We start from the raw sequence: 61,289 nt of genomic DNA, 5'->3' as shown, positions 1-61,289 counted from the left end.
AGAGAGATGAGGAGGAGGTGGAGGGGAGGAATAGAGAAGATGAGTTGGAGAGTAGAAATAGAGAGAAGATGAGAAAGTGGAGAGGAGGAATAGAGAGGTGAGGAGGAATAGAGAAGCTGAGGAGGGATGGTGAGAAGATCAGTAGGTGGAGAGGAGGAATAGAGAGAAGATGAGGAGGGGGAGAGAAGGAATGGAGAGAGGATGAGGAGGGGGAGAGAGAAGATGAGGAGGAATAAGAGAGAAGATGAGGAGGGGAAGAGGTGGAATAGAGAGAAGATGAGGAGGAATAGAGAAGATGAGGTGGAGGGGAGGAATAGAGAAGATGAGGGGGAGAGGAAGAATAAAGGAGGAGGAATAGAGAGAAGATGAGGAGGGGGAGAAGAGGAATAGAGAGAAGCTGTGGAGGAATAGAGAAGATGAGGAGGGATAGAGAGAAGATGAGGAGGTGGAGAGGAGGAATATAGAGAAGATGAGGAGCGGGACAGGAGGAATGGAGAGAGGATGAGGAGGTTGAGAGGAGGAATAGTGAAGATGAGGAGGTGGAGAGGTGTCATAGAGAGAAGATGAGGAGGGATCAAGAGAATATGAGAAAAAGAGATAAGGAGGAGGTGGAGAGAGAAGATGAGGAGGTGGAGAAGAGGACTTGAGAGAGATGAGGAGGAATAGAGAGAAGTTGAGGAAGGGGAGAAGAGGAATAGATATAGGATCAGGAAGTGGATATGAGGAATAGAGAGAAGATGAGGAGGTGGAGGGGAGGATTAGAGAAAATTAGGAGGTGGAGCGGAGGAATAGAGAGAAGATGAGGAGGTGGAGGGGAGGAAAAGAGAAGATGAGGTTGTGGGAGGAACATAGAAGATGAGGAGGGTTAGAGAATGAATAGGGAGAAGATGAGGTGGGGAGTAGAAATAGAGAGAAGATGAGAAGGTGGAGAGGAGGAATAGAGTGAATGTGAGGAGGAATAGAGACGATGAGGAGGGATAGAGAGAAGATGAGTTAGGTGGAGAGGAGGAATAGAGAGAAGATGAGGAGGGTGAGAGGAGGAATAGAGAAAATGAGGAGGTGGAGAGGAGGAATAGAGAGAAGATGAGGAGGAATAGAGAGAAGATGAGGAGGTGGAGGGGAGGCGAGGAAAAGAGATGAGGTTGGGGGAGGATTATAGAAAATGAGGAGGGTTAGAGGATGAATAGGGAGAATATGAGGTGGAGAGTAAAAATAGAGAGAAGATGAGAAGGTGGAGAGGAGGAATAGAGAGAATGTGAGGAGGAATAGCGATGATGAGGAGTGATAGAGATAAGATGAGTTAGGTGGAGAGGAGGAATAGATTGAATATGAGGAGGGGGAGAGGAGGAATGGAGAGAGGATGAGGAGGAATAGAGAGAAGGTGATGGGGAATAGAGACGATGAGGAGGTGGCAATGAGGAATAGAGAGAGATGAGGAGGAATAGAGAGAAGATGAGGAGGGGGAGAAGAGGAATAGATATAGGATCAGGAAGTGGATATGAGGAATAGCGAGAAGATGAGGGGGTGGACATAAGGAATAGAGAGAGATGAGGAGGAATAAAGAGGATGAGGAGGGGGAGAAGAGGAATAGATATAGGATCAGGAAGTGGATATGAGGAATAGGGAGAAGATGAGGAGATGGAAATGAGGAATAGATATGATGAGGAGGATGAGAGGAGGAATAGAGAAAATGAGGAGGTGGAGAGGAGGAATAGAGAGAAGATGAGGAGGAATAGAGAGAAAATGAGGAGGTGGAGGGGAGGGGAGGAAAAGAGAAGATGAGGTTGGGGGAGGAATATAGAAGATGAGGAGGGTTAGAGGATGAATAGGGAGAATATGAGGTGGAGAGTAGAAATAGAGAGAAGATGAGAAGGTGGAGAGGAGGAATAGAGAGAATGTGAGGAGGAATAGCGACGATGAGGAGTGATAGAGATAAGATGAGTTAGGTGGAGAGGAGGAATAGATTGAATATGAGGAGGGGGAGAGGAGGAATGGAGAGAGGATGAGGAGGTGGAGAGGATTAGAGAAGATGAGGAAGTGGTTAGGTGGAATAGAGAGAAGACGAGGAGGAATAGAGAGAAGGTGATGGGGAATAGAGACGATGAGGAGGTGGAGAGAGAAGATGAGGAGGAATTGGGAGAAGATGAGGAGGTGGAGAAGAGGAATAGAGAGAAGCTGAGGAGGAATAGAGAAGATGATGAGGGATAGAGGGAAGATGAGGAGTTGGAGAGGAGGAATATGGAGAAGATGAGGAGGGGAGAGGAGGAATGGAGAGAGGATGAGGAGGTTGGGAGGAGGAATAGGGGAGATGAGGAGGTGGAGAGGTGTCATAGAGAGAAAATGAGGAGGAATCAAGAGAATATGAGGAATAGAGATAATGAGGAGGTGGAGAGAGAAGATGAGGAGTTGGAGAAATGGAATAGAGAAAATGAGGAGGCGTAGAGGAGGAATAGAGAGAAGATGAGGAGGAATAGAGAGAAGATGAGGAGGTGGAGGGGAGGGGAGGAAAAGAGAAGATGAGGTTGGGGGATAAATATAGAAGATGAGGAGGGTTAGAGGATGAATAGGGAGAAGATGAGGTGGGGAGTAGAAATAGAGAGAAGATGAGAAGGTGGAGAGTAGGAATAGAGAGAATGTGAGGAGGAATAGAGACGATGAGGAGGTGGAGGGGAGGGGAGGAAAAGAGATGAGGTTGGGGGAGGATTATAGAAAATGAGGAGGGTTAGAGGATGAATAGGGAGAATATGAGGTGGAGAGTAAAAATAGAGAGAAGATGAGAAGGTGGAGAGGAGGAATAGCGATGATGAGGAGTGATAGAGATAAGATGAGTTAGGTGGAGAGGAGGAATAGATTGAATATGAGGAGGGGGAGAGGAGGAATGGAGAGAGGATGAGGAGGTGGTTAGGTGGAATAGAGAGAAGATGAGGAGGAATAGAGAGAAGGTGATGGGGAATAGAGACGATGAGGAGGTGGAGAGAGAAGATGAGGAGGAATTGGGAGAAGAGCAATAGAGAGAAGCTGAGGAGGAATAGAGAAGATGATAAGGGATAGAGGGAAGATGAGGAGGTGGAGAGGAGGAATATGGAGAAGATGAGGAGGGGGAGAGGTGGAATGGAGAGAGGATGAGGAAGTTGAGAGGAGGAATAGGGAAGATGAGGAGGTGGAGAGGTGTCATAGAGAGAAGATGAGGAGGAATCAAGAGAATATGAGGATTAGAGATAATGAGGAGGTGGAGTGAGAAGATGAGGAGGTGGAGAAGAGGAATCGAGAAAATGAGGAGGTGGAGAGGAGGAATAGAAAGAATGTGAGGAGGAATAGTGACGATGAGGAGTGATAGAGAGAAGATGAGTTAGGTGGAGAGGAGGAATAGATAGAAGATGAGGAGGGGGAGAGTAGGAATGGAGAGAGGATGAGGAGGTGGAGAGGATTAGAGAAGATGAGGAGGTGGTTAGGTGGAATAGAGAGAAGATGAGGAGAAATAGAGAGAAGGTGATGGGGAATAGAGACGATGAGGAGGTGGAGAGAGAAGATGAGGAGGAATTGGGAGAAGATGAGGAGGTGGAGAAGAGGAATAGAGAGAAGCTGAGGAGGAATAGAGAAGATGATGAGGGATAAAGGGAAGCTGAGGAGGTGGAGAGGAGGAATATGGAGAAGATGAGGAGGGGGAGAGGAGGAATGGAGAGAGGATGAGGAGGTTGAGAGGAGGAATAGGGAAGATGAGGAGGTGGAGAGGTGTCATAGAGAGAAGATGAATATGAGGAATAGAGATAATGAGGAGGTGGAGAGAGAAGATGAGGAGGTGGAGAAGAGGAATAGATATAGGATCAGGAAGTGGATATGAGGAATAGGGAGAAGATGAGAAGGTGGAAATGAGGAATAGAGAGAGATGAGGAGGAATAGAGAGAAGATGAGGAGGGGGAGAAGAGGAATAGATATAGGATCAGGAAGTGGATATGAGGAATAGGGAGAAGATGAGGGGGTGGAAATGAGGAATAGATATGATGAGGAGGATGAGAGGAGGAATAGAGAAAATTAGGAGGTGGAGAGGAGGAATAGAGAGAAGATGAGGAGGAATAGAGAGAAAATGAGGAGGTGGAGGGGAGGGGAGGAAAAGAGAAGATGAGGTTGGGGGAGGAATATAGAAGATGAGGAGGGTTAGAGGATGAATAGGGAGAATATGAGGTGGAGAGTAGAAATAGAGAGAAGATGAGAAGGTGGAGAGGAGGAATAGAGAGAATGTGAGGAGGAATAGCGACGATGAGGAGTGATAGAGATAAGATGAGTTAGGTGGAGAGGAGGAATAGATTGAATATGAGGAGGGGGAGAGGAGGAATGGAGAGAGGATGAGGAGGTGGAGAGGATTAGAGAAGATGAGGAGGTGGTTAGGTGGAATAGAGAGAAGACGAGGAGGAATAGAGAGAAGGTGATGGGGAATAGAGACAATGAGGAGGTGGAGAGAGAAGATGAGGAGGAATAGAGAAGATGATGAGGGACAGAGGGTAGATGAGGAGGTGGAGAGGAGGAATATGGAGAAGATGAGGAGGGGAGAGGAGGAATGGAGAGAGGATGAGGAGGTTGGGAGGAGGAATAGGGGAGATGAGGAGGTGGATAGGTGTCAGAGAGAAGATGAGGAGGAATCAAGAGAATATGAGGAATATAGATAATGAGGAGGTGGAGAGAGAAGATGAGGAGGTGGAGAAGAGGAATAGAGAAAATGAGGAGGCGTAGAGGAGGAATAGAGAGAAGATGAGGAGGAATAGAGAGAAGATGAGGAGGTGGAGGGGAGGGGAGGAAAAGAGAAGATGAGGTTGGGGGAGGAATATAGAAGATGAGGAGGGTTAGAGGATGAATAGGGAGAATATGAGGTGGAGAGTAGAAATAGAGAGAAGTTGAGAAGGTGGAGAGTAGGAATAGAGAGAATGTGAGGAGGAATAGTGACGATGAGGAATGATGGAAATGAGGAATAGAGAGAGATGAGGAGGACTAGAGAGGATGAGGAGGTGGAGAGGAGAAATAGAGAGAAGATGAGAAGGTGGAGAGGAGGAATAGAGAGAATGTGAGGAGGAATAGCGACGATGAGGAGTGATAGAGATAAGATGAGTTAGGTGGAGAGGAGGAATAGATTGAATATGAGGAGGGGGAGAGGAGGAATGGAGAGAGGATGAGGAGGTGGAGAGGATTAGAGAAGATGAGGAGGTGGTTAGGTGGAATAGAGAGAAGACGAGGAGGAATAGAGAGAAGGTGATGGGGAATAGAGACAATGAGGAGGTGGAGAGAGAAGATGAGGAGGAATAGAGAAGATGATGAGGGACAGAGGGTAGATGAGGAGGTGGAGAGGAGGAATATGGAGAAGATGAGGAGGGGAGAGGAGGAATGGAGAGAGGATGAGGAGGTTGGGAGGAGGAATAGGGGAGATGAGGAGGTGGATAGGTGTCAGAGAGAAGATGAGGAGGAATCAAGAGAATATGAGGAATATAGATAATGAGGAGGTGGAGAGAGAAGATGAGGAGGTGGAGAAGAGGAATAGAGAAAATGAGGAGGTGGAGAGGAGGAATAGAGAGAAGATGAGGAGGAATAGAGAGAAGATGAGGAGGTGGAGGGGAGGGGAGGAAAAGAGAAGATGAGGTTGGGGGAGGAATATAGAAGATGAGGAGGGTTAGAGGATGAATAGGGAGAATATGAGGTGGAGAGTAGAAATAGAGAGAAGTTGAGAAGGTGGAGAGTAGGAATAGAGAGAATGTGAGGAGGAATAGTGACGATGAGGAATGATGGAAATGAGGAATAGAGAGAGATGAGGAGGACTAGAGAGGATGAGGAGGTGGAGAGGAGAAATAGAGAGAAGATGAGGAGGAAAAGAGAGAAGATGATGAGGTGGAGGGGAGGAATAGAGAGAAGATGAGGAGGAATAGAGAGAATATGAGGAGGTAGAGATGAGGAATAGGGAGAAGATGAGGAGGTGGAAATGAGGAATAGAGAGAGATGAGGAGGAATAGAGAGGATGAGGAGGTGGAGAGGAGAAATAGAGAGAAGATGAAGAGGAAAAGAGAGAATATGATGAGGTGGAGGGGAGGAATAGAGAAGATGAGGAGGTGGAAGAAAGAAGATGAGGAGAAATAGACAGAAGATGAGGATCAATAGAGAGAATATGAGGATTCGAGATAAGATGAGGAGGTGGATAGGAGGAATAGAGAGAAGATGAGGAGGAATAGAGACAATGAGGAGGTGGAGGGGAGGAATAGAGAAGATGAGGAGGGGAAGAGGAGGAATAGAGAATATAAGAAGGGATAGAGATAAGATGAGGAGGGGGACAGGTGAAAGAGAGAAGATGAGGAGGTGGAGAGAGAAGATGAGGTGGAGAGGAGGAATAGAGAGAACATGAGGAGGAATAGAGAAGATGAGAAGGGGGAGAGGAGGGATAGAGAGAAGATGAGAAGGAATAGAGAAGATGAGGAAAAATAGAGAGAAAATGAGGAGGGATAGAAGGAATAGAGAGAAGATGAGGAGGTGGACAGGAGGAACAGAAAGAAGACGAGGAGGTGGAGAGGAGGAATAGAGAGAGGATGAGGAGGTGGAGAGTAGGAATAGATCATATGAGGAGGGATAGAGAGAAGATGAGGCGGTGGAGAGGAGGATTAGAGAGAATATGAGGATTTGAGAGAAGAGGAGGAGGGAGAGAGGAGGAATGGATAGAAGATGAGGAAGTGGAGAGTGTCACGACTTCTACCGAAGTCGGTCCCTCTCCTTGTTCGGGTGATGTTCGGCGGTCGTTGTTGCCGATCTTCTAGCCATCACTGATTCATTTTTCATTTTCCATTGGTTTTGTCTTGTCTTCCTTCACACCTGGTTCCAATCCCATTAATTATATGTTGTGTATTTAACCCTCATGTCCTTGTTGGAGATTGTTTGATTGTATGTTAGTGCTAGTATGTGTTGGTGCACAACAGGTTTTGTACCTATTTTATTATTATTTTTTTGGTATATTTTGGTTTTTGGAGTTTGTTTGTGAGTTCTTATTAAATGACTCCGTTTATACCAAGTTCGTTCTCCTGCACCTGACTTCCCTGCCACCAACACGCACACCTTACAGAGAGGAGGAATCGAGAGAAGATAAGGAGGTGAGACGAGGAATAGAGAGAAGATGAGGTGGACAGAGAAGGTGAGGAATAGAGAGAATATGATGAATAGAGAGAAGATGAGGAGGAATAGAGAGAATATGATGAGGAATAGAGAGAAGATGAGGGGGAGGGATGTGCGAGGTAGGAGGTTGTAGTGCATCATCATCATGACTAGGGGGTAGGCCGTCATTGTAAAGAAGAATTTGTTTTTAACTGACTTGCCTAGTAAAATAAAGGTTCAATTAAAATAAATATATAAATGGTTAATCATTGTTCTGGACAACCAATATGCACCACTTGTAGAATGGGGCGCTTCCCATGCTATTTAAATAGTCTCGTAACACCTCTAGAGCTGTAGTCCGTGCCCTTTTACTGTCCGTTCATCAGGGGGAATACACAGAAATACCTCCGCCACTCTGGGGTGCAAGAAGCCGCAGTGAATTGCTTCCACTGATTTCACATATGACCTGCGCTCAGAAATATTCTCTAGCCTGGTCCCAGATCGGTTTATACTTTTGCCTACTCCACTATCATTGTCAAGCCATGACAATTCCATAAGGAGCTGGCAAGAGCGAAGAAACAGACTGGCATCCAGGCTAGACAGTCTCCAGACCCCCCCCCCCCCCCCCCCCCCCCCCAAATGTTCTTTGTCCTTTCCCTTCATCCGGCTTTTCTCTGAAGATCCTTAGAGTGATCTCCCTCTCTCTCTCCATACCTTGCTCTCTCCCTCCCTCTCTCTCTCTGTCTAGCGCTGGAGCAGAGGCTGATTGGAGCTGACGTGACAATGGCATTGTCCCTGTTGAATTAATGTGGCCCTGGGGTGCTATCATCCCTCTAATGGCCTGAACACGTTGCTTTTATGGGTGGAGGAGGGGGGCTGGGGCATTGTTGTGGGAGTGGGAAATAGAGGATATAGGAGGAAGAACAAGACCACAGAGTAATGCATGAAGAGATGTAGCTAGTTAGCGAAAGGTTTAGAGCCACACAGAGTTGTGGTGGACATAGAGACCGAAAGTGTCCGTGTTCTGAGGCTCAGAGGTGTTCAGAGAGCGACAGTGTTTCTCTTGCCTTATCAATGTCGTAATGATGTCTGTGGTTGAGTTATTGTACTAAAGTGGCGATGCTGATGCATCGTTGCACATATTTGTATCTGTTTCTATGTTTTTGTCTGCACAGGGGAACTCAAGAGTTCCATACTCAGACAGTGACCTCCGTCTTGCTGTTGGTGGAGTAGCTCTTATGCCTGGTGTGGTGGTAGGAGGATGGGTGGCTGTACGGCACAGGGTGGTTGAACAGCTCCGGGAAATTCTCTACACTGTGCTGTCTCCTGGTGGAGTAGGCATGCCGGTGGGCCGAGATGTGCCCAGGGTGGGAGGTCTGCCTCTGGACGTGGCGTCCACTGGTGTCACAGGCTTTGAAGGCTGAGCTGGCGAACAGGGGGTGGCTGGTGGTCTTGGGCAAACAGGACCTCTCCAGGTGGCTCTGGGGGATGGAGATGGAGAGGGGGGCGTGGAGGTTGTGCTGGGAGGAGAGCTGGTGGTGGTCTTGGTGTAGGTAGGACTTGTCTTTGGGGTGCAGGGAGATGGGCTGGAAGGCTGAAGGTCCTGCCTGGTACTGGGAGAAGTCCATCAAAGGGTAGCTCTTATAGTAGCCCCCAGAGGCAGTGTCCGCTGCAGAGAGAGAGAGAGAGTGAGAGAGAGAGCGCTGTGGGTTTGAGTCATAATATTGCTTTCACACAGATGATTGTAGCTTTCACTTTCGAATGAAGCACCATAGTTGGGGTCAATTCCATTTAATTCAACGTTTTTTCTTTATTTTTATTGTAGAATGGTACTGAAGATATCAAAACTATGAAATAACACATATGGAATCATGTGGTAACCAAAAAAGTGTTAAACAAACCAAATATATTTTATATTTGAGATTCTTCAAAGTAGTCACCCTTTGTTTTGGTGACAGCGTTGCACACTCTTGGAATTCTCTCAACCAGCTTCAAATGGAATGCTTTTCCAACAGTCTTGAGTGTGTTTCCACATATGCCCTTGCACTTGTTAGCTAGTTTTGCTTCACTGCGGTCCAACTCATCCCAAACCATCTCAATTGGGTTGAGTTGGGTGATTGTGGGTGCAGCAGGTAGCCTAGTGGTTAGAGCGTTGGGTCAGTAACCGAAAGGTTGCTCGATCGAATCCCGGAGCTGACAAGGTAAAAATCTGTCATTCTGTCCCTGAACTAGGCAGTTAACCCACTGTTCCTAGGCCGTCATTGTAAATAAGAATTTGTTCTTAATTGACTTGCCTAGTTAAATAAAAACCATTGTGGAGGCCAGGTCATCTGATGCAGCACTCCATCACTCTCCTTCTTGGTCAAATAGCCCTTATACAGCCTGGAGGTGTGTTGGGTCATTGTCCTATTGTCCTGTTGAAAAACAAATGATAGTCCCACTAAGTCCAAACCAGATGGGATGGTGTATCCCTGAAGCCATGCTGGTTAAGTGTGCCTTGAATTCTAAATAAACCACAGATAGTGTCACCAGCTTCACCATGGTTCCCACCATGCTTCACTGTGGAGATCATACGTTCATCTACTCTGCGTCTCACAAAGACATGGCGGTTGGAAATAAAAATCAAAGGACAGATTTCCACCGGTCTAATGTCCATTACTCGTGTTTCTTGGCCCAAGCAAGTCTCTTCTTATTATTGGTGTCCTTTAGTAGTGTTTTCTTTGCAGCAATTCAACCATGAAGGACTGATTCACACAGTCTTCTCTGAACAGTTGATGTTGAGATGTGTATGTTACTTAAACTCTGTGAAGCATTTATTTGGGCTGCAATTTCTGAGGCTGGTAACTCTAATGAACTTATCCTCTGCAGCAGTGATAACTCTAGGTCTTCCTTTCCTGTGGCGTTCCTCATGAGAGCCAGTTTCATCATAGCGCTTGATGGTTTTTGTGACTGCGCTTGAAGAAACTTCCAGAGTTCTTGAAATGTTCTTTATTGACTGACCTTCACGTCTTAAAGTAATGATGGACTGTCGTTTCTCTTTGCTTATTTAAGCTCTTCTTGCCATTATATGGACTTGGTCCTTTACCAAATAGGGCTGTCTTCTGTATACCACCCCTACCTTGTCACAACACAAATGATTGGCTCAAACACATTAAGAAGGAAAGAAATTCCACAAATTAACTTTTAACAAGACACACCTGTTAATTGAAATGCATTCTTGGTGACTATCTCATGAAGCTGGTTGAGAGAATGCCAAGAGTGTGCAAAGCGGTCATCAAGGCAAAGGGTGGCTACTTTGAAGAATCTCAAATATAAACTATATTTGATTTGTCAAACACTTTTTTGGTGACTACATGATTCCATATGTGTTATTTCATAGTTTTGATGTCTTCACTATTATTCTACATTGTGGAAAATCATAAAATAAAGACAATCCCTTGAGTAGGTGTCCAAACTTCTGACTGGTACTGTATGCGCATGTGTGTGTGTGTGTGTGTGTGTGTGTGTGTGTGTGTGTGTGTGTGTGTGTGTGTGTGTGTGTGTGTGTGTGTGTGTGTGTGTGTGTGTGTGTGTGTGTGTGTGTGTGTGTGTGTGTGTGTGTGTGTGTGTGCCTATAAGCGTATGCATGTGTGTGAGTGTGTGTGTCATCTCCAGGTCTCTGTCAGGTCGGATCAGCGTTGTCTGCCAGCGTTGTCTGCCAGGCGATGTGTGTGATGCCTGGATGCTCATTAGAGCCGCTGAGAGACATCTATGACAGTGAATTGGAGTGAATGCTTCTGAGAGGAACTCCGAGTGCATTTTGGGTTTGGAATACTTTTAATTCCACTCTGCTCAGTGAATCATCCCTCTATCCCTGAAAAGTAGACTGTGGAGTGGTTCCTGTCCTTTTCTGTGGCTAGGTTTCACTTCAGTCTGTCAGTGTGGATGGTGTGTTCTGTCCCAAAACACTGCCAAAATGTTGCTTCAGTCACACTGCCATAACGGTGCTTCAGTCACACTGCCATAACGTTGCTTCAGTCACACTGCCATAACGTTGCTTCAGTCACACTGCCATAACGTTTTTTCAGTCACACTGCCATAAAGTTGCTTCAGTCACACTGCCATAACGGTGCTTCAGTCACAGTCATAACGTTGCTTCAGTCACACTGCCATAACGTTTTTTCAGTCACACTGACATAACGGTGCTTCAGTCACACTGCCATAACGTTGCTTCAGTCACACTGCCATAACGTTGCTTCAGTCACACTGCCATAACGTTTTTTCAGTCACACTGCCATAACGTTGCTTCAGTCACACTGCCATAACGGTGCTTCAGTCACACTGCCATAACGTTGCTTCAGTCACACTGCCATAACGTTTTTTCAGTCACACTGACATAACGGTGCTTCAGTCACACTGCCATAACGTTGCTTCAGTCACACTGCCATAACGTTGCTTCAGTCACACTGCCATAAGGGTTGCTTCAGTCACACTGCCATAACGTTGCTTCAGTCACACTGCCATAACGTTGCTTCAGTCACACTGCCATAATGTTTTTTCAGTCACACTGCCATAACGGTGCTTCAGTCACACTGCCATAACGTTGCTTCAGTCACACTGCCATAACGGTGCTTCAGTCACATGTTGCTTCAGTCACACTGCCATAACGTTGCTTCAGTCACACTGTCATAATGTTGCTTCAGTCACACTGCCATAACGTTGCCATAACGTTGCTTCAGTCACACTGCCATAGCGTTTCTTCAGTCACACTGCCATAACGTTGCTTCAGTCACACTGCCATAACGTTGCTTCAGTCACACTGCCATAACGGTGCTTCAGTCACACTGCCATAATGTTGCCATAACGTTGCTCCAGTCACACTGCCATAACGGTGCTTCAGTCACACTGCCATAACGGTGCTTCAGTCACACTGCCATAACGGTGCTTCAGTCACACTGCCATAACATTGCTTCAGTCACACTGCCATAACGTTGCTTCAGTCACACTGCCATAACGTTGCTTCAGTCACACTGCCATAACGTTGCTTCAGTCACACTACCATAACGTTGCTTCAGTCACACTGCCATAACGTTGCTTCAGTCACACTGCCATAACGTTGCCATAACGTTGCTTCAGTCACACTGCCATAACGGTGCTTCAGTCACATGTTGCTTCAGTCACACTGCCATAACGTTGCTTCAGTCACACTGCCATAATGTTGCCATAACGTTGCTTCAGTCACATGTTGCTTCAGTCACACTGCCATAACGTTGCTTCAGTCACACTGCCATAACGGTGCTTCAGTCACATGTTGCTTCAGTCACACTGCCATAACGTTGCTTCAGTCACACTGCCATAACGGTGCTTCAGTCACACTGCCATAAAGGTGCTTCAGTCACATGTTGCTTCAGTCACACTGCCACAACGTTGCTTCAGTCACAAAATAAAAATGACAGTGAATGTGCAACTTTATTTCTTTGTTCTAAGTTTATGATCTGCCAATCTGTACCATAACATCACTTCAGTTCCTACTCTACAGTAACTAACTTGAACGTGGTTGTTCGTATGACCTTGACCTATATGGCTTGGACCTCATCTTTCTAGTAAAGGCCTGAGACTGTATGACCTGTATATGGCTTGGACCTCATCTTTCTAGTAAAGGCCTGAGACTGTATGACCTGTATATGGCTTGGACCTCATCTTTCTAGTAAAGGCCTGTGACTGTATGACCTGTATATGGCTTGGACCTCATCTTTCTAGTAAAGGCCTGTGACTGTATGACCTGTATATGGCTTGGACCTCATCTTTCTGGTAAAGGCCTGAGACTGTATGACCTGTATATGGCTTGGACCTCATCTTTCTGGTAAAGGCCTGTGACTGTATGACCTGTATATGGCTTGGACCTCATCTTTCTGGTAAAGGCCTGTGACTGTATGACCTGTATATGGCTTGGACCTGATCTTTCTGGTAAAGGCCTGAGACTGTATGACCTGTATATGGCTTGGACCTCATCTTTCTAGTAAAGGCCTGAGACTGTATGACCTGTATATGGCTTGGACCTCATCTTTCTGGTAAAGGCCTGTGACTGTATTGCGTGTAGTATATCTGCTTTCATTCTTGATATCTCTCTGCCATGAGGGGAACTCAATTCGCCTCAGATGCCAGCTGGAAAACCCTGGGCTGGTTTGAAAGGTTACGGTACCAGTCTGGATTATGATCAGCTTGTCCTGGAATGTACATTGGATGTTTGTGTGTGCACGTTAGTGTGTCCATATGTTTGTGCATGTCTTTGTGTGTGTGGCCTTACCCACAGCCCTGAGGGAGGTGTACTTGTTGAGGCCCAGTCCACTGAGGTTGCTGTGGGGGTGAGGCATTCCTGGATAGAAGGCTGAATTGTTCAGGTGGTAGTGCTCTGTAGGGAGAAAGAGAGAGGGAAAAGCGAGTAATAAGAGTACGATCACTTTATTTCTCAATTGTACGGACAGAGAACTGTTTAAATGCTCCTAACATTTGTGACTGGGATTGAGAAGTCTTCTTTTCCAGTCTAGATATGTCTGTTGCAAAGGGCTGTTTTGACAGAAGGAGAAGGTGGCCTCTAGTGTTAAATGAGGTGTGGCTAATTAACAATGGAACAAACAAACTAGGTCAAAAAAAAACTGTCACTAATTGCGTCAATGAGTGCTGCTGGCCCAGCCTCTATCATGCTGTCAGGGGCCACAAGGAAATTGGGACACTGGAGTTGCATAGGGGCAGATTCTGCTCATACCCTGCATGGTCAGTGGCAATACAACTGGGGTCAGTTGGTAACCTATATGAACACATAGGCAGAATCAGAAGGAATATTCCCATAGAAATCCCCATGTTTTTCAACAGTGCCATGGCATGACATTGCAGTATGATATTGGTATATGTTTGTGACCTCTAAATGTTGATTGATCTGTTGATTGATTCAGATTAAGTGTGCATCCTCTTTTCCCTGAAGTCATTTGCTGTGTGTGTGTGTGTGTGTGTGTGTGTGTGTGTGTGTGTGTGTGTGTGTGTGTGTGTGTGTGAGAATGAATGTGTGTGTGTGTGTGTGTGTGTGTGTGTGAGAGAGAGTATGGTTGTCTCTGTGTGTGTGTGGAAATGTTGAACTATACTTGTGGGGACCAAAAATCCCCACAAGAATAGCAAACAAACAAAAATTTGACCAACTGGGGACATTTTGTTAGTTTCTATGGGGTTTAATGTTAAGGTTAGAATTAGTGTTAGGGTTAGAATTAGATTTAGGGTTTGAGTTAGGAGCTAGGGTTAAGGTTAGGTTATGGGGTTAAGGTTAGTGTTAGAGTTAGGTTCAGGGATAGGGTTAGGGAAAATCAATTTTGAATGGGACTGAATTGTGTGTCCCCACAAGGTTAGCTGTACAAGACTGTGTGTGTGTGAGTGAGAGTATGACTGCCTCTGTGTGTGAGAATTAATTAATGTGTGTGTGTGCATGCTCAGTTGTGTGCGTGTATACAGAATGATGACAGGTGTGTTTGACTGGTGTCATGGACAGGTTTTTTGACTGGTGTCATGGACAGGTGTGTTTGATTGGTGTCATGGACAGGTTTTTTGACTGGTGTCATGGACAGGTGTGTTTGACTGGTGTCATGGACAGGTGTGTTTAACTGGTGTCATGGACAGGTGTGTTTAACTGGTGTCATGGACAGGTGTGTTTAACTGGTGTCATGGACAGGTGTGTTTAACTGGTGTCATGGACAGGTGTGTTTAACTGGTGTCATGGACAGGTGTGTTTGATTGGTGTCATGGACAGGTGTGTTTGACTGGTGTCATGGACAGGTGTGTTTAACTGGTGTCATGGACAGGTGTGTTTGACTGGTGTCATGGACAGGTGTGTTTGACTGGTGTCATGGACAGGTGTGTTTGATTGGTGTCATGGACAGGTGTGTTTGACTGGTGTCATGGACAGGTGTGTTTAACTGGTGTCATGGACAGGTGTGTTTGACTGGTGTCATGGACAGGTGTGTTTGACTGGTGTCATGGACAGGTGTGTTTAACTGGTGTCATGGACAGGTGTGTTTAACTGGTGTCATGGACAGGTGTGTTTAACTGGTGTCATGGACAGGTGTGTTTAACTGGTGTCATGGACAGGTGTGTTTAACTGGTGTCATGGACAGGTGTGTTTGATTGGTGTCATGGACAGGTTTTTTGACTGGTGTCATGGACAGGTGTGTTTGACTGGTGTCATGGACAGGTGTGTAGTTTCAAACAGCCTGGCAGGTTTTCATCAGAGCCAGCCCTTCAAACACACCCACTACTACAGAAATAGAGAGGGGTGGAGAGATAGAAAGAGGGATACTGCATTTAACCCAACCGCTCTGAATCAGTGAGGTGCGGGGGGGGGCTGCTTTAATCGACATCTACATCATCGGTGCCCGGGGAACAGTTGTTGTTGGAAGTTAACTGCCTTACTCAGGGGCAGAACAACAGATTTCTACCTTGTCGGCTCGGGGATTCAATCCAGCAACCTTTCGGTTACCGGCCCAATGCTCCTACCCGCCAGGAAGGGAGAGAATTAGAGGGAGAGAGAAGTAGAGTGGGACAAGGGGAGGGAGAGAGAGCAGGATTTGGAGAGAGTATACAGAAACTAGATAAGGATGTGAGAGAGAGATGATGCAGTGAGTGAGGGAGGGAGGGGAGATGTTGTGTGTTTGTGGAATAAATTAGGAGATTTAGCTGAAGTATGAAGGGAGGACGTTAGTCTGAGCCCTAACACACACACACACACACACACACACACACACACACACACACACACACACACACACACACACACACACACACACACACACAGAGGTTGTCTAAAACCCATCATTCCTGTGCGGTTTTATACAGTAAGCTGATTAGCTGGGGAGATGGCTCTCATGTTCTTCTACGGTAGATTTCTACTCTACGCCCATTGTCTTACATTAGATGGCGTTACTCCTACATGACGCTCATCCTTCAGTGCAGGCGGAATCGACCGACTTTCTGATGTCAGACAATGCTCTACATCGGGGACATACAGGGGCAATCTGCTGTCACAGCATCTCTGACCTCTCAGGAGGGCATACTGGATGTTCATTACACATGAGAATGTGAGAAGGGTATAAAAAGGGATATAACATACTGTAGTACTCATATGGTATCTGATGACTTTGAGCAGATAGAAGAACATACAACCAGCTTCAAACTAACTGGAACTAGCCAAACAGGAAGACTGAACGCACTGTTATTTATAGTACAAATGTGATTATCATCATAGTGTTTGTATCAGTTTTCATCATTTTTTAATTTGTTCAGTATCCTTCTGTAACCAGCGTATTACTGGAACTGCTCTGTCATTGTCATAATAATGTTGGTGGGTTTGTGGAATAAGCCCCAGGCCTCCCAGATAGAGACTTGGTGGGAAACCATGCTGGCTGGCACTGACGGGGGCAGAGGGCTCAGTCGGGGGGTATTAGGGGCTCATTTTCTTCCACACACACACACACACACACCTCTCAACGTGTCCTTGCTGGTGTGTGTGTGTTTGCGTCCTTGCTTGTGTGTGTTTGCGACCTTGCTGGTGTGTGTATGTTTGCGACCTTGGTTGTGTGTGTGTGTGTGTGTTTGCATCATTGCTGGTGTGTGTGTTTGTGTCCTTGCTTGTGTGTGTGATTGAACTATATGTGTGTAAGCCAACATCAAATGAAAGGTGTGTGATCTAACAACGGTGAAGCTGGGAGTTGGAGTTGTTTGGCACATCTCCATTAAATTTTAACCAAGTAGGAGAACAAGAGGGCAGGCGAGGCCCATTATGGTTATATCATGTAATGTCTTCCCAGGCTGGGCTGGCTGGGTGGTGTACTGTACATTGCAGACCAGGCTGTGTATGCTAGCAGTGGGATAACATGTGTAGTGATCATATAGATACTGTATGTGACCTTCGCTGTCTGTTCCACTTGGTCCTGGGCTACTCTCTCTGAGCTACGGAGGGTTGTTGAGAAGTGATGCAGTCATCTGAGGGACAGAGGGAAGGGAGTCAAGCAGCAGTACAAGTAATGCCGTGGATATTACACGAGAGGCCAGAAGGTGTGTTTGTGCGTCATTCTGAACACACTTACCCATAGTGCCTTAGTACAACCTGCTCCCAAGACACAGCTATTGTGTGTGTTCATAGCCGTGAAACACTAAGAGACCGCTGAGACAAGCAAGCGTGTGTGTGTGTATGTTTGTAATGGTACATTAAGGATTATTTTGCGCCTTAGGGAGAGTGATAAAGAGTGCTGTGAGATCAGTGTAGTCTCACGTTTGCCATTTGAGCTTTGCTAGTGTGGCAGAAATACAGACACACACATAAACCTTGTTCTCCCCTAATACCACCCCCTATTACCACCCTGTATTAAGACCCTGTTACCCCCTATTACCATCCTATATTAAGACCCTGTTACCCCCTATTACCATCCTGTATTAAGACCCTGTTACCCCCTATTACCATCCTGCATTAAGACCCTGTTACCCCCTATTACCACCCTGTATTAAGACCCTGTTACACCCTATTACCACCCTGTATTAAGACCCTGTTACCCCCTATTACCACCCTGTATGAAGACTCTGTTACCCCCTATTACCACCCTGTATAAAGATCCCTGTTTCTCCCTATTACCACCCTGTATAAAGATCCCTGTTTCTCCCTATTACCACCCTGTATAAATATCCCTGTTTCTCCCTATTACCACCCTGTATAAAGATCCCTGTTTCTCCCTATTACCACCCTGTATAAAGATCCCTGTTTCTCCCTATTACCAACCTGTGCTTAAAGAGTCAGACCTGGTCAGTTCCGGTGAGAGACTGGTTTCTATATATTTAACTGGAGTGCTTCACTCAGGGCTGGAAAGAGGGGGGCTACCAATCCTTCCCTGGTAAGATTTGTAATTTATAAGATTAACAAACCGTTTGTGTCTTTTTTAGGGCCTGGGGATGGGAGGCTATCAGCAAAGATTAGAAAACTAAGAAGGAGAGGGAAGATAAATGTGGGCGAAAAAAAGGTATTGCGGAGAGAGTGAGAAAGAGAGTAAGAAAGATGGACAGAATAGAAAGAGGCACAGAGAAAGATGGATGAATAGAAAGAGAGAGAGAAAGATGGATGGAATAGAAAGAGACAGAGAAAGATGGATGGAATAGAAAGAGACAGAGAGAAAGATGGGTGGAATAGAAAGAGACAGAGAAAGATGGATGGAATAGAAAGAGACAGAGAGAAAGATGGACGGAATAGAAGGAGATAGAGAGAAAATGTCAAATTGGCTTTTTACCAAATTACCGTACAACAGACCACGTATTCACTCTGCACACCCTAATTGACAACCAAACAAACCAAAACAAAGGCAGTCTTCTCATGCTTCGTTGATTTCTAAAAAGCCTTCGACTCAATTTGGCATGAGGGTCTGCTATACAAATTGATGGAAAGTGGCGTTTGGGGTAAAACATATGACATTATAAAATCCATGTACACAAACAAAAAGTGTGCGGTTAAAATTGGCAAAAAACACACACATTTCTTCACACAGGGTCGTTGGGTGAGACAGGGATGCAGCTTAAGCCCCACCCTCTTCAACATATATATCAACGAATTGGCGCGGGCACTAGAAAAGTCTGCAGCACCTGGCCTCACCCTACTAGAATCCGAAGTCAAATGTCTACTGTTTGCTGATGATCTGGTGCTTCTGTCGCCATCCAAGGAGGGCCTACAGCAGCACCTAGATCTTATGCACAGATTCTGTCAGACCTGGGACCTAACAGTAAATCTCAGTAAGACCAAAATAATGGTGTTCCAAAAAAGATCCAGTTGCCAGGATCACAAATACAAATTCCATCTAGACACTGTTGCCCTAGAGCACACAAAAAAATATACATACCTTGGCCTTAACATCAGAGCCACAGGTAACTTCCACAAAGCTGTGAACAATCTGAGAGACAAGGCAAAAAGGGCCTTCTATGCCATCAAAAGGAACATAAAATTCAACATACCAATTAGGATCTGGCTAAAAATACTTGAATCAGTCATAGAGCCCATTGCCCGTTATGGTTGTGAGGTCTGGGGTCCTCTCACCAACCAAGACTTCACAAAATGGGAAAAACACCAAATTGAGACTCTGCATGCAGAATTCTGCAATAATATCCTCCGTGCACAATGTAGAACACCAAATACTGCATGTAGAGCAGAATTAGGCCGATACCCACTAATTATCAAAATCCAGAAAAGAGACGTTAAATTCTACAACCACCTGAAAGGAAAAATATTCTCTGTGTACAACATGGAACACCAAATAATGCATGCAGAGCAGAATTAGGCCGATACCCACTAATTATCAAAATCCAGAAAATAACCGTTAAATTCTACAACCACCTTCCATAACAAAGCATCACCTACAGAGAGATGAACTTGGAGAAGAGTTCCCTAAGCAAGCTGGTCCTGGGACTCTGTTCACAAACACAAACACACCCCACAGAGCCCCAGGACAGCAGCACAATTAGACCCAACCAAATCATGAGAAAACAAAAAGATAATTACTTGACACATTGGAAAGAATTAACAAAAAAACAGAGCAAACTAGAATGCTATTTGGCTCTAAACAGAGAGTACACAGTGGCAGAATACCTGACCACTGTGACTGACCCAAACTTAAGAAAAGCTTTGACTATGTACAGACTCAGTGAGCATAGCCTTGCTATTGAGAAAGACCCGTCGTAGACAGACATGGCTCTCAAGAGAAGACAGGCTATGTGCTCAATGCCCACAAAATAAGGTGGAAATTGAGCTGCACTTCCTAACCTCCTGCCCAATGTATGACCATATTAGAGAGACATATTTCCCTCAGATTACACAGATCCACAAAGAATTCAAAAACAAATCCAATTTTGATGAACTCCCATATCTATTGGGTGAAATTCCACAGTGTTCCATCACAGCAGCAAGATTTGTGACCTGTTGCCACAAGAAAAGGGCAACCAGTGAAGAACAAACAGCATTGTAAATACAACCCATATTTATGCTTATTTATTTTCCCTTGTGTACTTTAACCATTTGTACATTGTTACAACACTGTATATATGTACAGTGGGGCAAAAAAGTATTTAGTCAGCCACCAATTGTGCAAATTCTCCCACTTAAAAAGATGAGAGAGGCCTGTAATTTTCATCATAGGTACACTTCAACTATGACAGACAAAATGAGAAAAACATCCAGAAAATCACATTGTAGGATTTTTAATGAATTTATTTGCAAATTATGGTGGAAAATAAGTATTTGGTCACCTACAAAAAAGCAAGATTTCTGGCTCTCACAGACCTGGAACTTCTTCTTTAAGAGGCTCCTCTGTCCTCCACTCGTTACCTGTATTAATGGCACCTGTTTGAACTTGTTATCAGTATAAAAGACACCTGTCCACAACCTCAAACAGTCACACTCCAAACTCCACTATGGCCAAGACCAAAGAGCTGTCAAAGGACACCAGAAACAAAATTGTAGACCTGCACCAGGCTGGGAAGACTGAATCTGCAATAGGTAAGCAGCTTGGGTTGAAGAAATCAACTGTGGGAGCAATTATTAGGAAATGGAAGACATACAAGACCACTGATAATCTCCCTCGATCTGGGGCTCCACGCAAGATCTCACCCCGTGGGGTCAAAATGATCACAAGAACGGTGAGCAAAAATCCCAGAACCACACGGGTGGACCGAATGACCTGCAGAGAGCTGGGACCAAAGTAACAAAGCCTACCATCAGTAACACACTACGCCGCCAGGGACTCAAATCCTGCAGTGCCAGACGTATCGCTCCTCCTTAAACCAGTACATGTTCAGGCCCGTCTGAAGTTTGCTAGAGAGCATTTGGATGATCCAGAAGAAGATTGGGAGAATGTCATATGGTCAGATGAAACCAAAATATAACTTTTTGGTAAAAACTAAACTCGTCGTGTTTGGAGGACAAAGAATGCTGAGTTGCATCCAAAGAACTCCATACCTACTGTGAAGCATGGGGGTGGAAACATCATGCTTTGGGGCTGTTTTTCTGCAAAGGGACCAGGACGACTGATCCGTGTAAAGGAAAGAATGAATGGGGCCATGTATCGTGAGATTTTGAGTGAAAACCTCCTTCCATTAGCAAGGGCATTGAAGATGAAACGTGGCTGGGTCTTTCAGCATGACAATGATCCCAAACACACCGCCCGGGCAACGAAGGAGTGGCTTCGTAAGAAGCATTTCAAGGTCCTGGAGTGGCCTAGCCAGTCTCCAGATCTCAACCCCATAGAAAATCTTTGGAGGGAGTTGAAAGTCCGTGTTGCCCAGCAACAGCCCCAAAACACCACTGCTCTAGAGGAGATCTGCATGGAGGAATGGGCCAAAATACCAGCAACAGTGTGTGAAAAGCTTGTGAAGACTTACAGAAAACGTTTGACCTCTGTCATTGCCAACAAAGGGTATATAACAAAGTATTGAGATAAACTTTTGTTATTGACCAAATACTTATTTTCCACCATAATTTGCAAATAAATTCATAAAAAATCTTACAATATGATTTGCTGGAATTTTTTTCTAATTTGTCTGTCTTAGTTGAAGTGTACCTATGATGAAAATTACAGGCCTCTCTCATCTTTTTAAGTGGGAGAACTTGCACAATTGGTGGCTGACTAAATACTTTTTTGCCCCACTGTATATATAATATGACATTTGTAATGTCTTTATTGTTTTGAAACTTCTTTATGTGTAATGTTTACTGTTCATTTTTATTGTTTATTTCACTTTTGTATATTATCTACCTCACTTGCTTTGGCAATGTTAACACATGTTTCCCATGCCAACAAAGCCCCTTGAATTGAATTGAGAAAGATGGACAGAATAGAAGGAGACAGAGAAAGATGGATGGAAGAGAGAAAGAAAGAGCTATTGAGTGAGAGGTAGTGCGAGGTGAGTGTTGTGAGTGATGCTGATTCCTTGGTGGTTTCCTATTGTTTGATAACTAGGTCATTGGGAGTTGTGTACTTTTCTTTCTCTTGGCAATCTCTTTCTTACATTAAAGGCCCAGTGCAGTCCAAAACAGGATTGTCCTGTGTTTTATATATTTACACGCTATGTAGTTGGAATAATACTGTAAAACTGGGAAAATTTTGATAATGCCCTTTTAGTGTAAGAGCTGTTTGAAAAGACTATCTGAAATGTCTGCCTGTTTTGGTCAGATGGAGTTTTGGCCTGCCTGGTGACATCATTTTGTTAATAAATAAGTATTTACCTTGCCACCAAGGCCTTTTTTTGCCTTTACCTCCCTTCTCACCTCATTTGCTCACATTGTATATAGACTTGTTTATACTTTATTATTGACTGTATGTTTGTTTTACTCCATGTGTAACTCTGTGTTGTTGTATCTGTCGAACTGCTTTGCTTTATCTTGGCCAGGTCGCAATTGTAAATGAGAACTTGTTCTCAACTTGCCTACCTGGTTAAATAAAGGTAAAATAAAATAAATAAAATAGACCAATAAGAAAGAGAGTTCCAAACCTCTCTGCCAATAACATCTATTTTTCAGTTTTCCCCTCCCCACTCACATGCTGACCAGACCACCCACGTTGCGTGTGCGAGCCTGGCAAAATAAATGTACACTTCCATGTTATTCAATCATTTCATCCAAACTGCTCACGCGAGTCAACAGCATCTGTGTAGCCAGGTGTTAAAATAGGACTTTGTTCTATTTTTTTGTTAAAATAGGACTTTGTTCTATTTTAAAGCTTTACACGCCACAAATCCCCCTTCTCCCATCTACTCATTGGTTTTTACAAGCATGTACCCATGTGGGCGATTGACAGATGAACGAGGTCCACACTGCAGTCCAGTTGGTTGCGGTAATGCACCTTAAAGTTGGTTGCCAACTGCCCAAAAAATCCACGGAAGAAAAAGAATGAACGAGGAGAGATTTATCAAAGAAAACTAACTAAAAACCATCTAGGATTCCCCTTTTTTTATGGATTAATTGTCTGAGTAGAGAACACACTATTTTGTGTGTCTCAAAATGGGTCCAAAAGATCCACCTAAAAATAGGACCATATGCATTTCAGGTAAAATAACAACCCAATGTTTATATCCCAGGACAAACTAGCTAGCAACAGCACGCTAGCTAGCTAAATGTCCATGAATGTTTCATACTGTACCTGTTTTGACCTGTCCCCAAATGAATATAGTTGGTTCACAGTTGGTTTTGGTATTTTATGAACTTGTCTGGTGGGGATGGACTAAATCCACATGCACAACATGCGCACAATCACAGTAAGGTACATAATTGTTATTAAGAAATGATTTGATATTGAGATAAATATGGCTGCATTAGACCTTAGCATCTCTTTCTTTTTCCAAACCATATATTTATTTTTTCCAAAGCATTGCTTTATTTTTCCAAACCATCTCTTTCTTTTTCCAAATCATCTCTTTCCCTCCCCACTGGAAAAGCCAATACTGTTTGGAAACATAATGTGCTGTAATGTCCCACTCATCTAAGTGAGAAACAGAGATGGATGATCCTCAACAGTCAATTGAGGGGACAGAGGTTATTCAAACCACAGTGTTTTAACAACACCTTCAGAGCCAGACCTTTTAAAGTTGCCTGACAACTGTTTCAATCCTATATCTCTGAGATAGTTTGAGATTAGAGCAGTGACAGAACTGTAAACCAGAAGCGCCACTGTGTCAAACTGAAATCCTTTAGAAAGAGGGATTGGTGAGCATGGCGGGGTCTACGGTTCTTACCGCAAATCCTACATCACTGACGGCCCAAATCCTCAAGACTGGTGGAGCGCTGTGTGTGTGTGTGTGTAATCCTCTGAGCTGCATTTGCACAAATGATCCAAGTCCAATCTCTACTGCTACAGCCAATGCCTCAACACACAACACACAGTAATGAAGATCCTTGATGTGTGTTTGTTTGTGTGTGTTTTATTGTGTGTGATGTGTGTGTTTTATTTGGTGTGTGTTGTGTTTAGAGGGGGTTTACAGAGAACTCTATAGATAGTCTGATATCCACAAAGGGTTTTGGGTGATGTGTGATGTGTGTGTTCTCTCTAATCTAATCTGATTCTATGGATGCACAGTCAGCTGGAGGGGTAAGGGAAGAGGTAGGGGCCCTCTTAGATCAAACACTCCCCTCCACCCCCACACACACAAACACACAGCTGGATCTGGATGCATAGAATTGGCACATGCCACTTGTGGATGGATGTGCAGTTGGGCTGGCCAACATTGACTCAGGGTTAGACGTAACATAGTACATGTAAATCTTTTTCGCTCTATTGAGTATGATATGTTACATTTCATATGGTATGTATTAATTTGTGGATGTCCATCATACATTTTCATACAATATGTTACAAATTACAATGCGTATGATATGTTAGCTAAGTGGCTAACTTTAGCTAGGCTTGGGGTCAGGGATTACGGTTAAGGTTAGGGTTAAGGTATGGGTTAAGGTACAGGTTAAGATTAGGGTTAGGGGTTAAGATACGGGTTAAGGTTTGGGTTAGGGGAAGGGTTAGCTAACATGCTAAGTAGTTGCAAAGTAGCTAAAAAAGTAGTAAGTAGTTGCTAATTAGCTAAAATGCAGAAGTTGTGCGTGATGTGATTTGAAACACACAACATTTGGGTTGCAAGACATTCGCTTTATACGCCCACCCAACCTCCTCGACCAACCTCCCTCCATTCATTTTTGGCTTAAGTAACCTTCTGTCTTATGTAACCATACCAAACATAACGTATCATACAAATGTGAGTGTCACAGATTTACATTTACTATGTTACGTCTATTCTATGAGACCAGGCTGGTGATTGCTGCTAGTTTTGCTATTGATGTTTACCATGTGTACCGTGCACGTGGTCTACTTACAGAAGCCCCTGGTTTCCTTCTCTTTCCCCTAGCTCCTTATCTCCTTGATGTGTGTAGTATCTGTTGTTCCCACTACCAGACAAGGAATTCTCCAAATCAATGTCTCACTAATGTTATCAACCACTAAGGCATGCTTTGTGTTAACTTGACGCCACTATCAGCACAGTGTACACACCATAGAATTAGAATGAGTAATTGTTATTCTACGGTAGCTACACACACACATAAACTCAGCAAAAAATAAATGTCCTCTCACTGTCAACTGTGTTCATTTTCATAACAAGATTCAACAACTGAGACATAAACTGAACAAGTTCCACAGACGTGACAAACAGAAATTGAATAATGTGTCCCTGAACAAAGGGGGGGTCAAAAGTAACAGTCAATATCTGGTGTGGCCATCAGCTGCATTAAGTACTGCAGTGCATCTCCTCCTCATGGACTGGATCATATTTGCCCGTTCTTGCTGTGAGAGTTTACCCCTCTCTTCCACCAAGGCACCTGCAAGTTCCCGGACATTTCTGGAGGGAAATGGCCCTAGCCCTCACCCTTGATCCAACCGGTCCCAGACGCTCTCAATGGGATTGAGATCCGGGTTCTTCGCTGGCCATGGCAGAACACTGACATTCCTGTCTTGCAGGAAACCACACACACAATGAGCAGTATGACTGGTGGCATTGTCATGCTGGAGGGTCATGTCAGGATGAGCCTGCAGGAAGGGTACCACATGAGGGAAGAGGATGTCTTTCCTGTAACGCACAGCGTTGAGATTGCCTGCAATGACAACAAGCTCAGTCCGATGATACTGTGACACACCGCCCCAGACCATGACGGACCCTCCACCTCCAAATCGATCCCGCTCCAGAGTACAGGCCTCGGTGTAATTCTCATTCCTTCGACGATAAATGCGAATCCGACCATCACCCCTGGTGAGACAAAACTGCCACTCGTCAGTGAATAGCACCTTTTGCCAGTCCTGCCTGGTCCAGCGATGGTGAGTTTGTGCCCATAGGTGACGTTATTGCCTATGATGTCTGGTGAGGACCTGCCTTACAACAGTCCAACAAGCCCTCAGTCCAGCCTCTCTCAGCCTATTGCGGATAGTCTGAGCACTGATGGAGGAATTGTGCGTTCCTGGTGTAACTCGGGCAGCTGTTGTTGCCATCCTGTACCTGTCCCGCAAGTGTGATGTTCGGATGTACCAATCCTGTGCAGGTGTTGTTACACGTGATTTGCCACTGCGAGGACGATCAGCTGTCCATCCTGTCTCCCTGTAGCACTGTCTTAGGCGTCTCATTGTACGGACATTTCAATTTATTTCCCTGGCCACATCTGCAGTCCTCATGCCTCCTTGCAGCATGCCTAAGGCACGTTCACACAGATGAGAAGGGACCCTGGGCATCTTTCTTTTGGTGTTTTTTCAGAGTCAGTAGAAAGGCCTCTTTAGTGTCCTTCGTTTTCATAACTGGGGCCTTAATTGCCTACCATCTGTAAGCTGTTAGTGTCTTAACGACCGTTCCACAGGTGCATGTTCATTAATTGTTTATGGTTCATTGAACAAGCATGGGAAACAGTGTTTAAACCCTTTACAATGAAGATCTGTGAAGTTTTTTGTATTTTTACGAATGATCTTTGAAAGACAGGGTCCTGAAAAAGGGACATTTCTTTTTACAGTTTACATGCATATTGTGATGTATACCCAGCTGGATTCTAGTGAAGTACGAGTACAAATGCATGCAACTTCTCTGGTCATTGAAAGACGAGGGCTCCAGAAATCATGTTGTGTCTGTTGCTGTACCTCGTGTCATACACTTAGAGAATAATTTCATCATCCTGTAATGTGATGGACTGAGTTGCTGAGTTGCGTTTGGGTGTAGGGTTGTAAGTACACCATAGAGCCTCATCCTGTAACCACACACTAATGGTATAACTCTGCGCTGAAACTGCAGTGTTTGGTCTGGCTACTTTAGTTATGCTAGAGAAGAGGAGGGGCTGTTGGGTGTTCCTGTCATGCCAAAGTACAGTAAGAGAAACCAGCTCCCGTCCTCCAATGAGAGAGAGGGGCCTCTGGTTAAAACAGCAATGGCAAAATGGGCTTTGGCTGGGTTTGTTTTTCTTCACAGAGGAACAAAGAGAAACCCTCAACTTCGTTGATTCGTAGGGAGTGTGTTAGCATGTGTCTGTGTGCTGAGTAGCTGTGCTTACCGCTGCGGCTGCGTAGCATCCTAGCTGAGATGCCGTTGGTTCCGATAGGGGGGTTGGTGATTGTACTTTCCACTGAGCCCACCTCTCCTCCGGGTTGCTTCATAAGCTCTGTTATGGTCCTGTAGATGGACAAACAAACATTACAGTTAGACTTCAGCCATTTAGAATGACTCTCTACATGTATGGGGATTTAAGGAGAAGCAGGGATTGAAACAGCAATTCTGCGGTTACAGGCAATCGACCCAAGCACTACACCTAAACTCCTGGGCCAATAACTCCCCATAGCGCCCCATCGTTAGCCACTGTGCGTGGCTGTAGGCTTAGTCAAAGCCAAAAATAAGGGCAGCAACACTGCAGGGAACATGATAGAAAGTGATGGGAGCCAGAGAATTGGGCTGAGTGTGTGACAACATAATCTGCAGAGAGAAAGAGTGAGAGTAACACTGAAAATGGGCCATTTTAATTGCGTGTAATCTTATCAGACACATACTGTCACAGTCACAAATACCCCCAAACACACTGTCATGTCATTGAGCTGTGTGTAAGGGAACACACTGCTGTAGTGACAGACATTATCTCTCTCTGTGTGTGTGTGTGTGTGTGTGTGTGTGTGTGTGTGTGTGTGTGTGTGTGTGTGTGTGTGTGTGTGTGTTAGGGACCCAGGCCTCAGGAGGTGTGGGGGGCCAGGGCTGTCCTCTCCTGGGAGGGCTTTCCTGAACAAACAGTGTGGTTCACTGTACGGTACATTGTGTGCCAGGAATGTGTCTAAATGTTGGGAGGGTGCTAGGGTGTAAATTGCCCTCTCTAGCTGAGCAGAGCAGAATGGGGATCAGCTGAGGGAGATGTATCGTATTGAGAGAGATGTGTACAATCTTAAAAAAGGGTTCTTCAGCTGACCCCTTAGGAGAACAAGGTAGAACCCTCTCTAGAAAGGGTTCGACATGGAACCCAAAATGATTATTCTCCCTGCAGCCAAAAAGGGTTCTCCTTTAAAGTATGGGGATTCTAGTGGCGGGATATAGGTAGCACACAGGAGGACATTTTTCTCTGTTACGATCATTTCCTTTTGAATTTCTAGCCAAATGTAAAATGTTCCTGTTTTGATTAATTTAATGGAGTGAGTTAGGTCTGATCTATACCAAATTAGCATACCCCCTGAGTCCCTTCCCTGTTTTACACCTGGTAGTTTGGTGGATGGGACTACCAGCTCTCTGTAACCTAGAGGGCAACCAGTGGGCCCATCTCCTCTATACCAGATGTTTTTTTCTTGTAGGATGACAATATCTGTATTACCGATTTCTTTGATGAAGTCCAGGTTCGTGCTCTTTAGGCCAAAGGCAGATGACCTCAGGCCTTGGATATTCCAGGATGAGATATTGAAGGCTTTGTGTTCCATAAAGTGTCCAAAGTTGTTGGTCGTGGGGGTTTGGCCTTAGGCCAGTAAGTGTGAGCAGAGCCTGCTGAGCATCTGTTACATGCCGTTGGCTTGGGCTAGTGTAAGAGTGGGGGTTGGGCGTGTTTGCCCGCCCACGGCCTGGGAGTATGTGTGACTTCCATGTTGAGGCCCTCTTTGCGAGGGTGGGGTGCATGGGGTGGGCTGGAGGGGCATAGGTCCGATCTGAGTGGGCCAAATGGGGTGTGGGCATGATTGACTTGGGGGGGTGTTGATTGGTTGGGGTGGGGGTGTGTATGTGGCTGGTGGTGTTGTGGTCTGGATGTAGGTCCTCTCGGCGTGGGTCCTCTATGTGTAGGTCCAGTGGGGGGGTCTCACAGGTCTGGGAGAGTGTCTCACTGGTCTAGGCGGGGTGACTATTGATCTGTTGCTCTTGTGTGAAGTGTTGGGGCTGCATTTGAGAGCGATGTCCTTTAGAGTCCGGGCGAAGGTGAGCACTGCTGCCTTGTATAGGTGGACCTGGTCATAAAGGCTGTTCAAGTCCAGGGTGGAGTGGTGGGCCAGGTAAACATTTGGTTTTGAGGCACAGTCACAGGAAATACTTGCGTTTACCCGCTGTATGGTAGCAGGGTGGAAGACTTTTCGTGGTAGCAGGGTGGAGATAACCACTTGTGCATTGGGGAAAGTAGAAGAAGCTTTTTCAATCACTTCCTTCAGTGCTGTGGCAAAGAGTGTGCAAAGCTGTCATCAAGGCAAAGGGTGGCTACTTGACGGATCTCAAATGTAAAATATGGTTTGATTTGTTGAACATTCTGTTGATTACTACATGATTCCATGTGTTATTTCAAAGTTTTGATGTCTTCACTATTATTCTACAATGTAGAAAATAGTAAAAATAAAGAAAAACCCTTGAATGAGTAGGTGTCCAAACTTTGCCCAGTAGTGTACATATTGCAAACTGATGAATTGCCAGGGGGACTTGCAGACGTGTGGAGGCGTCAGGGGGACTTTGCAGACGTGTGGAGGCGTCAGGGTGACTTTGCAGACGTGTGGGGGCGTCAGGGTGACTTTGCAGACGTGTGGGGGCGTCAGGGGGACTTCTCAGACGTGTGTGGCATCAGGGGGACTTTGCAGACGTATGGGGCGTTGGGGGTTCTATGTGTGCAGTGGAGGAAGACATGGGGCTTAGTACCAATAAAATTAAGTAAAGATTGTGCTCAAATCATTTAACTACTGAGCCAATAATGGTATTCTCTTTCAAGCCACCTAAATCTCAAAATATTCCTTTCTCTCTATTTCTCTCTCAATCTCTCTCATTCTCAGTCTTTTGTCATGTCAGTCTCTGAATCTGTCTCTTTCTCTCTTATACTTTCTTTCTCTTTCTAAACCTACATCTCTCTCTCTCTCTCTCTCTCTCTCTCTCTCTCTCTCTCTCTCTCTCTCTCTCTCTCTCTCTCTACCTCATGTTGTCTGTGACTCACTAGCTGAGACTGCCTAAGGCTTGGTTCTCTTTTCGTTTGGCTCGCTACTGAACAACTTGCTGATTTGGATTTTTAATCTACAGCAAAACTGCTTTTATCTCTGGGCATTTAGTGCATTTATAGAGGCTAAGTTTAACTTCCATCACAGGCTCCATCTATGTGGTAAAAATAAAACATTTAATTGAGAGATGTTAGCTTAAGTGAGGAAGTTTTACCCTAAATTTACATGACTAGACTAACGTGTGTTTGATGTAAATTAGGATTAAATGACTACAATAAAGTAGATATAGGCCATCAGTACGGGATATACTGTAAAGAAACTGGGACTACATTTAAACAAGGGATATTCATCATTACTGCCCATTCATTTATGACTGCAACATGTAAACAACACCATGTTTGTCGATAATCAAATCAATAATGTATCTTCAAGGTCATAAAGATGATAAACAGACCAGAATCCTCCTTTCCACTTGAATTCCAGTAACTTCATGATAACATCTCAAGAGTCAGTCAGTTTTGGAAGACACAACCATCTTGCTGTCAATGAGCAACAATAGGCTTACGTCTCATCCTTCTCCTGGACAGCAGGGAAGGTAAAGACATTTAGCCTTGCCTACATACAGTGCATGCCAAATGGCACCCTATTTCCTATATAGTACATTACTTTTGACCAGAGCCTGTGGTCAGAATTAGTGCACCGTATAGGGAATAGGGTTTCATTTGGGACACAGTCTCTGTATCTATAGCCACTTATATAAGACTTCCTGCGTCGGAGCGTTCGTTATATGATCGCTAATCCTTTTTGGTGAAAGCACATCGTATCGAATAACAAGGAGAGTGAGACACGCGTCTTCTAATGCTGTGTAGCAATCAATTATCCCTTCTCCCATACCAGGGAGGCAGATAGCTAATTAGCAACACTCAGTCCTAGTGTTCATCACTCACCACCACTGTTTCCAGCCCAGCTCAGAATCGATGTACAGTACAGTCCCCACTCTGATGATTGGAAAATGTTGCCCTCTGATCCAGCCCAGCTCAGAATCGATGTACTGTACAGTCCCCACTCTGATGATTGGGAAATCTAGCCCTCTAAACGAATGTACTTTATCCTTTATTAACTCTGAGGGCAGTTTCTAAAGCAGAGATGTCCTTGTATTATCTGCTATCATGTTTTCTTCTTGACTTTATGAACCATTTTCAGAATGAACATATCTGGTAATTCAAAGGTTTTCATGGCCGAGCAGCTGCACACAAGCCTAAGATCAGCATGTGCAATGCCAAGCGTCGGCTGGAGTGGTGTAAAGCTCGCCACCATTGAACCCTGGAGCAGTGGAAACGCTTTCTCTGGAGTGATGAATCACGCTTCACCATCTGGCAGTCCGACGGACGAATCTGGGTTAGGCGAATGGAGAACGCTACCTGCCTGAATGCATAGTGCATAGTGGTCTGGGGCTGTTTTTTATGGCTTGGGACCGGCCCCTTAGTTCCAGTAAGGGGAAATCTTAACACTACAGCTCAATTCAAAGGTCTTACTTGAGAAACGTTTAGTCACAATTATCATAATAATCATAATCTGTCTCTCTCCCTTTCTCTTACCCTCCCTTCATCCATTTCTCTCTCTCCCTTTCTCTTGCCCTCCCTTCATCCATTTCTCTCTCTCTCTCTCTCCCTTTCTCTTACCCTCCCTTCATCCATTTCTCCCTCTCTCTCCCTTTCTCTTACCCTCCCTTCATCCATTTCTCTCTCTCTCTCCCTTTCTCTTACCCTCCCTTCATCCATTTCTCTCTCTCTCTCCCTTTCTCTTACCCTCCCTTCATCCATTTCTCCCTCTCTCTCCCTTTCTCTTACCCTCCCTTCATCCATTTCTCCCTCTCTCTTCCTTTCTCTTACCCTCCCTTCATCCATTTCTCTCTCTCTCTCCCTTTCTCTTACCCTCCCTTCATCCATTTCTCCCTTTCCCGCCATCTCTTCTCCACCAGGTCTCTTCTCATTTCTCAATCTCCATCTTTCTGTCAACAGTGCAGTTAAAACTCACTCAGAATCCCCTGTCAATTCAGATTAGTGTTACAGAGCAGGGACATCACCAACAGCTCCCCAAATCTGCTCACATACACCCAGTGTCACTCCAGGGCCCTATGGGAACATGCAGACCAGTTCAGAGATACTATTCATTAAAATATAATGGATTGGTTTTACCACTGGTAACATGGTATTGGAAATGCTGCCCAATGGTATTGCCTAATGGTATGCAGATCTAAGCGCTCAGAAGGCAGGCTAGGGTTCTATATGGAATTGATCCTAACACATCCAGTGGCATTCAGAACCTCACAGTATTCCAGGAGACATTCATTATCTATCCAATCCTTTCAGATCTAAACAAGTGCTCAGGGGTTAGAGGTTAGAGATCGATTTGGAATTTGGCACAACACACGCAGTGGCATGCAGGCCCCTAACCTGTCCTCTATGGACAGTCAAACACAGGATTATTGGTCACCCTACAGTATAGACTATAGCGAGCTGTAGGTCTGGGCAAAGATGATTCATTACTACCTCACTTCCTCTTCCACACTTCCTCTCTTTCTTGAGGCCCCTGATGTTGGTTTCCCTCAGAACTTGACATCTACGTTCTGGCTTGGACTTACATCCATTTCAGTGCCATTTTGTGGTATTTAGAAAAAAGGATGATGTGAGAATTAAACCCTTGGAGCTGAGTCAATGAGCAGTGACCCTTGTGTGTCTCTTCCAGGCACAGCACAGCTGTGGGGGAGGCAGGGGGAGGAAGAGGTCAGGAGAAGGTAAATGTCATGATATTGCCATTGCAGGTGGACTAGGAGGGAGGGAGTGTACGAAATCAGGGAGCATGTAATGTAAACCAACCATGGAGGAAATCTGAGCGATGGAGGGATGGAAGAAGGGGTGTGCCCAACTCTCTGTCTGTCTGTGTCTTTCTTTGGGTTGCTTCTCAGGTTGAAGATGACACAGCTTTTAATGTTTTTTCCTAATACTGAAAGACATTGAACCCCAGCAGCGAAGGACAGGCGAAGTAAAAGGCATAGCTCATCAAAGAAGAATGTAGTGGTAGAGGGAGAATTGGTAAAGCGATCAAGTTTTTGTTTTGTTAATTTGCCTTATTGAAAGGCATAGTGGTTTTTAAGTAAGGTCAAGCCCTTTTTAGGAGCCATCTTAGTCCCATGTTATAGAACATGATATCTTAAGGTCCCAAGGATGGATCTCTCTCACACACGCGCACGCACGCACACACGCTCGATCAGATCAGATCCTTAGACCACTCAGTCTTCTCTTCCCCATGTTAATCCTCACCTTTTGTGGATACTCTATACCATGCAATAAATGCCTGGGCCCATGTCCTCTGAATGTTGTGGTCTGAACCATGCACTACCAACCTAAAAGTCAGCATCCTCATTCTTGTTGTTAATTTAACTATAAATCACTATTCAGAATGTGGAATGATGCCTTTTGGGATAAAGGTTATTGTTGTTTGTTTAAGTTCTATGCAATGTCCCTTTCGGTCGATGTCCTCCATTAGATTAGACATGCATCAATGGGTAGAGTGACACGGAGAGTGGTACATTCTGTCCTATGTACACCGATAATTGTAATGTACTAACTGCTGTGAAATTTTAGGGGGGGATTGAGTGGAGTATGGAAGTAACACCTGTCCTGGTAGAAACTGACTGTCAGATTTGAGAGCAGATACTGCATGCTGTTCTAATAAGCGCCCTATAGAGCAGCACTGCAGGGTGTGTTGTCAAAGAGGGTGAAAGAAAAGATGAGCGATGGACAAAATGAGCTGTGTAGAAATGAGTTGGTTTCTATACACATGTAGAAATAAGTTGGTCTCTATACACTTTGTGTAGAAATGAGTTGGTCTCTATACACGTGTAGAAATGAGTTGGTCTCTATTCACTCTGTGTAAAAATTAGTTGGTCTCTATTCACTCTGTGTAGAAATTAGTTGGTCTCTATTCACTCAAAAAAAGGTGCTATCTAAAACCTAAAAGGGTTATTTGACCAACCCTATTAGGATAACCCTTTGAAGAACCCTTTTTGGTTCCAGGTAGAGCCCTTTTGGTTCCATGTTAAATCCTTTCCACAGAGGGTTCTACATTTAACTCAAAAGGGTTCTACCTAGAACCAAAAAGAGATATCCTATGGGGACCGCTGAAGAACTCTTTTGGAACCCTTTTTTCTAAGAGTGTAGCATGAACATGGCAAGACCAGCTGGGCAGCAGAGGAGTAGCGACAGTATTCCAGTAATCTGAGAGCCATTTATTTAATCTGTGTGAGTCTAATCTGGCCAGGACAGTTCATCTGGTATGTCGTTGGGGGAGTGTTCTATTTTGGAGAGGTGGTAACATCTAAAAACCAAAAAATGTAATCCTGCTAATATTTCTCAAAGCTGGAGACATTGATGGCCTTGTACTGTGAGAGCCGCTGTTCTCTCCCTATGCAATAAATATGTGATTTCAGAGCGAAATATACGATTTATATTTCCCTTGGGCTTTTTGTAACTTTTTTTATGGAAGATTTCCATATCTCAATATTGGCCAGGTGGAGTTATATGAAACCAGTGTGGAGTTATTAACTGCCGGCTAATAGGGACATTACTGTAAAGAGGCAGAATGGAGAAGGGAGAGAGAGGGGGAGTGGAGGAGAGAGTGAGAGAGAAAATGACAGAGGAGAGAGAGAGGAAGAAAGGGGGGAGAGAAGACAAAGAAAGAGAGTTGGAAAGGGAGAGAAGCGTGAGAAAGAGAGAGAGATTCTGATTGGGTGAAATCTCTTATCCCGTGCCGCCCTGCTTCCGTTGATGACCAAAAACAAAACCAAGGGCCCCCAGAAGAGAGGAGGATAAGAGGTGGAGGAGAAGAGGTGGAGGAGGAGTGTACTAGAATAGAAAGAGAGATGAGGGGGATAAAAGAGAACAGGAGAACTGGTAAAAGGAGGGAGAGGTAAGCCTGTGTAGCGTAGCAGTGTTTCAGTAATGATGTCCTTGAGGCTCCGCTCCAGCCCTGAACCAGATATTTAACCTGACCAACACTGGCTGAAACACTTTACAGGGAGATGAGGGCTGACTGGGATGTCATGTGGTGTACATACTGTAGCTATTAGGGAATATGATACATTATTTTGAGTAAGTGTATCCATTGGCAGTGTAGAATAAACTTAGTTTTGATAAGTATTTGATAAGTATTTGCTTGATATCTATAGCATTACCTCTGGTCATATTGTGATCTCCTCCCTCTCTTTGTTTCTCTTCCTTTGTGCCTTTCTTCTCCTCGCTCTCTCTCTCTCCATCTCAACTTCTGGAGCAGGTCATATTCCCTATAGATTGTTGTTAAACACAACATCCCCCTGCAGTTACCTTCAATATTCAACATGACAGTTTATCAATGTAAATAGACCACTGGCTAGAGTGATCAGGTAGGTGAACAAGTTTGTGAAATTTTGATGAAATACACAAATCTAATCAGTGGGTATTAAAACAATTAATATACGTGCAATATGTTTCCCCCTAACAATACACACACACATTAATAAAAGTTGCCAAAAGAATTTGCCTGATTCATTTCATGGTTGCAGCAAAATAACCTCCCTCCCTCCCTCACCTGGCGTTGCTGACGTCGTTCTGTGCCCTTGCTGATCCCCTGATCTTCTCCAGGCCCAGCTTGGTGAAGATGCCCATCAGCACCATGATGGCCACCCCCCCACAGATGATATAGACGATCATGTGGGTTCGATCCCTCTCCTGGTCACTGTGGTCCTCGGTCACCGTGGTGATGGGCTTGCCTGTGTTGGCCCAGATGGGCGTGTCATAGTTTGAACAGATGCTCTGGTCGAGGCGCTGCCCTCTGAACTGGCAGCAGAAGCGGTAGAAGCAGGTGCCGCAGCAGTACAGGAAAACGCCCATGTTGCAGTTGAAAGGTGGGTCCCACTGGCCCATTACGTCGTAGTAACCTTGGCAAAGGGTGCCTTTGGTCGGGATGACGTCCTCATCGTCCGCGATGTCACCACTAGGTGTCGACACGCCACCGAACTCTGTGGTTACTAGCATGGTGACGGGCTCCGCTGTGGTGGGGGTCATCGGAGCTGTCTGATTGGCTGTCTGGGTTTGGATGGCGTCCGTGTCAATGGTGGTGGAGCCAGTGAGGTCCTGGGCCAGGCTGGACCTCGTCAGGAGGAAGGAGAGGAGGAGGCAGGATAGGGGGCAGGCTGCCATGGTACAACGCATCCTCATCCTCCGGGCAGTGCTGAGGCTTTAGAACCGTCCTCTATAGCGGGCCAGACCAGAGGTCAAAGGCTTGGAGTCTGAGACAGACCAACAAGGTTGGGAAGAAACTATCTAATGTCTCTAAAGCACACACAAACTAATCCTAATTGACGTTACATAGTTTTTGAACAGAACTGATTTGTATGGAGTTGTTCACTCACATAGTTCAATCAATCACAAATGTGACTGATGAATAATGGAAATAGACAGAGTTGGTTTGGTTTGCAGGTTATAAATGTTTGTTTTGGTAAATGTAGTGCACGCCAGCCGCTCAAAACAGCCCAAAATACTTCAAATATCTGATGCTCTGGACTAAAATCCTCTGAAACATCACAATTGATTTGTCTTACCTTTGTCCTTTGAAATTGCCTTTAGAGAAATCAGCAGTTTCAATATTCCAGGGTATATTCCATGAACAAATTGTCCACAAACCTTACACAGCATTTTCCTTCATAGTCTACAAGAGTTTATACTTTTCCTTATGTGTTTTCCATTCTCCAAATAGTTTTGTAGTATCTTTGTTCACCACTGGTGACCTCTCCTCTCTGCTCTCGTTAAAGCAGTGTTTCCCTGTTCATCCTCCCAGCACAGTGTTTGCGAATAGCTTGGAGGTCCAGACCAGACCAGTCCACTACTGGTAGAAATCCCACAGGGTACCGCGCTGTGCTCGCTGACAATCCTGCCCCTGTAAGTGAGAAAGTGTGATGTGCGAGTGTGTGCTGTTGAATGCGACTCGCTCTGTGAAAACGCAACCGTTCAGGAGCCAAATGAAATCCCCTCTTCTCCTGCACTCAGCGAGTACCACACAGAGGGAAATAGAGAGGGAGAGTAGAGAGAGAAAGAAAGAGAGATAGAAAGGGAGGGAGAGAGAGGGGGGTCCAATCCTATCCAGCTGCTGCTCACATCATCCCCTGAGAAGGAGGGAGGGGCGTGAAACTGAGATGCACTTTACTTTCTGTCACAAATAGTTTTTCTGAATAACACAGTGTGTGTTTGACATGCTCTCTATCTAAATGTATGTAGTTCTAAGTCAAACAGATATCTGTTTACTCCCTCCAATTGTTTAGTTGCATATTCTTTGGTTATCTGTCTGCTTCTCATTCGTCCTCATTCTCTTTCAGTCCTCCTCTCCCTCTCAGACGGCCCATACATGGTGAACACAGATAAAAGTGTGTGTGTGTCTGTGTGTGTGTCTGACAGATTAAGTCCAGAAGTCCAACTCTTGGGTCTTCCATGGGTTTGGTTTGTTACAAATCTCAACCTGTGCTGAGACACAGCGATACCCTCACTCTGTCGGCCTAAACCACAGCAGCTGGAATCCAATGACAAGAGCCTGCAAGGCATATCTGCACACACACTAACGCCAGCTCAAATTCTAACAGCTTTTCCCAGTGTGAATTATAGAAAACCTAAATTGTATGAAAATATACAGATAGATTGATTAGGTTTATTTTGCTCTCCTTCAACCTTGACTCTACTCTTATTTCCGCTCCTTTACTTTGCCTTCCACCATCCTCCCTTTTTCTCTCATTTCTCAACACTTTCTCTTCCACCATTCTCCCTTTTTCTCAACACTTTGCCTTCCACCAAAGCAGATCAGTGACCAAGATGGCGTAGCTGTCGGACGTGTGTTGCGTTTGTCTTTGTCTTATCCCCTGTAAATAGCCGTTTCTTTCTTTTTTTCTCATATACATTTTAATCTCACTTTCTATCTACGTACTAATTATACTTTCCTGCAACCCGCCTCACCCAATGTGGTACGGATCTACTATTTTTATTCCTTATAACTGGAACCTCCGCCAGGAGCTAGCCAGCTAACTAGCTACTAGACTTTGTTAGCCACGGCTAGCAGACTTCACCTTTAGATCGGACACCACCAGCTTTAGCTCGGACAATACATGCCAGTCTGCACAGCGTGATATCAACCCAGAGCATTTCGGACTGCTTCTCTCTACCACATCACCAGATTCCTATTGCTCATTACACCGGATCATCGCAGCTAGTTGCTGCTACCGAGTGGCTACTGTTAGCTAACGCCTCTGTCCCGAAGCAAGCACCAGTTAGCTTTGAGCTAGCCTTGAGCTAGGCCCATATACCAGCTAATTCTAGGGATACAATACCTCTTTTGCCAATTGGCCTGGACCCTTTATTGTCGTCACGGAGCCCATCCGATCCATCACGACTGCCGACGTAATTGCCCGATGTGGTCTCAGCAGGCTTTTTTCGCTGTGATGTCGCCGAAGACCCATCTTCTTGCCCCGGCGCATTAGCTTTCTAAACGCTGTGTCTTCCACTCGCCTAGTGTAGTACTGACTACTGAACGGCTCCCTGACCCACCTACTGCTGTTCTTTGGACCCTATGAACACTCGGTTACACAGCTGATGCCCTCTGGACTGTTTCAATAACACGGTACCTCATTTTGTTTCTGTCGGCCCCAGCCTCGAACTCAGGTCCTGTACTTACCTAACTGACCCGCTCTGCCCATTCATCACCATTTACCCATTGTTGTCTTAGCTCTCCTGACCAACACCTGTGACTGCTTTATGCCTCTCTCTAATGTCAATATGCCTCTCTATAATGTCAATATATCCTTGTCTACTGCTGTCTCAGCTAGTTCTTATTGTTTTATTTTACTGTAGAGCCTTCATTCCTGTTCACCTTGCCTCAGATAGCTCTTTTGTCCCAACCCCCACACATGCGGAGACCTCACCTGGCTTAAATGGTGCCACCAGAGACGAAATCTCTCTCATCATCACTCAACACCTAGGTTAACCTCCACTGTACCATACCCTTGTCTGTACATTATGCCCTGAATCTATTCTACCACGCCCAGAAATCTGCTCCTTTAATTCTCTGTTCCCAACAAACTAGACGACCAGTTCTTATAGCCTTTAGCCGTACCCTTATCCTACTCCTCCTCTGTTCCTCTGGTGATGTAGAGTTTAACCCAGGCCCTGTAGCCCCCAGCATCACACCTATTCCCCAGGCGCTATCATTTGTTGACTTCTGTAACTGTAAAAGCCTTGGTTTCATGCATGTTAACATCAGAAGCCTCCTCCCTAAGTTTGTTTTATTCACTGCTTTAGCACGCTCCGCCAACCCGGATGTCCTAACCGTGTCTGAATCCTGGCTTAGGAAGGCCACCAAAGATTCTGAAATTTCCATCCCCAACTATAACATTTTCCATCAAGACAGAACTGCTAAATAGGACGGAATTGCAATATACCTTAGAGTTCTGTCATACTATCCAGGTCTGTGCCCAAACAGTTCGAGCTTCTACTTTTAAAAATCCACCTTTCCAGAAACAAGTCTCTCACTGTTGCTGCTTGTTATAGTGAGATTGAGGGCATCTAGCATAGATTGTAGGATGGCCTGGGTGTTAAGCATATCCCAGTTTAGGTCACCTAACATTACGAACTCTGAAGATAAATGGGGGACAATCAATTTACATACAGTGGGGTAAAAAATTATTTAGTCAGCCACCAATTGTGCAAGTTCTCCCACTTAAAAAGATGAGAGAGGCCTGTAATTTTCATCATAGGTACACTTCAACTATGACAGACAAAATGAGAAAAAAAATCCAGAAAATCACATTGTAGGTTTTTTAATGAATTTATTTGCACACACTGTATATAGATTTTTCTATTATGTTATTGTCTGTACGTTTGTTTATTCCATGTGTAACTCTGTGTTGTTGTTTTTGTCGCACTGCTTTGCTTTGTCTTGGCCAGGTCGCAGTTGTAAATGAGAACTTTAAATGTATCACTGACTGTGTGTCTGTTCACCTCTTCCTTTACATGGTCTTTCTTGATCAGAGAGCGAGAGAAATAGAAAGAGAGAGAGGAGGGAATAGGGGACAACAGGGGGTATATAGTAAGTACTGCATGAGAGAGGCACAAAAGGAGAAGAAAATAGGGACTGGAGACTTGAACTAGAGAGAGATACTGGGCCAAGGAGGAACACAAGAGAGCGATACCGGGCCATGGAGGAACACAAGAGAGCGATACCGGGCCATGGAGGAACACAAGAGAGAGATACCGGGCCATGGAGAAACACAAGAGAGCGATACCGGGCCAAGGAGGAACACAAGAAAGAGATACCTGGCCAAGGAGGAACACAAGAGAGAGAGATACCGGGCCAAAGAGGAACACAAGAGAGCGATACCGGGCCATGGAGGAACACAATAGAGAGATACCTGGCCAAGGAGGAACACAAGAGAGAGATACCGGGCCATGGAGGAACACAAGAGAGAGATACCTGACCATTTAGGAACACAAGAGAGTGATACCGGGCCATGGAGGAACACAAGAGAGAGATACCTGGCCAAGGATGAACACAAGATAGAGATACCTGGCCAAGGAGGAACACAGGAAAGAGATACCTGGCCAAGGAGGAACACAAGAGAGAGATACCTGGCCAAGGAGGAACACAAGAAAGAGATACCTGGCCAAGGAGGAACACAAGAGAGAGATACCGGGCCAAAGAGGAACACAAGAGAGCGATACCGGGCCATGGAGGAACACAAGAGAGAGATACCGGGCCAAGGAGGAACACAAGAGAGAGATACCGGGCCATGGAGGAACCCAAGAGAGAGATACCTGGCCAAGGAGGAACACAAGAGAGCGATACCGGGCCATGGAGGAACACAAGAGAGAGATACCTGGCCAAGGAGGAACACAAGAAAGAGATACCTGGCCAAGGAGGAACACAGGAAAGAGATACCTGGCCAAGGAGGAACACAAGAGAGAGATACCTGGCCAAGGAGGAACACAAGAAAGAGATACCTGGCCAAGGAGGAACACAAGAGAGAGATACCGGGCCAAAGAGGAACACAAGAGAGCAATACCGGGCCATGAAGGAACACAAGAGAGAGATACCGGGCCAAGGAGGAACACAAGAGAGAGATACCGGGCCATGGAGGAACCCAAGAGAGAGATACCTGGCCAAGGAGGAACACAAGAGAGCGATACCGGGCCATGGAGGAACACAAGAGAGAGATACCTGGCCAAGGAGGAACACAAGAAAGAGATACCTGGCCAAGGAGGAACACAAGAGAGAGATACCGGGCCAAAGAGGAACACAAGAGAGCGATACCGGGCCATGAAGGAACACAAGAGAGAGATACCGGGCCAAGGAGGAACACAAGAGAGAGATACGGGGCCATGGAGGAACCCAAGAGAGAGATACCTGGCCAAGGAGGAACACAAGAGAGCGATACCGGGCCATGGAGGAACACAAGAGAGAGATACCTGGCCAAGGAGGAACACAAGAAAGAGATACCTGGCCAAGGAGGAACACAAGAGAGAGATACCGGGCCAAGGAGGAACACAAGAGAGCGATACCGGGCCATGAAGGAACACAAGAGAGAGATACCGGGCCAAGGAGGAACACAAGAGAGAGATACCGGGCCATGGAGGAACCCAAGAGAGAGATACCTGGCCAAGGAGGAACACAAGAGAGCGATACCGGGCCATGGAGGAACACAAGAGAGAGATACCTGGCCAAGGAGGAACACAAGAAAGAGATACCTGGCCAAGGAGGAACACAAGAGAGAGATACCGGGCCAAAGAGGAACACAAGAGAGCGATACCGGGCCATGAAGGAACACAAGAGAGAGATACCGGGCCAAGGAGGAACACAAGAGAGAGATACGGGGCCATGGAGGAACCCAAGAGAGAGATACCTGGCCAAGGAGGAACACAAGAGAGCGATACCGGGCCATGGAGGAACACAAGAGAGAGATACCTGGCCAAGGAGGAACACAAGAAAGAGATACCTGGCCAAGGAGGAACACAAGAGAGAAATACCGGGCCATGGAGGAACACAAGAGAGCGATACCGGGCCATGGAGGAACACAAGAGAGAGATTCCTGGCCAAGGAGAAACACAAGAGAGAGATACCTGGCCAAGGAGGAACACAAGAGAGAGATACCGGGCCATGGAGGAACACAAGAGAGAGATACCTGGCCAAGGAGGAACACAAGAGAGAGATACCGGGCCAAGGAGGAACACAAGAGAGAGATACCGGGCCATGGAGGAACACAAGAGAGAGATACCTGGCCAAGGAGGAACACAAGAGAGAGATACCGGGCCAAAGAGGAACACAAGAGAGCGATACCGGGCCATGGAGGAACACAAGAGAGAGATACCGGGCCAAGGAGGAACACAAGAGAGAGATACCGGGCCATGGAGGAACCCAAGAGAGAGATACCGGGCCATGGAGGAACACAAGAGAGCGATACCGGGCCATGGAGGAACACAAGAGAGAGATTCCTGGCCAAGGAGAAACACAAGAGAGAGATACCTGGCCAAGGAGGAACACAAGAGAGAGATACCGGGCCATGGAGGAACACACGAGAGAGATACCTGGCCAAGGAGGAACACAAGAGAGAGATACCCGGCCAAGGAGGAACACAAGAGAGAGATACCGGGCCAAAGAGGAACACAAGAGAGCGATACCGGGCCATGGAGGAACACAAGAGAGAGATACCGGGCCAAGGAGGAACACAAGAGAGAGATACCGGGCCATGGAGGAACCCAAGAGAGAGATACCGGGCCATGGAGGAACACAAGAGAGCGATACCGGGCCAAGGAGGAACACAAGAGAGAAATACCGGGCCAAAGAGGAACACAAGAGAGCTATACCGGGCCATGGAGGAACACAAGAGAGAGATACCGGGCCAAGGAGGAACACAAGAGAGAGATACCGGGCCATGGAGGAACACAAGAGAGAGATACCTGGCCAAGGAGGAACACAAGAGAGAGATACCGGGCCAAAGAGGAACACAAGAGAGCGATACCGGGCCATGGAGGAACACAAGAGAGAGATACCGGGCCAAGGAGGAACACAAGAGAGAGATACCGGGCCATGGAGGAACCCAAGAGAGAGATACCGGGCCATGGAGGAACACAAGAGAGCGATACCGGGCCATGGAGGAACACAAGAGAGAGATTCCTGGCCAAGGAGAAACACAAGAGAGAGATACCTGGCCAAGGAGGAACACAAGAGAGAGATACCGGGCCATGGAGGAACACAAGAGAGAGATACCGGGCCAAGGAGGAACACAAGAGAGAGATACCCGGCCAAGGAGGAACACAAGAGAGAGATACCGGGCCATGGAGGAACACAAGAGAGAGATACCGGGCCAAAGAGGAACACAAGAGAGCGATACCGGGCCATGGAGGAACACAAGAGAGAGATACCTGGCCAAGGAGGAACACAAGAGAGAGATACCGGGCCAAAGAGGAACACAAGAGAGCGATACCGGGCCATGGAGGAACACAAGAGAGAGATACTGGGCCAAGGAGGAACACAAGAGAGAGATACCGGGCCATGGAGGAACCCAAGAGAGAGATACCGGGCCATGGAGGAACACAAGAGAGAGATACCGGGCCATGGAGGAACACAAGAGAGCGATACCGGGCCATGGAGGAACACAAGAGAGAGATTCCTGGCCAAGGAGGAACACAAGAGAGAGATACCTGGCCAAGGAGGAACACAAGAGAGAGATACCTGGCCAAGGAGGAACACAAGAGAGAGATAACGGGCCATGGAGGAACACAAGAGAGAGATACCTGGCCAAGGAGGAACACAAGAGAGAGATACCCGGCCATGGAGGAACACAAGAGAGAGATACTGGGCCAAGGAGGAACACAAGAGAGAGATACCTGGCCAAGGAGGAACACAAGAGAGAGATAACGGGCCATGGAGGAACACAAGAGAGAGATACCTGGCCAAGGAGGAACACAAGAGAGAGATACTGGGCCAAGGAGGAACACAAGAGAGAGATACCGGGCCATGGAGGAACCCAAGAGAGAGATACCGGGCCATGGAGGAAAGAGAGAGAGAGAGAGGCAGCGGAATGACAGGGGTACATAAGCAAGGGATTATGAGCGAGGGAGAACGGAGGAATGAAGCTGTGGGAATGACCTATAGGTGACAAGTAGGGGATGGAGTAACCATCAGGTGTGGAGAGGGAGAGAGAGAGGTAGTCTACAGGGCAAAGATGAAGGGGATGTAAAAAAACAATAATGGGTAAGTGTGTGTATATGTGCATGTGTGTGTGTGTGTTAGAGAGAAAAGAGGGGATGGGTCTCTTGTAGTTGTTGTGAATTCTGAATTATCCCCTAGAATGAATGTTCTGCTTGAATTAAATTCAGTAACAGAAGTGCCGATAGGTCTCCTCTCACAAACTGAATGTGCCTTCTCATCAGAATACATGGCAAGACTGTGAAGTGATGCTCCTGAATATTTTATAATGTTTCTTATTCATTGACATTAGGCTCTCTTTGAATATAAATGTTTTGCTGTGTGTTTTCTTATCTTCTTCTTAGAAACAAAGATTGCATTAATTTGGTTCCTTTGTGTCTCCCTACGTGTTTGTCTTCTGTCTAACTGTCACGCCCTGACCTTAGAGAGACTTTTTATGTCTCTATTTGGTTTGGTCAGGGTGTGATTTGGGTGGGCATTCTATGTTTTGTATTTCTTTGCGTTTGGCCGAGTGTGGTTCCCAATTAGAGGCAGCTGTCTATCGTGGTCTCTGATTCTGAATCATACTTAGGTAGACTTTTTTCCCACCTATGTTGTGGGATCTTGTCCTTGTATTGTTGCTGTTGAGCCCTACAAGGCTGTACGTTTCATTGGTTCTCTCTTTCTTGTTTCTCTGGTTATCATTAAAGAATATGATTAACCTACCCCACGCTGCATCTTGGTCCACTTCTTCAGACGATCGTTACACTAACCTTTTATTTATTTGTTTAATTCCTTTAATATTCCTTGTTTCTTTCTGTCATTTTCCTTTTCTCTGTCATGCTAAAAGGAGAACCTAGATACAATGGAAGGAAAATGTGTCCTCAGTTGCAAGGTCTTATATGAAGTTGGCGTAGCGTGAAATATTGTGCGTTCAGTATGGATAGAGAGGTATAATATACTCCACAAACCCAGATTAGGTTTAATATGAGAAAGGGAGAGAGGTCACAGTTTGATGAAAGAAGACAGGGCTATTGGAATGAGGAGGAGGATAACACAGTCATTCTCTTTATTATAATAGATAAAGTAGGGTGGGATAAGGGACATTCTGATGAGAGTTGAGGTGATACAGCAATATTAGTGTGAATAGGATGTACATGATTCAGTATTTGTTTAGACATGTACTACATCATAATATTCTAACAGTACTTTTCAGATATTCTAAACTACTACAACCACTAGATTGTATTATTGTACGAATCACACTGCAACAACTTTTGCAAAGAGCTTAACTGTTCTTCTCTCGTTCCTCTCTTGTACGGTAATACCCTGGGAAAGCTGGAGCAGGGTGGTTCAGGGTGGTGGGCTGTGATCACAGGATCACTCTTAATGAGGAGATTCAGGCTCTGCTTTGATGCTCTGATGCTGCAAGGGGTTCTGGGAGACAAGATCTGACCTTTGACCCCTCTGATAGGCAGGTAAACCCAGTTCTCCACAGTTACTGTTGGTCCCTGGAAGCGGTGTAAAGTACTTAAGGAAAAATACTGGTGTGTGTCACGTTCTGACCTTTATTTCCTTTGTTTTGTCATTATTTAGTATGGTCAGGGCGTGAGTTGGGGTGGGCAGCCTATGTTTGTTTTTCTACGATTTGGGAATTTCTATGTTTCAGCCTAGTGTGGTTCTCAATCAGAGGCAGGTGTCATTAGTTGTCTCTGATTGAGAATCATACTTAGGTAGCCTGGGTTTCACTGTGTGTTTGTGGGTGATTGTTCCTGTCTCTGTGTTTGCACCAGATAGGACTGTTTTAGGTTTTCTCACGTTTGTTGTTTTGTTAGTTTATTCATGTATAGTTTCTTTATTAAAGTACAATGAATAACAACCACGCTGCGTTTTGGTCCACCTCTCCATCAACACAAGAAAACCGTTACAGAATCACCCACAGGACCAAGCAGCGTGGTGACGGGCAACAGCAAAAGCAGCAGCAGGAGAAGCAACAGAGGCAGCAGCAGCAGGAGCAGCAGCAGCAGCAGTGGGAGAGGCTGCACTATTTGGAGGAATGGACATGGGAGGAAGAATTGGAAGGGAAAGGACCCTGGGCACAGCCTGGAGAATATCGCCACCCCAAAGAAGAGCTGGAGGTGGCGAAGGCGGATAGGCGCTGGTATGAGGAGGCAGCACGGCGGCGTGGATGGAAGCCCGAGAGTCAGCCCCAAAAATGTATTGGAGGGCACACAGGATGTGTGGTGAAGCCAGGTAGGAGACCTGCGCCAACTTCCTGTGCTTACCGGAGGGCTGGAGAGACCGGGCAGGCACCGTGTTATGCTGTGAAGCGCACGGTGTCCCCATAGCCCGGTGCGGTACATTCCAGCTCCGCGTATCGGCCGGGCTAGAGTGGGCATCAAGCCAAGTGCCATGAAGCCGGCTCTACGCATCTGGTCTCCAGTGCGTCTCCTTGGGCCGGCTTGGGCCGGCTTACATGGCACCAGCTTTGCGGACGGTGTCCCCGGTTCGCCTGCATAGCCCAGTGCGGGCTATTCCACCTCGCCACACTGGCAGGGTGACCGGGACCATTCAACCGGGTAAGGTTGGGCAGGCTCGGTGCTCAAGAGCTCCAGTGCGCCTGCACGGTCCGGTCTATCCGTCACCACCTCCACGCACCAGCCCTCCGGTGGCAGCCCCCCGCACCAGGCTGTCTCTCCGGCTCATCCTTACAGGGTCTCCCGCCTCTCCAGCGCTGCCAGAGCCTTCCTCCTCTCCAGCGCAGCCGGAGTCTCCCGCCTGTTCGGCGCTACGAGAGCTACTCAGTCCAGCGCTGCCAGAGCCTTCCTCTCCAGCGTTGCCGGAGCTTCCCGTCTGCCCAGCGCCATCTGAGCTTCCCGTCTGCCCAGCGCCGCCTGAGCCGCCCGTCTGCCCAGCGCCGCCTGAGCCGCCCGTCTGCCCAGCGCCGCCTGAGCCGCCCGTCTGCCCAGCGCCGCCTGAGCCGCCCGTCTGCCCAGCGCCGCCTGAGCCGCCCGTCTGCCCAGCGCCGCCTGAGCCGCCCGTCTGCCCGGCGCCGCCTGAGCCGCCCGTCTGCCCGGCGCCGCCTGAGCCGACCGTCTGCCCGGCGCCGCCTGTGCCGCCAGTCAGCCCGGGGCCGCCTGTGCCGCCAGTCAGCCAGGGGCCAACCTGTGCCGCCAGTCAGCCAGGGGCCGCCAGTGCCGCCAGTCAGCCAGGGGCCGCCAGTGCCGCCAGTCAGCCAGGGGCCGCCAGTGCCGCCAGTCAGCCCAGAGCCCCTCAGCCCAGAGGCGCCAGAGCCCCTCCGCACCTCCACGCACCAGCCCTCCGGTGGCAGCCCCCCGCACCAGGCTGTCTCTCCGGCTCATCCTTACAGGGTCTCCCGCCTCTCCAGCGCTGCCAGAGCCTTCCTCCTCTCCAGCGCAGCCGGAGTCTCCCGCCTGTTCGGCGCTACCAGAGCTCCCGCCCCTCATTCCAGAGGCGCCAGAGCTACTCTGTCCAGCGCTGCCAGAGCCTTCCTCTCCAGCGTTGCCGGAGCTTCCCGTCTGCCCAGCGCCATCTGAGCTTCCCGTCTGCCCAGCGCCGCCAGAGCCGCCCGTCTGCCCAGCGCCGCCAGAGCCGCCCGTCTGCCCAGCGCCGCCAGAGCCGCCCGTCTGCCCAGCGCCGCCAGAGCCGCCCGTCTGCCCAGCGCCGCCAGAGCCGCCCGTCTGCCCAGCGCCGCCAGAGCCGCCCGTCTGCCCAGCGCCGCCAGAGCCGCCCGTCTGCCCAGCGCCGCCAGAGCCGCCCGTCTGCCCAGCGCCGCCAGAGCCGCCCGTCTGCCCAGCGCCGCCAGTGCCGCCCGTCTGCCCAGCGCCGCCAGTCTGCAAGGAGCCGCCTGTGCCGCCAGTCAGCTAGGGGCCGCCTGTGCCGCCAGTCAGCCAGGGGCCGCCTGTGCCGCCAGTCAACCAGGGGCCAACCTGTGCCGCCAGTGCCGCCAGTCAGCCAGGTGCCGCCAGTCAGCCAGGGGCCGCCAGTGCCGCCCCTCAGCCCAGAGGCGCCAGAGCCCCTCAGCCCAGAGGCGCCAGAGCCCCTCAGCCCAGAGGCGCCAGAGCCCCTCAGCCCAGAGGCGCCAGAGCCCCTCAGCCTAGAGGCACCAGAGCCCCTCAGCCCATTCCTCCCCTCTGTCCAGAGCTTCCGCCCCTGAGTCCAGTGGGGTCATTTAGAGGGGTCGTCATGGTTAGGAGGCCACGGAAGCAGGCAATAAGGCGGACTAAGACAATGGTGAAGTGGGGTCCGCATCCCGCGCCCAGAGGCGCCACCGCGGACAGACGCCCACCCAGACCCTCCCCTATAGGTTAAGGTTTTGCGGCCGGAGTCCGCACCTTTGGGGGGGGGGGGGGGGGGGGGGGTACTGTCACGTTCTGACCTTTATTTCCTTTGTTTTGTCATTATTTAGTATGGTCAGGGCGTGAGTTGGGGTGGGCAGTCTGTTTGTTTTTCTATGTTTTGGGGTATTTCTATGTTTCGGCCTAGTATGGTTCTCAATCAGAGGCAGGTGTCATTAGTTGTCTCTGATTGAGAATCATACTTAGGGAGCCTGGGTTTCACTGTGTGTTTGTGGGTGATTGTTCCTGTCTCTGTGTTTGCACCAGATAGGACTGTTTTAGGTTTTCTCACGTTTGGTGTTTTGTTAGTTTATTCATGTATAGTTTCTTTATTAAAGTACAATGAATAACAACCACGCTGCGTTTTGGTCCGCCTCTCCATCAACACAAGAAAACCGTTACAGTGTCTGCACTTTACTTTACTATTCATATTTTTTGTCTACTTCTACTTCACAACATTCCTAATGAAAATAATGTACATTTTCCCTGACACCCAAAAGTACTCGTTACATTTTGAATGCTCAGCAGGACAGGACAATGGTCCAATTCATGCACTTATCAAGAGAACGTACCTAGTCATCCATACTGCCTCTGATCTGGTGGGCTCACTAAACACATGCTTAGTTTGTAAATTATGTCTGAGTGTTGGAGTGTGCCCATGGCTGTCCATATATAAGAAAACAAGAAAATTGTGCCATTTGGTTTGTTTAACATAAGGAATTTGAAATGATTTATACTTTTACTTTACATTTGATACGTAAGTATATTTTAGCAGTTACTTTTACTTTTGATACTTCAGTATATTTAAAACCAAATAATTTTTGACTTTTACTCAAGTAGTATTTTACTGGGTGACTTTTACTTGAGTCATTTTATGTTAAGGTATCTTTACTTTTATTCAAGTATGACAATTGGGTACTTTTTCCACCACTTGTCCCTGGTACTGTTGGAAGTAAACTGGTCCAGACTCCAGATGTTCACTGGAATTTCATGTGGAGGACAGACAAGCAAACTAGCAAATGTAACTGTAAGAAGCAGAGATCTCAACTATATTAGTCATTTTTTCATTCAGTTCTAAAATAACCACACAGACCGTGTTGAGATCCTGCATCACTATTCTGATTTGAACAAACAGCCATAGGCCATTCTCAGATACTAGATGACCATAGACATGTCTTTAACGCTGTGAATTAACACAACAAAGTCCTTAGCTACTGGGCATCCTGGAAATGTGTTTATTTTCCTAGAAATCAGAAGTGATGGTAATGTATGAGTAATGTAGGTATGGTTCTCAGAATGTACACAGCTTAAAGGTTATCCTGGGTGTCCGTCAATAAGGTGCCAGGCCGTCTCGTAGTGATCACACACCACCAATTTGAAGCCTCAGGTCGCAGGACTTTGAGGTCAGCTTTTTGGGATCTACTCTCTCCCAGGAGAACCAGAAGATCAAACAGAATCTAATCGATCTCATCTGAGAGGGTGTGATGTCACACAAATGATGAGGTCTCACAGAGGTAATTGACCGAAGAGGAGAGATCATTTACAGATACTTAAAATATGAATGCCTTCAACTGGAGTTCAAGAATGAGAAATGTATTCACTTAATTTCTCATAGATCAAAATGACTTACAGTTATATCTACACATTTCTATTGTCATACATGTTTGTTCACAATGACATTTCTGTTTCAAACCTTACATCCATCATTTCACAATCCGCCTGTCAATCATCCAGTGGACGTCAGAGTAAAACTACTGTGGGTCTGAGTGCTTACGGATCGAATAAGGAAACCTCCAATCTGCATAGCATACGCTGCTAATGCAGTTGCCTTTACATTAGCATTCCTATACTCTCCACCGGATAACCTTACCACATACACAGCACTGGATGTATGGAATACCAATCACACATGTTTATGCATGCAGGCCAGTGACTTATTTATAGAAATGAGGCTTTCTATAGGAATGGTCTACTGTTCTGCTCTGTGGCTGAGGCCATGGTTTGGGGAGACATACAGGAGAGTGTGGAGGTGACGTGCACCCCCCCAATTTCTCCACTGTTACTAGGACAAAATGTGTGTGTGTGTTCGTCTGCACATTCATATTTGCATGTGTGCGTGAGTAAACTCAAGCTCCCAGACAGTACATAAACAGTGTGTAGCTAAATTTGAGTAGTTAGAGTTTATCCTCACAGTGTTAGAAACGCAGACGGTGAAGGTGACAGACAAACACAACCAACACGTCTGTTTGACAACTGGAGTAAATAGTACAGCTAGCAGTTTCATTGGTTTTGACTGAGATATCAACAGAGGTTTCACAGCTAGCAGTTTCATTGGTTTTGACTGAGATATCAACAGAGGTTTCACAGCTAGCAGTTTCATTGGTTTTGACTGAGATATCAACAGAGGTTTCACAGCTAGCAGTTTCATTGGTTTTGACTGAGATATCAACAGAGGTTTCACAGCTAGCAGTTTCATTGGTTTTGACTGAGTCATCAACAGAGGTTTCACAGCTAGCAGTTTCATTGGTTTTGACTGAGATATCAACAGAGGTTTCACAGCTAGCAGTTTCATTGGTTTTGACTGAGATATCAACAGAGGTTTCACAGCTAGGGGTTTCATTGGTTTTGACTGAGATATCAACAGAGGTTTCACAGCTAGCAGTTTCATTGGTTTTGACTGAGTCATCAACAGAGGTTTCACAGCTAGCAGTTTCATTGGTTTTGACTGAGTCATCAACAGAGGTTTCACAGCTAGCAGTTTCATTGGTTTTGACTGAGATATCAACAGAGGTTTCACAGCTAGGGGTTTCATTGGTTTTGACTGAGATATCAACAGAGGTTTCACAGCTAGGGGTTTCATTGGTTTTGACTGAGATATCAACAGAGGTTTCACAGCTAGCAGTTTCATTGGTTTTGACTGAGTCATCAACAGAGGTTTCACAGCTAGCAGTTTCATTGTTTTTGACTGAGATATCAACAGAGGTTTCACAGCTAGCAGTTTCATTGGTTTTGACTGAGATATCAACAGAGGTTTCACAGCTAGCAGTTTCATTGGTTTTGACTGAGTCATCAACAGAGGTATCACAGCTAGGAGTTTCATTGGTTTTGACTGAGTCATCAACAGAGGTTTCACAGCTAAGAGTTTCATTGGTTTCGACTGAGACATAAACAGAGGTTTCACAGCTAGGAGTTTCATTGGTTTTGACTGAGACATCAACAGAGTGTCACGACTTCCGCCGAAGTCGGCTCCTCTCCTTGTTCGGGCGGCGTTCGGCGGTCGACGTCACCGGCTTTCTAGCCATTGCCGCTCCATTTTTCATGTATCCATTTGTTTTGTCTTGTTCCCTGCACACCTGGTCTTCATTCCCCAATCAACCAACATGTATTTATTCCTCTGTTCCCCATCATGTCTTTGTGTAAGATTGTTTGTGTTACGTGTGTGTTGTTGACGCGCCAGACCGCCGGAACAAGGAGAGGAGCCAACTTCGGTGGAAGTCATGACACTCTGTTGATGTCTCACTAGCTCTTTTCGGTCATGCGGTGACCAACTGGCAAGTGTCTTCACTGACATTTTCAACCTCTCCCTGTCTGAGTCTGTAATACCAACATGTTTTAAGCAGACCATCATAGTCCCTGTACCCTAGAACACTAAGGTAACCGGCCTAAATGACTACCAACCCGCCGCACTCACGTCTGCAGCCATGAAGTGCTATGAAAGGCTTGTCATGGCTCACATCAACACCATTATCCCAGAAACCCTTGACCCACTGCAATGTGCATACCTCCCCAACAGATCCGCAGATGATGCAATCACCATTGCACTCAACACTGCCCTTTCCCACCTGGACAAATGGAACACCTATGTGAGAATTCTATTAATTGACTACAACTCAGTGTTCAACACCATAGTGCCCTCCAAGCTCCTCACTAAGCTAAGGACCCTGGGACTAAACACCTCCCTCTGCAACTGGATCCTGGACTTTCTGACGGGCTGCCCCCAGATGGTATGGGTAGGTAACAACACATCTGCCACACTGATCCTCAACACAGGGGCCCCCCAGGGGTGCGTGCTCAGTCCCCTCCTGTACTCCTTGTTCACCCATGACTGCATGGCCAGGCACGACTCCAAGACCATCATTAAGTTTGCCGACGACACAACAGTTGTAGACCCGATCACCGACAACGATGAGACAGCCTATAGGGGGGTGGTCAGAGACCTGGCCATGTGGTGCAAGGATAACAAACTCAACGTGATCAAGACAAAGGAGATGATTGTGGACCACAGGAAAAGGAGGACTGAGCACGTTCCCATTCTCATCGACAGAGCTGTAGTGGAGCAGGTTGAGAGCTTCAAGTTCCTTGGTGTCCACATCACCAACAAACTATCATGGTCCAAACACACCAAGACAGTCGTGAAGAGGGCACGACAAAGCCTATTCCCCCTCAGGAGACTGAAAGGATTTGGCATGGGTCCTCAGATCCTCAAAACGTTCTACAGCTGCACCATCGAGTGCATCCTGACCGTTTGCATCACTGCCTGGTATGGCAACTCCTTGGCCTCTGACCGCAAGGCACTACAGAGGGTAGTGCGTACGGCCCAGTACATCACTGGGGCCAAGCTTCCTGCCACCCAGGACTTCTATACCAGGCGGTGTCATAGGAAGGCCTTAAAAGTTGTCAAAGATTCAAAGACTCTAGTCATAGACTGTTCTCTTTGTTACCACACGGCAAGCGGTACACATTGACTCTGTACCGGTACCCCCTGTATATAGCCTCTCTACTGTTATTTTACTGCTGCTCTTTAATTACCGTAATTTCCGGACTATAAGCCGCTACTTTTTTCCCACGCTTTGAACCTCGCGGTTTATACAATGACGCGGCTAATTTATGGATTTTTCCCGCTTTCACAAGATTCATGCCGCCAAAAAACTGAGCACCTAATGTGACGTAAATCGAGCGCGCTCAAACTTTCCATCATTCTGATTACGGTAGTCATTTTGTCACCCTCATCATGGCAAAGACACGGAGAAATGCATATGATGCAGCTTTCAAGTTGAAGGCGATCGATCTAGCTGTAGGAAAAGGAAATAGAGCTGCTGCACGGGAGCTTGGCCTTAATGAGTCGATGATAAGACGTTGGAAACAGCAGCGTGAGGAACTGACTCAGTGCTAAAAGACAACAAAAGCTTTCAGAGGGAAGAAAAGCAGATGGCCCGAACTAGAAAATGGCCTGTCCATCAGGGTACGGACGAGTCTGTGTCAGCAGCTCCCTCCCGACAACGAGGAAAAAGTTTCAAACTTCCGCAAATTCACTGATGCAAAGATTGCGGAGCATTCCATCGGCCCGCACGACATCATAAATATGGGTGAGGTTCCTCTGACGTTTGACCTGCCTCTCACTCAGACTGTCAACAGGAAAGGCGAATCATCCGTCACGCTGAAAACAACTGGGCATGAAAAAACGCACTTCACCTGTGTTCTGAGCTGCACGGCATCGGGAGAAAAGCTTCCACCGATGTTGATTTTTAAATGCATGACGATGCCAAAAGAAAAATTCCCGAGAGGAATTGTTGTGAAAGGATGGATGACGGAAGGCCTAATGCATGAATGGCATACGGAGTGTTACGGCAAGCGACCGGGAGGATTCTTTCACAAGAACAAGGCATTGCTCGTGTTGGACAGCATGAGGGCCCACATAACTGATTCTGTGAAAGAAGCCATCAAGAGGACAAACTTAATTCCAGCTGTGATTCCTGGGGGCACAACAAAGTATTTGCAGCCACTCAACATCAGTGTAAATCGTGCATTTAAGGTGGCGCTCCGTGTTCAGTAGGAGGCTTGGATGACAAGTGGGGAGAAATCCTTCACTAAAACGGGCCGCATGCAAAGAGCAATTTATGGTCAAGTCTGCCAGTGGGTCCTGACAGTGTGGAGCATTGTCAAAAAATCCACTATCATCAACGGGTTTCGAAAGGTTGGACTGCTGCGTGTTGAAGACGGCAGCATGAGCTCAGCGGGGAATTTGCCTCCGGATGAAAGTGACGAGAGCGACAATGAAAACGATCCGACATCGGATGAAGCAATTCTGAGGCTATTCAACTCCGACACCGAAAGAGATGACTTCAGTGGTTTCAGTGCACAGGAGGAGGAAGATAGTGACCAATGACTTTCTTGGTAGGCTACTGTTTACTGCTATTTTTTTAATTTTTGTTACAAGCCATGTTTCGTTAAAGCCTATTTATTTTTGTTACAAGCCGTGTTTCGTTAAAGCCTATTTATTTTTGTTACAAGCCGTGTTTTGTTTAAAAGCCTATTTATTTTTGTTACAAGCCGTGTTTAGTTTAAAAGCCTATTTATTTTTGTTACACGCTGCGTTTCGTTTTAAAGCCTATTTATTTTTGTTACAAGCCGTGTTTCGTTGAAAAGCCTATTTATTTTTGTTACAAGCCGTGTTTCGTTAAAGCCTATTTATTTTTGTTACAAGCCGTGTTTCGTTTAAAAGGTAATTTATTTTTGTTACAAGCCGTGTTTCATTTAAAGGCTGTGTAAAGTTCATTTGTTTCAATGTACCGGTAGGCACCTGCGGCTTATTTATGTACAAAATACATATTTTAAAAAATTCAGTGGGTGCGGCTTATATTCAGGTGCTCTTAATAGTCCAGAAATTACGGTATTTGTTATTTTACTTTACATCTATTTTCTACTTAACACTTATATTTCTTAAAACTGCATTGTTGGTTGAGGTTTGTAAGTAAGCATTTCACTGTAAGGTCTACCTGTTGTATTCTTTGCATGTGACAAATAACATTTGATTTGATTATTCAGTGAATCTCTATGGTTTTCACAGAGTAGTAGTAATATTTAATATATATGCATATTATTTACACATCACATGAGACCCTTGATAAGACTATAAAATGTATATGATCAGTATATTAAAATGAATTTCTGACTCCATTTAACATTATAATAAAACCATGTGCAATCAAGTATTATGCATTTAGCTGGCTAAGATCAAGGAATTGTCATGAGAAGTGACAGTCAAAACAAGTATTATTTAATAACCTTGTAAAAATAATGGATTCACATGCAAGGCATACAACTTTAGTTACAAGGCAATGCTGACATTAACTTATTTGGGACTGGGGAGCAGGATTGAGTAGCTTGGATAAAAAGGTGCCCAGAGTAAACTGCCTGCTACTCAGGCCCAAAAGCTAGAATATGCATGACATTAGTATATTTGGATAGAAAACACTCTGAAGTTTCTAAAACTGTTTGAATGATGTCTGTGAGTATAAGATAACTCATATGGCAGGCAAAACCGGAGAAAAAATACTACCAGGAAGTGGGAAATCTGAAGTTTGTAGTATACAGTGTCTATGGGGTCATATTGCACTTCCTAAGGCTTCCACTAGATGTCAACAGTCTTTAGAACCTTGTTTGAGGCTTCTACTGTGAAGGAGGAGAGAATGAGAGCTGTTTCAACCAGAGGTCTGGCAGAGTGCCATGAGCTGAACACGCGCGCCCAGTGAGAGTTAGCTGCGTTCCATTGCATTTCTAAAGAAAAGGAATTCTCCAGTTGGAACATTATTGAAGATTTATGATAAAAACATCCTAAAGATATGATAAAAACATCCTAAACATCCTTTATTGTCCTGTGAGTGCCATCTGATGAAGATCATCAAAGGTTAGTGATTCATTTATTCTAGAAATATAGATCCTAAGGTTAACAAAGAGATGCCTACAAGGCCAGAGGCAAAATGTCACACAACCTTCCTCCAATAAACAGGATACAGGATACAGGATAAGAGAGAGAACAACAGACCTTCATTTCATTTATAACATCTGAAGGTTTAAAACCAACCACCAAACGATACCAAGTTTACAGTAATCTGATCACCCAGGCCCATTCTCCATAGGGTGTCACACCAGCTAAAGGCTTGTGTGACGGATGAGACCAATGTAAATAAGACAAAATTCCTGAGGACAATAAAACCCTTTTGCATAGAATAATATAAAGTTCACCCTGTCCAGATACAAGCTACCACAGAGACCATACATATAGATGGCATCAGAGTTCTATTCAGAGGAAGTTTGAGACACCAAACATGGCTGCTGTAGGATTATTCTATCACACAATTAATAGTCCCCCGTCCTCTGGATACTACGAAAGAGAGATATATATAAAATATATATAAAATATTTTTGGAGAAACGTCCTCTGGTCTTATGAAACAAAAATATAACTGTTTGGCCATAATGACCATCTTTATAATTAGAGGAAAAAGGAGGACACTTGCAAGCCGAAGAATACCATCCCAACCGTGAAGCATGGGGGTGGCAACATCATGTTGTGGGGGTGCTTTGCTGCAGGAGGGTCTGGTGCACTTCACAAAATAGATGGCATCATGAGGCAGGAAAATTACATGGATATATTGAAGCAACATTTCAAGACATTGGTCAGGGAGTTAAAGCTTGGTCGCAAATGGGTCTTCAAATTGGACAATGACCCCAAGCATACTTCCAAAGTTGTGGCAAAATGGCTTAAGGACATCAAAATCAAGTTATTGGAGTGGCCATCACAAAGCCTTAACCTCAATCCCGTAGAACATTTGTGGTCAGAACTGAAAAAGCGTGTGCGAGCATGGAGGCCTATAAACCTGACTCAGTTACACCAGCTCTGTCAGGAGGTATGGGCCAAAATTCACCCAACTTATTGTGAGAAGCTTGTGGAAGGCTACCCGAAAAGTTTGACCCAAGTTAAACAATTTAAAGGCAATGCTACCAAATACTAATTGAGTGTATGTAAACTTCTGACCCACTGGGAATGTGATGAAAGAAATAAAAGCTGAAATAAATAATTCTCTCCACTATTATTCTGACATTTCACATTCATAAAATAAAGTGGTGATCCTGACTGACCTAAAGTGTGAAACAGGGATTTTTTACTAGGATTAAATGTCAGGAATTGTGAAAAACTGAGTTTAAATGTATTTGGCTAAGGTGTATGTAAACTTCCGAATTCAACTGTATGCCCGTTGTCTCTGCACAATAAAGAAATTGTGAGGCTTGAAGGTGTTGTTGTTAATGTGGATATGACTTTGTATTTTAAGACTTTTTAATGACAGTCATTATCCATGACATGGTAAGTGGTTTGTGTATACCAGGCAGTGTCAAAGGAAGGCCCCAGACACCCAAGCCCTAGACTGTTCACTGCTACCGCACTGCAAGTGGTACCAGAGCACCAAGTCTGTGACCAAAAGGCTCCTGAACAGCTTCTACCCCCCAAGCCATAAAACTGCTGAATCAAATGGCTACCTGGACTACCTGCGTTGACCCTTTTTGCACTGGCTCACTGGACCCAAACACTCACACATACTACACTGACACTCCAACACACACACACACACACACACACACACACACACACACACACACACACACACACACACACACACACACACACACACACACACACGCATTTTCTATTTTCTATTCTTATTTGCAAATGTTTCTACTTCTTCTCTGTATTATTGGGAAAGGGCTTGTGAGTTAGCATTTCACAGTAAAGTCTACACCTGTTGTATTTGGCGCATGTGACAAATCAAATGTTATTTTGATTTGATTTGTTGGAGAAACAATTAAAGCCTTTAATTACAGAGCCTCTGGAATATCAGAAGATAAAAGGATACCGTAGAATAAACACTCTGTTGAGACAGAGATTCACACTGGTTCTGTTGAGACAGAGATTCATACTGGTTCTGTTGAGACAGATTCACACTGGTTCTGATGAAGCAGAAATTCACTGGTTCTGTTGAAACAGAGATTCACTGGTTCCAAATGACACTCTATTCCCTGTGGTACACTACTTCTGGCCCATATGTAAGGTATAGGGATAAATATCACCCCAGGATACTTAGGACATTCCTCTCCTATCCTAAGTTTCAGACCTTGGTTTGATTTTTTGCAGTGTGTTGCAGTCCATTTTGTTTAGCTTGATTTCTCTTCACTCTCACATAATGGGCTTACTCAATCCCTGAAGCGAACCTGCAAACGGACTGCAGAGAGAGCGAGAGAGAAAGCCGATATCACACACACAAACACAGAACCTGGTTTGGCGGACCCTCAGAGTCCGATTATGGAGGAAGAGAAAGATAAGGGGAGAGAAAAACACAATATGAAGAGAATTATGAGGAGAATGGAGGAAAGGAACAAGATGAGATACCATGAGAGAGTAGGAAAGGCAACAAAGAGGTGCCATGAGAGAGGAGGGGAGGAGATGCCATGAGAGAGGAGGAGAGGAAACGAGGAGATGCCATGAGAGGAGAGGAAAAAAGAGGAGATGCCATGAAAGAGGAGGAGAGGAAACAAGAGGAGATGCCATGAGAGAGGAGAGAAACGAGGAGATGCCATGAGAGAGGAGGAGAGGAAACAAGAGGAGATGTACATAAGAGAGGAGGAGAGGAAACAAGAGGAGATGTAAATGAGAGAGGAGGAGAGGAAACAAGAGAAGATGCCATGAGAGAGGAGAGAAACGAGGAGATGCCATGAGAGAGGAGGAGGGGAAACAAGAGGAGATGTAAATGAGAGAGGAGGAGAGGAAACAAGAGAAGATGCCATGAGAGAGGAGAGAAACGAGGAGATGCCATGAGAGAGGAGGAGAGGAAACAAGAGGAGATGTAAATGAGAGAGGAGGAGAGGAAACAAGAGGAGATGTAAATGAGAGAGGAGGAGAGGAAACAAGAGGAGATGCCATGAGAGAGGAGAGAAACGAGGAGATGCCATGAGAGAGTAGAGGAACAAGAGGAGATGCCATGAGACAGGAGGAGAGGAAACAAGAGGAGATGCCATGAGAGAGGAGGAGAGGAAACAAGAGGAGATGCCATGAGAGAGTAGAGGAACAAGAGGAGATGCGATGGGAGAGGAGGAGAGGAAACAAGAGGAGATGCCATGAGAGAGGAGGAGAGGAAACAAGAGGAGATGTAAATGAGAGAGGAGGAGAGGAAACAAGAGGAGATGCCATGAGAGAGGAGAGAAACGAGGAGATGCCATGAGAGAGTAGAGGAACAAGAGGAGATGCCATGAGACAGGAGGAGAGGAAACAAGAGGAGATGCCATGAGAGAGGAGGAGAGGAAACAAGAGGAGATGCCATGAGAGAGTAGAGGAACAAGAGGAGATGCGATGGGAGAGGAGGAGAGGAAACAAGAGGAGATGCCATGAGAGAGGAGGAGAGGAAGCAAGAGGAGATGTAAATGAGAGAGGAAGAGAGGAAACAAGAGGAGATGTAAATGAGAGAGGAGTAGAGGAAACAAGAGAAGATGCCATGAGAGAGGAGAGAAACGAGGAGATGCCATGAGAGGAGAGGAAAAAAGAAGAGATGCTATGAAAGAGGAGGAGAGGAAACAAGAGGAGATGCCATGAGAGAGGATCAAGAGGTATTAGACAGAGGAAAGGAGGACTCACTAAAAACAGTTTGTGTGTGACTGACAGACTCGTGGGAATAAAAGAGTGAGAGAAAGAAGAATGTAAATACAGGAATAAAAGGTACAAAGAGAAAGAAGAGAATTAAAATAAAGAGCTGATTACCAAAAGCCTCCTATGATCAGAAGAAAGACCAAATATAGGCCTCTAGTGTGTCAAACACACACACACACACACACACACACACACGCCCACACACGCCCACACACACACACACACACACACACAAACACACACACACACACACACACGTTACACTGCGTATCTGGTTACTCTGCGGACCTCCTGTCAGACCTGACCTTTTTTAAATGAAAGGCGATGCAAATAACCAGCCCATATTCCTCCATTTAACCGGACAGAATGATTTATAGAAGTGAATGAGTTTCTCCAAGGTCCACTGAGAATAACTGTCACTCTCCTTAGCCGTGTTTGATTAGTAATTTATACAGCCGCCCTCCCTGAATCAACAGAACAGATACAAATCAACCATGACCCGGTTCTTTTTTATTTATTTTTATTGAAAGGGATCCTGATGATAGGGGAGGGAGAATCATCATATCTATCTCTCTTCCACCTTTCTCACTCTCGTTCGCTCTCTCGTTCTCTTTCTCTCTCTCTTTCTGCCCTCCCTCCAGGTGTGAAAGCAGTTGGCTGGCCTCCAGCTGGGGGATGTTGTTTCAGTGATTGATCTGTAGCCTGATGGGTAAACATGGTGGTATAAAAGGGCTGTGACCTATACTGTAGGACCTACATCACTCATTATGCAATGGCTCAGACCAAAGAGAGAGGGAAATGATGCCTGGCTTGAGCTAGCGTGGATGGGACCCAACATCAACAAACATCAGATCAATGTTGGAGCTGTTAATGCTGACCTTTATGTGGTGGTTATGATGCTACGGTATCAGAGTCACAGACAGACAGACAAAATCGTATGTTAATAGCTGCAAAGACGTGGAGTTTCATGGGTTCAAATTGAGCATGACTTAGAATGGAAAAGAATTCTGAAGACACCATTACAAGGCATAAAATCAATTTCCACAGTCTTAACATAGATCTCTGCTCAACTTGTTTTTTGTTTGACCTGAAACCT

The 61,289-nt window shown here is 45.8% G+C and overlaps 1 protein-coding gene across 1 annotated transcript; it reads right to left on the bottom strand.

The window, feature by feature from the left end:
* Window positions 1-8,312: 8,312 nt before the first annotated feature.
* LOC110503126 (protein shisa-9A-like) lies at window positions 8,313-36,340 on the bottom strand. The gene is made up of 4 exons (XM_021581467.2): window positions 35,730-36,340; window positions 27,227-27,345; window positions 13,403-13,507; window positions 8,313-8,785 (listed from the first exon to the last, which is right to left on the bottom strand). Exons 1-4 carry the CDS (start codon window positions 36,338-36,340, stop codon window positions 8,313-8,315), a joined length of 1,308 nt encoding a protein of 435 aa, XP_021437142.1.
* Between the last annotated feature and the right edge of the window lie 24,949 nt (window positions 36,341-61,289).

Source organism: Oncorhynchus mykiss, chromosome 23 (assembly GCF_013265735.2).
Source record: "Oncorhynchus mykiss isolate Arlee chromosome 23, USDA_OmykA_1.1, whole genome shotgun sequence".
Lineage (NCBI taxonomy): Eukaryota > Metazoa > Chordata > Actinopteri > Salmoniformes > Salmonidae > Oncorhynchus > Oncorhynchus mykiss.
This window is presented reverse-complemented; position numbering and strand designations above follow the sequence as displayed.

Bases quoted from the DNA above. Each gene is read 5' to 3' on its own strand.
- LOC110503126 (XM_021581467.2), bottom strand. From the start codon at position 36,340: ATGGCAGCCTGCCCCCTATCCTGCCTCCTCCTCTCCTTCCTCCTGACG. The intron at 13,508-27,226 runs GTAAGCACAGCT...TTCTCCCTACAG, and splicing joins GATGCTACGCAGCCGCAGCG to AGCACTACCACCTGAACAAT. The intron at 8,786-13,402 runs GTAAGGCCACAC...CTCTCTCTGCAG, and splicing joins CACCTCCCTCAGGGCTGTGG to CGGACACTGCCTCTGGGGGC.